Source organism: Colius striatus, chromosome Z (assembly GCF_028858725.1).
Source record: "Colius striatus isolate bColStr4 chromosome Z, bColStr4.1.hap1, whole genome shotgun sequence".
Lineage (NCBI taxonomy): Eukaryota > Metazoa > Chordata > Aves > Coliiformes > Coliidae > Colius > Colius striatus.
In genome coordinates this window covers 11,909,280-11,981,368 of record NC_084790.1, presented here as the reverse complement: position 1 = coordinate 11,981,368, position 72,089 = coordinate 11,909,280, and positions in this window count along the sequence as shown.

Below are 72,089 nucleotides of genomic sequence, written 5' to 3'. Positions count from 1 at the left end.
CTCAGCTCACTGCTCCAAATATCTCTGCCTTCTCCTCCCTCAATGGCTCGAGGGGGCAAGGAATTGGGGATGTGGTCAGTCTCTCACAGATGGGGTCTGCCACTTGCCTCTTAGATGAGGATGACTTCTCACATTCTTCCCCTGCTCCAATATGGGGTCCCGCTCACAGGACACAGTCCTTAACAAACTCCTGTGGTGTGGGTTCTTCCCAGCAGCTGTGCCAATACAGGATCCCTCACACGGGACGCAGTCCTTAATGAATATCTCTGATTCTTCCCCACAGTTGCAGCTTTTGCAGATACAAAGTCCCTTGAACAGGACAGGGAGTCCCCTGGGCATAATTTCAACAAGCTTCTTTGGCATGGGTTGCTCCCCACAGTTACAGCTTTTGTGGATATGGAGTCCCTCATATAGGACATGGCCTCTTCTGACCACAGTCATTGCCCCTGGCACAGGGTCTTTAATAAAGCAAATCACTGCCCCTGATGCAAGGTCTTTCTCAAAATGCAAACAAATCTCAGCTTCACCAGTCCTCTGCGGGGGAATCTCTGCTCCAGCACACCTCCTCCTTTCTGTCCTCACTGACTTGGAGTTGGCATGGTTGCTTCTTTGTTTCTTCCAACTCCTTGCACCACCACAAGCTGCAAAAGGAGAAGGAACAGAAGAAGGAAGGAGCAAGAAGAATCCTCCTCTTCTGGCTTCTTCTTAAAAAGTTATCATGGAGGTTTCTAATTGGCTCAGTCCCAAAAGTGGGTCTGACTCAGAGCTGGGGAGAGTTTCAAGCAACTTCTTATAGGAGCCATCTTTACAGCCCCTTGTCCATCACCAGAAACAGCTTCATGTCAAACTATGACACAGGGCTATAGGGCTACAGGAAGAATTTAAAGATTGTTTCAGTGGTTACTAATACAGAATGAAAAAGGCATGCTACATTGCTTGAAACTTTTATGTTCAGGAAACCAGATTTCACTTAATAGGTGTATAAATCAGATACTAGTTCACTGGTTCACTCTTTGTATACACTTTGAGTCATTATGTTGTGCATGTAGAAAGAAGTAGTATCAGTGTCATCAGAATAATACTTTGCTCTAGAAAAGCTCAAAGGTATGAAACTATATAACATAGATTCTAATCTTAATTATAAAATGTGGTTAGGCTTTCAGTCAACCTACAGTCACTGCAATAGCATATTTGTTGTTATTTGGTATTCATATTAGAGATCTAGCAGTTGAACTGTAAGAACTAGGAATATTTTGAATTAATAATTTTCAATGTGCTGATAGATTTGAGGGTCTTGTGCATTATTTTTATACTAACATACACATTTACACAGTGATAAAATATGTGAGCAAAAGGAATCTAAATCATGTTTCTTTTTAAAGCATCTTTTGGAGATAAGTGATCAATCTGAACAGTGAATGGAAAAGCTGAATGACAAATCAAATAACAACATAGGAGGATAGCTCCGCAGTGGAATATTCCAAATCGAATGTTACTATTTAAGCTTCAACTTTTATCTAGTAGATTAACAGCAGCAATTCAGTTAGAATTCAGTATGTGTCCGTATGCCAGATAAAGATGCAAACAGTAATAGAACTGACATCACTGTTTCATTTCTTATTCTAAACAATCAAATCTGTATCACCTTTTGTTATAGAAAGACTGAGAGAATGCAATAGGCATATTGTTTTTACAAAACTGTTTTGGGGAGTCCATGTCCATTTATGAGTCACACTCAATTTATATCAGAGAAGTCTAGTGGCATGAACATTGAAATTACATCCTGCAAAAGTGTATTTCAGACAAAATCTAATTTATCCTCAATATTATACATGTATTTACTGTTCACTGTATGAATATCTCTAAGGCTTTGGAATCTGAAAACTAAGTGCGAAGTGACAGAAGCATTCAAGATAAAAGCTGAAATATTTAGGACAAACTGGAACTTCAGAGAAGAAGCAGATCACATAGGGTAAAATGAGAAAGAGACCGTCTCTTAAAACTCATTGACAAACAGATGTGCTCAACAGGTTGAAGAGCTGGGCTATTGCAAAGAGATGTTTGGCATCCTGACAGCATTTAAACAGGTGTAATTGCAAATCTATGCAATTTCACTGCCTCTAGGGTGAAGACTGTGCTCCTTAAGGACAACTCTTACCCTAAGCCCACTTCAGGACTACAGAAATATGTCTACTGGTATAGCAATTATCTATTAACATATATGAAAGTAATGCAGAGATTTTATTTAATGTTGAGCTAATCACTTCATTACCAGAAGAAATGGCTGCAAACTTATTGCCTTGAGAAGAATGAGAGATGTCTTGCCAGATACCTCACAGTAAATGACTGCTGAGACCTTAGCAAGAAGCCTGTTAGACAAACTTGAATTGTAAATTATGCACCGGTAAAGTAGGTTATTCTGCAAGGTAAGTTTGTCTTGCAACACGCTCCACATTCTTTTATACTATAAGGTATATAAGCTACAAAACACAGCTGTTCAGTGTTTCTTTTCATATTTCAATTGAGCAAAGCAATATAGAATACCTAATTTAAGACAATAGCTTTACATCATAAGAAACAAAAGGTCTAGTTTTCATCTCATTCAGTCTGAGATAACTCATTAATTCCAGTGAAAGAAATGAGGGTACACTCCTACAATAGTGACAAGGAGAAAATTCAGTGGAAGCTTTTTCTTTAATTCTTCTATCACTTTGTTCTCACTATGCAAGAAATAGTTTCTAGGGAGTATTGTTATATGTAAATTTCCAATGAGCACAAGGCTCATCACTTCATAAACAATGCAGTAGCAAGTAGTCTGGTTACAATAAAAGAATAATGCCAAAATTGCTTTGCATTATTCTTCTACCTCAAATTTACTGTAGAAAAGATTGTTTAATGATCTAAAATGTAAATATTGTAATTCAATATCAGTACAGCTATTCTTAAAATCATTGCTAATAAATTCATTGGAAAACAGTTCATATTTTTCTCCTAAGTAAAATCATGTGTACATGCTAAATGACTAAAGCAAAGTAATACTAATTTTAACTGGAAAGTATAGCTAATAATAACATTTTCTGTCAATATGTCCATAAACTGTTTAATTAAAGTTATAAATTGAAATTATGATTTTGTGCTACCATCAAAAGATCATAAAATAATTTCAGAATTAACAATTCAAGTCCAATAATTCAAGTTCAGTTATAGAAATGCTGGTCCCCTTTCTGGATAACACATGTGTTTCCAGTAGGCTCTATGCACAGAGTTAGTGCATTTATTTAGACTTAATTCTGTTTATGACTGGAAAGTTTTGTTTCAAGCATGGCAAGATGGCTCATGGCCATCTTTTCACTGTGAGGGTGACAGAGCAGTGGAACAGGCTGCCCAAAGGGGTTGTGGAGACTCTGTCCTTGGAGGTCTTCAAGACCCACCTGGACATGTTCCTATGTGACCTGATCTAGGTGAACCTGCTTCTACAAGGGAGTTGGACTAGATGATCTCTAAAAGTCCCTTCCAACCCCTACCATTCTATGATTCTATATATGCTTAGATGATCCCCACTCTAAATAAAAAAAATGAACTTTTTTTCTAAAATAAACTATTAAAAATACATTTTCAAAACGATACTTCTAGTTTTCAAAATGATGCATCCACCCGGATGGACCTGGTCAGCTAGGATACTTCAATGGAATCAGATTGTAAAGGTTGTTTAAGATGTTTAGGCACATCTGCTGCTAAGGTAAGTATGTGTCATAGGTGCCTTTGAGTTCAAGAGCTGCAGCATCAGATGAAAGTGCTGCAGGAAACCATTAGTAGACTCTGTAATGTTAGAGGAACAGAGCTAGAGATTGACAGTTAGAAAACCAGGTACCAGCCTCCACTGCAATTGAACTACCTTGAGCCTTGGTGACAAAGAAAAAAAAAGCAGGTCTCCCCATCATAATCCTTCTTCCAGTGCAACAATCAAAAACAAGTAAGAGGCATTGATGATGGTGGATATAGAAGAGAAAGGTCCAGAAGGGGAAAAATTCACCATCAGCTGGTCCACAAACAAGAGGCAGTGGGCATCACAAAAAAAAAAAAAAAAAAAAGGGACAGGTATTCATTGTGGGTGACTAGATGGTCTCTAAGGTCTCTTCCAATCCCTATCATTCTATGATTCTACAATTCAGTGACTCCCTGTTCAAAGACAAAAGATATATTTGTGAATCAGACTAGGAGTCATGAGAGGTGTGCAGCCTGCTGGGAGCCAAGATTTGTGATGTGGTAGACAGAGTGCCAATGGCTTGTCAGAAACACAGGCTACTATCTCCTACTCCTCTTCCACGTGTATATGAATGATGTAATGAGACGAGATATTTCCAGAACCAAGAAGGATTTTAAAACCCTGGGGGAGCAAGTGAAGGGCAGGGAGGCACAAGTTATTTTCTTCTCCATCTTGTTCACCACAGGAAAATGCCCAGTCACTAATGCAAAAATTGCATACATTAGCTCCTGGCAAGAGGCTGGTTCACAAAGGCACCGGAATCTTTGTGAATACGCTGGTTGACTTGGTTAAGAGGGATTTAAATTTGAGAACTTGGGAGATGGAAGGTCAATTGGTCAAGGAAATAGTCAACCCATCTCACGGGGAAACAGAGCAGGGCAGTAAATACAATGATGAGTATTCTTCAGCCACACATCAAGATGAGATGCAGAAAGTAGACCATCCTAAGGGAGTATCAAATCAGGAAGAATCATAGAATCATAGAATGGTAGGGTTGGAAGGGACCTTTAGAGATCATCTAATCCAAACTCCCTGTAGAAGCAGGTTCACCTAGATCAGGTCGCACAGGAATGCGTCCAGTCAGATTTTGAAAACCTCCAAGGAAAGAGATTCCATAATTCCTCTGGGCAGCCTGTTCCAGTGTTCTGTCATTCTCACAGTAAAATAGTCTTTTCTTCTACTTAAATGGAACTTTTTGTGTTCCAACTTCATCCCATTACCCCATGTCCTGTTGCTAGCTACAATAAACAAAAGGGATGTCCCAACCTCCTGACACCCACCATTTAGATATTTGTAAATATTAATAAAATTCACCTTCAACAAAAGCCATCTTTACAGCCCTTTCACTCTTACCAGAAACAGCTTCATGTTAAACCATGAAAATTATGGATGTCAGAAGGCTGGGCTATCACTTTTTTTTGTTGTAATTAGTGGCAGGACAAGGGGTAATGGAAAAAAATCCAAAACGCAAAAAGTTCCCCTTAAACATAAGGAAAAACTATTTCACCGTGAGGGTGAAAGAGCACTGGCACAGGCTGCCCAGGGGAGTTTAGAGTCTCCTTCTCAGTTTGATGGTTTTCAAAACCTATCTGGATGCATTCCTGTGCAACCTGATCTAGGTGGATCTGTTTTTAGCAAGAAGGTTGGATTAGATATCTTTAAAGGTCCCTTCCGAACCCTAACCTTCTATGACTCTGTGGTACAATGATACTGATTTTTTAAGCAAATGTAGGATTGACCAGTATTCAGAAGAACGGCAAAATGTCAGGCAAAGGAACAAAAAGTAGACAATGGTGCTGAGTTTTACTATTTTAGTATTGTGACATGGATTATAAGAATACTTGGGATAACATGCCTTGCAACTCAGTTGTGATTGTTCATTGATCATTCTGGTGATCAATACCACAAAATCGAGTTGGAGGCCTCTGGCCAGTGGAGTTCCACAGGAATCGGTTCTAGGGCCAGTCTTGTTCAACATCTTCATCAATGACCTGGATGAGGGGACAGAGTGTACTCTCAGCAAGGTGGCTGATGACATCAAACTGGGAGGACTAGTTGATTCACCAGAAGGCTGTGCTGCCATTCAGCAGGATCTCGACAAGCTTGAGAGTTGGGCAAAGAGGAACTTCATGAGGTTCAACAAGGACAAGTGCAGAGTCCTGCACCTGGGCAGGAACAACCCCACACACCATTGCAGGCTGGGGGTTGAACTGCTGAAGAGGAGCTCTGCAGAGAGAGACCTGGGAGTCTTGACATAATAAGCTAAATATGAGCCAGCAATGTGCCCTCATGGCCAAGAAGGCCAATGGCATCCTGGGATGTATCAAGAAGAATGTGGTCAGCAAGTCAAGGGAGGTTCTTCCCCCCCTCTTCTCTGTCTTGGTGATGTCTCATATGGAGTCCTGTGTCCAGTTCTGGGCTCCTCAGCTCAAGAGGGACAGGGAAGTGCTGGAGAGAGTCCAGCGCAGGGCCACCAAGATGATCAAGGGACTGGAACATCTTTCATATGAGGAAAGGCTGTGGGAACTGGGGCTGTTTAGTCTGGAGAAAAGGAGATTGAGAGGGGATCTCATTAACATTTATAAATATCTAAAGGGTGGGTATCAGGAGGCTGGGACATCCCTTTTTCTATAGTAGCTAGCAACAGGACAAGAGGTAATGGGATGAAGCTGGAACACAAAAAGTTCCACTTAAATGTAAGAAAAAACTATTTCACTGCGATGGTGAGGGAGCAGTGGCACAGGCTGCCCAGAGGGGTTGTGGAGTCTCCTTCCTTGGAGGTCTTGAAGACACGCCTGGACATGTTCCTATGCTACCTGATCTAGGTGAACCTGCTTCTGCAGGGAGGTTGGGCTAGATGATCTCTAAAAGTCCCTTCCAACCAGTGTCATTCTATGATCAGAAACAATGAAGTCAGCTTCCTCCCTGCTAAGACTATAGTCAAGGAGGACTGGAATTGTAGGTCTGTTTGCAGATCTGTTTGCATACAAGTTTGTGCTCTTTCTCCCCTACTCCTGTTTTCCATTCATCCCAAAATAATCACTTATCTTTATCTAAAGGTTTTGAGTTTACACTCTGCAAGGGACAGCTAATATTTTGTTCTGTTTTGCAACTCCAGGAGTGGTGGCTACCATCTCTATGCACAGAGGTTGCCCAGTTGTTTCTTGCAGTACGGTATAGTCTCTTTTTGTTCATCCCTTATAACATGTTTATTTCCTCTCTTTTATCTTCTCCAAGAAGATGTTTTTGAAACATCATTGTCTACAACACTGCATCTGTCTGTCATACATCTGGATGGGAAATGGGAACAAAAAGTGTGCTAACACACAGCCCAATGCCACAAATTCTTCTTCCTTAGAAAAATCATCATGATTTTCAACTGTTACCACAAATTTTGTGGAGTTGGTAAGTAAAACCTAGTAGACCTAATGAAATCTGTAGGGACTATACCTGAAAAGTGAAGTGCACTTCATTTAGAATGAAGGTTGAATTTAATACTAAAATAACTACTATAGCCCATAGAATTTTCTTCAGCTTCTGCAATGCAAATTAAACTTCAGACTAGAGTGACAAAGACAAGGCAATTATCTCCACTAACTTTTAACAGAGATAGCTATAAGCATTATTCTTACTCTCTTTCTCTGTTCTTCAGTAATTCCTAATGAAGGTCTACAAAAAAAAAAAAAAAATTAAAGGAATCTTTTTACACATTAAGTACCTTTCATAGTTGAAGTTTCAGAAAGCCTTTTAAAAAGTAGTTAATATAAGCTGCTGGCAGCATGATTTTTCTAAAATCAAGCGAGGTACACAGTTTATCCACACTAGTTGGGCCTTATCAGCTTTGGGATGAGAAACTGTTTTCCAGTGGCAGCAGACTGCAGACTCTTCACCTACCCATCAGTCCTTACAGCTACTGAGAAAGCAACAGCTGTGATCTTGAAAGAGCAACTAAGTCACCTGTTAGAAAGTAATTGAGTATTCATTTTGTAATTTGATTCGTGAAAAGTCATGGTGACAGTTTTATACTTGAATACAAGAATTTCCCTAAACTGTTTCTTGCTGATGTCAAACAAACAAACAAACAAACCCCCAAAAAAACCCAACAAAAAAAAAACCCAAAGGAAAAATAACAATACACAAAACACCTTTATAAGTATAGGGGGGGGGATACACTTTGTAAGGTTTTTACCATTTCTTATAATAGTTCTGACAATATTGCATTTTATAGATTAAGAAGGAAGTAATGTGAAAAGTTATCACTCTGCAGGATATTGAATTAGGATAAGTCATTCTCTTCAGCTGATGGAATTCTGATCATAACAATACAATTCATTCTCTGAATCTTGCATTGAGAAGCCAATGATGATGATGAAAACTCAATCTTGTCTCTAGTCTTGTTCTGAATTCAGACCTAACGTAATTCTCACACCAATATAGATATCCCAGAGTTTAAAGAAAAGGCTCAAGTGCCAGTTTTATGAAGGACAATGTAATTCCTCCTGAAGGCCCTCAAAGTTACTGTAAATTAAAATCAAATTTTAAATATACCTTCTTCTTCACATTCTTTTTCCTTGACTCTTAGTTTGTTTAGTGAGACTTTGAGTTAACATAAAAATAAAAAGATTAATCTCCTGCTTTGCCTTCAATTCTGTGAAGGCAAGTTTAGACTTACAGCTGAATACTAGCCTTTAAAAACAACATTAAAATACTGGTAAATTTTACATGGTGCAATTTGAAATCTAGTGAAGTAATACTTACTTCTGTTTTGAAGAATTTCTCGTAACGATTTGGTCATCAAGTTATAGCAGGAAATTGACCTTGATAATTACACAAAACAAGAGTACATAACCTAACACAGGTAATGAGGTTTTAATTCACCAATCCATCTTGTGAATAAGTACAAGAAGTAGCAGCCAATCTCCACATCTCTTTACACAGTTTTTGTGCTAGTTATATTCTGCGTGTGTGTTAACCCACCTGCAGTGCCATTATTTATGCAATCCCATTAGGAAAACAGATTTTATTCTCATTTCCAAGAACTACTACAAAATTCATTCAGGCAAAGATGAGTTATATCTTTTTAATAGCTTATCTATGTAACGAACACCACTAGCACATATAGTCATTTTGCTACACCCTTCCCTAGGTCAGGGATTAGGGAGTGAGAGGAGGAGTTTTCACAAGAAACTATGATATTCATTACTGGTACATATACTATAAAAAAAGAAGCCAAATCCTAAAACTGTGAATCTGACTATGTAAAAGAAGGTAATGAAATTGCAACTTGTTAACTTTTATCCTCTACAATGTCTCTTTTGTATATTAGTGACATAAAACCACAGACTAGAAAAAGAGTAAGTTCGTAGCTACAAGTCATATGGCAATATTTAAGGCATAACAGGATCCAGACCATCTAATCTAGGCATCTAACGTCCATTTACTTTTATGTATGGAATGGAGCAGCCTGTGTGAAATAAGTGTTCATATTTCTGTGCAGTTAATGGAGAGAGGAGGAGCCTTCAAAGATCTTTGGAGAGAGGAAAACTATCCAACCTAGATAGTATTGTAGTTCAGAAGCTTTCACTGCCATGAACATTTTCATGACTAACTGAAATCCTCAGGCACTTCCCTTGCCAAATCTAATTAGTTAGAAATATTCAGAAAGTTATTCAGAAAACTTATGAACAGAATATTTTGTATGTTAAGCAGAACACATCCAATCTTGCAGTGGTTTATTCTGGGACATTTTTGGGGAGTGAGGAGGTGGAGAAATATACAGACATATCCTCTTTAAACAAAGATCTGCCAGAAACTTCCCCTGTAGCTGACAGGGCTAATGCCAGTCAATTCCAAGATGGACTCACCTTTGACCCAGATCTGGCCAATTAATGAATGTGGTAATGTCTCTATGAATAACGTATTTGAGACAGGGAAGAAGCTGCTGCACAGTTACTAAATAGCAGCAGCAACAGGGAATGAGAATGTGAAAACATCTCTGTGGACACCAAGGTCAGTGGAGAAGAAAGGAGAGGAGGATGCTTAGGCCCTGAAAGAATCCTTGAACTCAGAGTTATTATTTTCTTATCTCTGCTGGTTCTTCATTCCTCAAAAAAAATTTCTCTCCCTAAATTTTCCATAGTGAACTGTTTATTTCAGCTTTTTCTTTAAACTCATGCCTGTTAAGAAGATTAAATCAGATCTCCCAAATACTGATTTAACTTATTTAGAGAGAATGAATTCAAGAGTGGAATCACCCTAGGACACCATTAATATATTTCTAAGTGTTTGTTCTTGGGCTGATTGCCAATAAACAAAATATCTCTAGCCTTGCAGGGTTTTATATTGAGAGATTTTGTGAACCCTCTTTTGTTCACTTTATAATGTCAGAAAAAAATGAAAATGAAACTGGTAAAAAATAATTTAGAAATTAAGACCTAACACTGTTTACATGTTCTCAAATTTGTTTGAGGTGCTTTTAGTGCTGAGGGTTTTGGATTTGAAGCTTTTGGAACCATTCAGAAGGAACTGGGTTCTCTCTTGTATTTGTTAATCTTCACCTCTGAAAAAAGGTGATTGCCACTTAGATTTGCAGAATACCTTCTGAAAATCTTCTCTGGAAATTAATAAGAATTCAATATTGTGATGTGTCATGATTTACATGCGCCCTGACACATTAAATCATATTTATACTGTCAAAACTTTGAAAATCATGTCTTTCAATTCAAAAGACAAGTTCAGACAGTGTAGATTGGATGAGTAGACAGTGAGGTGGATCTAGAACTGGCTGAATGACAGAGCCCAGAATGTGATGATCAATGGCCTAGAATTGATTTGGAGGCCTGTGGCCAGTGGAGTTCCACAGGAATTGGTTCTAGGGCCAGTCTTGTTCAACATCTTCATCAACAACCTGGATGAGAGGACAGAGTGTACCCTCAGCAAATTGGCTGATGACATCAAACTGGGAGGACTGGTTGACTCCGCAGAAGGCTGTGCTGCCGTTCAGCAGGATCTCGACCAGCTTGAGAGTTGGGCAGAGAGGAACCTCATGAGGTTCAACAAGGACAAGTGCAGAGTCCTGCACCTGGGCAGGAACAACCCCATGCACCATTACAAGCTGGAAGTAAACCTGCTGGGGAGTAGCTCTGTGGAAAGATACCTGAGAGTCCTGGGTGATAATAAAGTGAACACGAGCCAGCAATGTGCCCTCATGGCCAAGAAGGCCAATGGCATCCTGGGATGCATCAAGAAGAATGTGGCCAGCAAGTCAAGGGAGGTTCTTCCCCCCCTCTACTCTGCCTTGATGACATCTCATCTGGAGTCCTGTGTCCAGTTCTGGGCTCCTCAGTTCAAAAGGGACAGAGATCTTCTGGAGAGAGTCAAGTGCAGGGCCACCAAGATGATCAAGGGACTGGAACATCTTTCATGTGAGGAAAGGCTCTGGGAACTGGAGCTGTTTTCTGCAGTCACACTTCTTTCATAAAGTCTTTCATAAACTCTTCCTAAGAGGCCTACAGAGTCAGCTTTTAAAAAATAGTAGCCTGTCACTCTGCTTATATGCCAGGTGTATGAAGTCTTAAACAAGATCATACACAACCCAAGACACTATAGATGTTTGGTGATTTAGCCCTGGCTGGGTACCAGGTACCTTTCAAGTCATTCTATCACTGTCCTTCCTAGAACGGGCAGAAGAGAGAAATATAATAAGAGATTTGTGAGTTGAGATAAGGACGGGGAGATTGTTCAGCAATTAGTGACACCAGCAAAAGAGACTCAATTTGGGGAGAAAAGGGTTTGTCAACACTATTTAGAAGTGGAGATAGGTAGGAAGTACACACATTAGATGAAGTAAAATACCACAGCCTGGGAGAAAAAGAAGTTGCTTTAGTGGTATATGATTTCAAATTCTCATATTTTTATGGAGACTAGTGAAAGACATACATAAAACTCTAAGAAAGAATAATGGAAAGAGACTGGATATTTAGAAGGTTAGCTAACACTACTGAATATTCTTCATCTGTTGATAGTAGCTAGTAACAGGACAAGGGGTAATGGGATGAAGCTGGAACATAAAAAGTTCCACTTAAACATAAGAAAAAACTATTTCACTGTGATGGTGAGGGAGTAGTGGCACAGGCTGCCCAGAGGGGTTGTGGAGTCTCCTTCCTTGGAGGTTCTTCAAGACTCGTCTGGACATGTTCCTATGTGACCTGATCTAGGTGACCCTGCTTCTGCAGGGGGGTTGAACTAGATGATCTCTAAAGGTCCCTTCCAACCCCTACCATTCTATGATTCCATGATTCTAGGATTCCATGATTCTAGGACTCTATGATTCTAGGATTCTATGATTCTATGGCCATAAAAAGTGATATTCTGGGTAGAGTAAAAATAATTCTATTTAAACACTACTGTTTTCTTCTAATATGCAGTCTACATTTTCTTACAGTTTTTATCTCTGTTAAAATATTTTCATTTTTTCATACAATTGGTTCCCTTCTCTTGATTAATTGCTTTTTACAAAAAAACATATTTCCTTCCTTATATTCTTAGTTACTTCTTGCTAAGGGTGCATATTTTGAATTGTTTGAATCTAGTTTAATTGTCATCTTTCCTTCCTGAAGCAGTGAAACAGGGTCAGGAACTTAGGCAGAAATAAATAGAGGTGGAAGAATAAGTTAAAAAAAAAAAATCTAAATCACTTTGTAATAGTTATATAAAATATATACAATATTGATGTTCTTCGTTCCCCCAAAAAAGGCTTTTAAGGTTTGTAGAAGCCTGAAAAGAGAGTCCTCAGTCTTTACTGGCTCTTGATTACTGATCTTTTTCTTAATTTTCCTAAAATTCAGTATGAACTTCATTGTCAAGAGAAAGAGAAAAAATGAATTTTTGTTACCATTTTAAAGCTTGATGCCATTGCCAATGTGAATCACATATACATTGTAATATCTTTTTCTCTAACATGACTGATATCACACACCAAATGTCCACAGGTTCTTCTAAAGGGTCAGTCACTTCTTGAGCAGTAAAGAGAGACTACAGTGTTTCTCTTGTATGATACTCATGTGTGAAATGAAAAGTGAAGTTTTGATTCCTTTCTATTATCTTTTTTTTTTTTCCCCAACCTCAACACAATGTCACAAAAAATAAGTAAGATTTCAGAGTGGTGTTGGAATAAATAGGAAAAAAGTTACACGTTGAAAGTGGGAGTTTCTTTTCCTTGAAGCCTGTCTCTGGACTGTTTCCTCAAGCCTAAAATCTTTCCTTGTTGAGTTTGTCTGAGGAAATTATATAAAAGCTTGACATTCAGTCTTTCTTCTCAGAAGCACCTAAGGATAATAGCAATTAATGTTTTTTTGGTATGTTCAAACACCCAGGGCAGTAGTCACAGTAAGTATGGCTCAGGGTTCAGAAGTAGTAACAAAACAGCTGAATTATCACTTATAAACAAGAAATGTAGTCTGTTTCTGCAGAGCAGTTGATAAACATGTTCACGGAGGAACCTTTTTACATCTTAATTTTCTGTCAGATTATAAACCACTCCCCTCAATTTGCTGTAGTTGTGCAATCATAAAAAAATAATGTAAAACCGTATTGATTTAATTAAGCTCTACTCAAAGATAGAAGAGTAGGAAACATGCTGAAAACACAAGGAAAGCTTAGGTAAGCTTTCATTTGGTTATTTATATAGAATTACTTCTATCTGCATCTCAAAATAGAGTAAACTTTTACAAAGACTTCCTGCAAAAGGGTGAATCATTTAAACTGGAGTTGCATTCTCACAAAAGACTCTGTTACTGATCTTCCTAGTTGTCCAATATTGGATTTACTTTGGGGTAATTTTGAAATAATTTTTATTTTCTTTTCCTGGAATAAATATGTTCCAAAACAATTAAATATTTAAATATATCTCTAAATAAGTAAATATATACATATAGAAATGCACACATAAATAAATCATTCTGTTCTCTATCTCACATTCTGTTTTGTAGCTAAGGGATAGATATTAGAGGTCTACTGGGAATGCTGATGGAACTTAATGGTCTTTCAATTAAAAGTTCATAACAGATATGTACAAACACAGAAAGCAGTCCGGCTGTTAACAGAAATCAATAAAAGCATTCAAATCTCAGTGCTTCTTGTACGTGAGTAGAGAAAATCTTGCAGTATTTCAACTTGGCAGATAATGAACCTTTATTACAGTCAGCAGAGAAGGTTGATTAAGAGCTCTCTGAAATACTTGGAAATTTAGATGCACATGTGTGTGTGTCCTTTCTGATGAGGAAGATTTGAGACTTCAGACTGAGAGGTGGGCATTAGTGAGGCTGACTCAGGATAATGCTCTGCATACCTAGTCTGTCAGTGAGACTGTCAAACTTAATTCAGTATAAATAAATGACTGGACATATACTTGTGAGAAGTGATAATTTATGGAGGCAATGAAAGTTTCTCCATCTTACTGAGAACGTCCATGAGTAATCAAAAAAGCATAACTAGACAATATGACTCTCACAATATATATTACTGTCTTATCTCCTTTTCACATAATTTTAAGGGTGTTGCCCACAAGTGGCTGTCTGGATTTTTTTGCAAAGTTACTAATGAAGTTAGAATTCAGTTGCATCTTAGGAACTTTCCAGTACAGATTCTTACACTCTAACAAAATGTTGCTCATCAAAATTCAGTTTGTTCTTATCCTTTCTAAACTGAGATTTGATCTAGAGAGTGTTGCTTACACCCTACTTGATTTATTACCCCTTTCACTTCTACTTATTATCACAAGGTAACCTAATTTAACACCAAGTTCAGCTATCTTTTTTATGCTGATTAAAAAGTATCTCTCTGCTTGATCCAAACCTGCTGATCCAGATCTGTTTCCTTCTATGATCCTGTTTGTCACTTCTCTTTATTTTTATGAACAACTACCTCTTCACACAGAGTTCTAATATTTTCCCTTACCGTTGACATTTTTTAATGTCCACTGGGGACCATATGTCAAACTTGACCAGTGCATATCAGTTCCAAATACTGTTGTAGAATTCATTATTTGTGACAAAGAACAGGATAAAGGGATGAATTCTGCAGTACCTTTTACTGATACTGGTTACCTTTTCCTATTTTCTATCAGTACGTCTTATAAATTATCTGATACAAGTCACTACAACTACACTCAGAAATTAGATTAAATTACTAATGACAGTCAAATAACCTTATGATTTTTCCTGAATGGCACTTGAAATGACTCCCAGGAGACACTGGATAGAGGGGGAAAAGTGGTCTTTACCATAGTTCTCAATGAAATGTAAAATTCTAACGCTGAAATTACCATCTATCATCAAAGCAACCAGTGTATTCTATTTTAGTACTAAGGATTTACACTACAATTCAAATTATAAGCAACTACAATGATATTTAGGTGAATTTATAACCAGTCTAACTCTGTTCTTCCCCTAATTTCTTAACTGAAATTCCTTCTGTATATATGTTTGAGAATAGCAGATTTTACTTTCTTTTCAGTATTCCTGAACTGTGAACTCATATTTATTTTGCTATGTATCACCATCTGGTATTTTACACATTTTCAACACAATTATTTAGTCAGGAGGACATTGTATTATGCAGTTCTCTCCATTGTGATCAATCATTTTCTATATGTCACTGTCTTTAAAAAGTGAAAGCAGGCACCTTATTACACTCTTAGGTTCCCTAGTGCCAAGTAACACATGTATCAATGTCTATGCATATGAAATTATCTATGATACTTTTTTTGTTGCTTGTGTAGCTATTGTGTACCTTTCTACAGCTCAAGGTCATGATCATACTAGCCTATCCTCTACAAGTGGAAAAAAATGAGTGAATACTTGTTATTCCAAGGGCTTAGGGAAAGCTTGTGATCAAGATTATTGTCCTTTTGACAATTTTTTTCTTAATAAGCAGAAACTGGAAAAGAAAGTAGGTTGTTATAGTAATATAAGAAGATATGCATAAGTGAGTTGATCACTTGTTGCTTCGTGGTAACAAATACATTAATTATCATCTCACAATATATTTCTGTTCTGGTTTAGCAAGGAGCAGCTTTTGGCTTAGTAACAGGGGGAGCGGGTTGCAGTGAAGACCCGGTAAAGAGTTTGTGGACTCTCCCCCGGCTCCTGGGTTCAGACCCACCTCCGGCCCGGCTGGGCCAATCTGGCGCCTCTGCCAGCACTATTTAGGGGACAGGAATTTGAAATGCGAGGCAGGAGGTGTATGGGTGATACAAGATGGAGGCGACCATGCGGACCCGTCATCCAGAGAAGGAGGAAGGAAGGAGAAGCAGTAGACGGGAGACCCTTCTGCAAGCCGTGGCGAGAATGCAAGCTGTGCCCCTGAAACCTGTGGAGATCCGTGGCAGGACTGAGAGCCACCAGCAGCTCCATGTGATTGAGCCCAGACGGGCAAGGGACTGTGTGGGGAGACGGCCATGGCCCAGGCCGTGTTGGAGAGCCTGCACGTCGCAGAGCAGCCCCACACGAGAGGCAGAGAGGAGCTGCAGCCTTTGGAATAAGTGCGCGTCGGAGCAGCCCGTGCAGGGCTGCCGTGTGTGTGAGTTACCCCACGGACTTGCAGGGAGGACTGGTGTGGAGTTCACCCGTCCTTTGGAGGGACAAATGGCAGAAGCTATTGGGAGCAGACTGACTGAGACCTCCACTGCCTGCCCCCCGGAACCGTTCAGGGGGGGCAAGGTAAAAACCTCGGGATCAGGGCTCTGAGCCCGGGAAGTGGGGAGGTGTGGCAAGAAGGTATTCTTAAAAAGGTTGGTTGGACCTTTCATTGATGTATTACTCTGTGTTGTTTCGTTTTGGTTATGTTTTGGGTTTTTTGGGGGTATGTTTTAGTTGATGTTGCATTAAATTATTTTCTGTTTTCTTCCCCAAACTGAGTAGCCTGGTCTGTTTTGTCCTGAACCTTAAGCGGCAATTAAGCCCTCCCTGCCCTTGAGCAATTCTCAGCCTCTTCGGTACTCGAGGCTAATCGTGGTCTTTGTTCCCTGATGGGCCTAAACCATGACATTTTTAAATATCAACACCTTTTAAAAATTCAATCTGAAGCAACAAGTTTCTTAGAAGTTAAATCTATATATCTAGCTACTTCTGATACATACTAAGGAATGTATGTAGAAAGCAAATTAGGTCTTCTACCAGTTGTTATCTAATAATAAATTGTGTAGCATTTATTCAGATTCTGATTTTCTGTTATGAATTCATTAAAAAATGGGTCCAAAATTCTTCTAGTCTGTAACAGCCACACTGATAAAACAAATTGTTATGAAAAACATTCAGTTCAAATAATCCATCAAAATGTCCACCTCAGCTGTAAACTCTTATTTGACAAAGAAAGCAGTAGCACATCTGTATACCTGTGCTTAGGAGCTTCTCTGCAATGGGATCATTAAGTACAATCAACTGCAAAGATCCACAGTTTAATTATTTCCAGAAAAATCTATTTCTGATAATCTATTTCTTTTAGTAAATTTTGTACTGTATAAATAAAAACTCTGGAGAAGATCATTGCTTCTACCCAGTTGGAGTTGGGTAGAAAGAATGCTTCAGCACAGCAGGCTGCTGTGAGTGTTTAGACATATATCCTACAAAGGTAAGTATCTGTGATAGGTGCCTACAAGTCCAAGAGCCGCAGCATCAGGTGAAAGAGCTGCAAGAAATCATTAGTAGACTCTGAAATATTTGAGGAGCAGACTGATAGCTTTGTTCACAGTCATGAACCAACTTCCATTGAAAACAAAACACCTTGGACCCTGGTGACCTGAAAAAGGGCATCATTTCATAACTCTCCCTACAGTGTCTCTATCAAAAATAGGTATGAAGCCTTAACAACAATGGACATACACAAACAAATACCAGAAGTGGAAGTCTCATCAACCACTCCAACATTACTCACTCCATCACCAACCACTCCAACAACAAGCAGAGGACACTGCAAAAAGATGTGATGGGTGCTCACTGTAGGCGAGTCACTGTTTAAAAGCACTGAGACTTATTTGTTGATCAGACAAGAAGTCATGAGACTTGTACTGCCTGCCAGAAGCAAAGATCCAAGACTTGACTGAGAGTACCACATCTTGTCAAGAATATGATGTACTATCCTCTGCTCCTCTTCCATGTAGATATGCATGACAATGAGTCATAATATGAAAAAATTTAAAGTGTTATAAAACCTTGAGGGAACAAGCAAAGAGTAGTGAGGTCCAAGTTATATTTTCCTTCATCTTGTCCATCAGAGAAAAAGAGGCAAAAAATATAGAAAAAATGAGTTAACTCCTGGCTAAAAGGCTGCTTCTGATGAGAAGGTTTTGATTTTTATGACAACAAAATCTTCTCTGATGATTGTAATTTGATAGAGCAGGATGGAATACACTTGTCTCACAGGGGCACTGGTTCTTGAGGACTAGGCTGGCCAACTTGCTGAAGAGGGATTTAAACTGAAAGACCTGGGGAGTGGAGTGTGCAATAGAAAAGCATGTGCCATCCCATCCAACATCAAAAAATGTCAGTGAAGGAAAAACAACAGCTGCACACCAAGACAAGATGCAGAAATCTGGACACCCTGAGGGAGTATCTAACTGTGAAGTATCATTTGCATTAATCCAGGGAAACTCATCTACTCCAAGGAAATCATGCTTGGGAAATAAGCAGGCAGAACTGGAGATGTGGGTGTGGATGCAAGACTGCAACCCCATTGCAGTTACTGAGACATGGTGAGACAGCTCCCAGGACTGGAGCATAGCCATGAATTGCTATGTGTTATTTAGGAAAGATAGATCAGTGAAGCAAGGAGGTGGAGTTGTTCCCTATGTGAAAGAGCAATTAGAGTACATTGAGCTCTGCCTGGATGGGGATGAGGGACAGGTTGAGTGTTTATGAATGAACGTTAAGGGGCAGGGTATTGTGGGTGATACTATTGTGGAAGTTTACTACAGGCCACCTAAAAAGGAAGAAGAAGTGGATCAGGTCTTCTACAAACAACTGAGAGCTGCCTCAAAATTTCAACCCCTGGTTCTCATAGAGGTCTTTAATTACCTTGATATTTGCTAGCAAAACTCAGCATACACAGTCCATGAGGTTCCTACAGAATGTTGATGACAACTCCCTGTCATGAGTGGTCAAGGAAACAATGAGAAGGGATGTGCTTACAAGTGTACACTTACAAGTATTTAAAAGGCGTATGTCAAAAGAAAGGAGAAAAGGTAATTGAAAGAAGCTGGAACACAAAAAGATCCACTTAAACTTAAGGGAAAACTTCTTTAATATAAGGATGACAGACCCCTGGCACAGGCTGCCCAGGGAGGTTGTGGTGTCTCCTCTGCAGGCTTTCAAAACCTGCCTGGATGTGTTTCTGTGTGACCTGTTTTAGCAGGAGAATTTGACTACATGATCCATAGAGGTCCCTTCCAACCCCTACCATTCTGTGCTTCTGTGATTCTAAACACAGCATAAGCAAACATGTGAGGAATTACTGACATGAATACAAAAAGAATTTAAGATTTCATAGGCATTTTGAAAATTTTGCTGAAAGCTGAAACCAATTGTTGCTATTTACTGGATATATAAAATTTGCATAATATTTAGTGAATACTGAAATAAAATTAATAAGCAATGAAAAATACTTGATTATCAGATAGTCTACAATACCTATATTTTTTTCAGAGATATTTCATATTACAGGATGTTACAAAATCTTCCTAAGACTTGATTTTCAGTTGGAAGTTATTGATGTGATTTTATTATGCTGTGTCACCACACACTAGGTAAGAAGGGTAAGGGTAAGGGTAAGGGTAAGGGTAAGGGTAAAGGTAAGGGTAAGGGTAAGGGTAAGGGTAAGGGTAAGGGTAAGGGTAAGGGTAAGGGTAAGGGTAAAGTTTCTTTTGTCCTTCCTTTGTCTGACTCAGATGTAGATACTGTACCGTTTTATCTCAAGCAAGGTCTTGCGCATGTATGACTTTGGAAAAGCTGACTGACTTTGAAATATGTCTAAATCTTAAGAAAATAAATAGCTATTTAAAAAATATTTTGTCTTTACAGGAAGCTATCTTTTACATGATGTTTTAGAGTCCCTACTTCAATAACAACATTGTTTATAGTAGAGACAACTGTGGTTGATTATTTCATCAGGTGGCAAGAAACTGAAAAAGGGTCTTGAAATGTTGTTTCTGATTCACAGTTCAGAGTGCTGGGTATAACCAGCTGCACCAGTGAAGTCACAATGGTTCAAAACACTGAAACAAGAAAAGGGAATATTTATTTTTTAGATCAACTAGTAACTAAAAAGAGACAGAGAAATTCTTGGTAATGTAAGCTTTTTCTTAAATATGAAACACTAGAAGCAAACTGTTCTCAGCATATACTTGCTTGAACTTTGAGGCTGAGACCGCTCAATGTCCATTTCCCTCCTTCTAATTAATGCAAATGAAATAGCAGAGCCTTTCAATAAGGGAAGATGACATTATTTTACAGCTGACATGAAATATAAAACATCAGCACAATAAGCCCAGCATGGAAGCCTTCATGTTTTGTTGCAGGACTAATCCAGCATCGGGCTTTAAAAAGATTCAGCCCATGCTGAGAATGACCCGAATGCCCCTGCCAATAGCTTCAGAACTGATCAACAGATTTGAGATTGTACAGAAGTGTAATGGGCACATCTTTTTTAAATTAAATCCCTCGTAGTGAATGGTAGAGGCCACTCTGCCTCAGTAGTTAAACAGAAAGCAAATAGGAAAGTGGATTTTTAAAATTTCTTATGAACCACCGTCTGAGTGCACTGTCAAACAACACACTCAGAGTATTATTTCTAAAAAATGAAACTGATACAGATCAGGAAATGTAATAATTAAGTAACACTGAATATGTAAGATAATGCATAAAGTACAAAGTTTTGCAAAAGAAGTATTGAAGGTTTATACAAAAAACATAGAAAAAAATTAATTTTAATGAAAGATTTTTAGTAAACTGGGAAGCAGTGCTTTGTACTGTTAAACCTCTGTCAATATGACTTATTTTAAATTACTATAGACATTTAATCATATTACTTCAATGTATAATTAGTCTTTCAAAATATATTTTTAATTCTCTAAATAGACACAAATTTCTCTTACTTCTTACAGTAAAAGAAGAAAGAAAGAAAAGGAAAGCCTTTATTGAATTCCAGATTACGACTCATTTGATCTCTCAAACTGGCTAAATCCTAGCGATAAAACACATAAAACCTTTTTTTATTTTGAAGTACTCATACGTAATTGTTGAGTTTTCAAAGTAATTGAAGGAAAAAAGGTAGAATTACATGAATACAGAATAAAAGGCCTGTATATGTTCCTTACTTCAGTGAAATGTAACATTTAGAAGCAAATCTCTTCTGTTTTCATAAAACATATGGTAAAGAAAACATGTATTAGGAGTTTAAGAAGGAGACAGAGAAATAGTTTTCATTCATGAACAATCTACAGTTATAAAACCACTTCCCAAGGAATAAAAAAAGATGGGAAATGTCATAAATAATTACGTGCATAAAGAGAATCCATCATGTAATGGAGATTTGTCTTATACCTTATGCCTTTTTTCAGTAACAAAACTGAGATTATATCTGATTACATCTTTACAGCTCTTAACTCCTTACCAAGATGCTGCCATTGTTTGCTTTTCTCACACAGTAGTACATACCATGTATTGCCATACAAGTTTTTCTAGATACAGAAAGAACAGGTATAACTTGACCACCAAGAAGAAGCTTTATTTTATACAAATACTCCTGCAAAAGGATTTTACAGGTTTGGAAAGGAGAGCAGCACACATACTCAAGTTAAAGCCAGTTAAGTTTCTATGAGGGTAGCTCCATCCACATAAAAATGGAATTTGCATTCTTTTTTGACATCCTCTTTTTTAAAAATTAAACTTCCACTTTTGACTTCTGATGGACTGGGTCTCTCTTCTTCATTTCAAAATAATTTTCATTATTTGTATCTTTCTATTTCTGATGGATCAGTAGAATCAGTTGTTTTATAAGAATTCTTTAAAAAATAAAGTCTTTGTTTTCTCAAGCACTAATTATTTTTTGCACTCCTATCCTATTATGATATGTGGCAAGTAGTAATTTAATGATGTAACAAGGGAGAAATTTTGGACTCTGTGACAAGTTTAAATAGCTTTAAATAATTAAACAACAGAGGTTGCCATGAGGAAGCATATTAAAATTCAGAAACCAGTTTCACAATCTCTGCAGATCCTTCATTGAAGAATAACAAAAAGTTATATATAATTGTAGAATTTAGTCTGAGTCTAGTGATCACAAAGGGCTGAAGCTTTTTATTTGATCGGTTTTGCATCTTCTGCATGTCACTGTGGAATCTTGATACTCCTGGACAGTCAAGATCCCTGTATTAAGTCCATTTGAATACAACAGAAATGCATAATAGAATTAGTTGGATTGCTTATTTTTTTTAATTTTTTTTCCTGGAGGAGGAAAAAATTGATCTCTGCCCAATACACAAGTGTCAAAAATTACATCACTTAGTTCATCTTTATAAGGAAGTTCCTTTAAGCTAAGTGTTGTCTGCTTTTTCCTATTGTATTTTGTCAGAAATCTCCTATGAAAAGGAGATATATAGAGTTTTCACAAGCTAGTCACTTCCCACTGAACAGTAGCATTAACTTTCAGCTGTCTGATTGCTTTACATACAGTTTCAGAATGATTTGCCTGCAGAAAAGAAAAAGCTTGCAAATCCTATACAGAGCTGACACTATTGGATTCTATACAGGGAAAAAAAAAAAAAAAAAAAATTTGGATCTTAAGGAACTTGATAAATAATACAACCTTGGCTCAGAATATTTTTTTTTTTTATTATCTGTCTGAAAAGTAAGTATTTTAAAGCTTGAGATTAGCAGACATATAAATCTGTAGTCAAATTTATCTCCAGAGTAAAAAACTGTACAATTATGAACACATCAGAAAAACAAGGCAAGATCCAAACCCTACTATCTTTTTATAATTTTGAAAACTTGCACACAGAAGAAGACAGTTTTAGCAATCATTAGAGCCATCAGTTTGAAATTAAAACAAGTATTTCCAAGTCAGAAGCTCTTCCTATTAACATTCTGCCCACAAGTCTGTAATTTTAAATCAACAGTGTAGAAATGTAAAGCAATCTTTTGATGATTATGTTGTCATATATGTTCCCTGCTGTCCCAGACAAACACAGAAGATGCCACTGTTTATTCTAATTCTCTCAAAGTCATCACATTCCAGTAAGTCAAGCATTATTTTGCAGTACAGATGTTTATTATCTTGGAAATACTATATCTTTTCAGTAGAAAATCTGAAGAGTGTGTATTATATGTTTTTAGACTGTCTGAATAGATCTACAGTAAAAATAGTCGGAAAGTTTGCCCTCCTTAGCTTAGAAGAAAAACTTAATTACTTACTAAAAACAATCTGCATTGTTTAGAAAAGAAAATGTTTTGTATTTCAACTTTAAATTTTTAAAATTGATTGTAAAATTACAGTAACAAAATGTTTGAACATAAACATGAAACTTGTATAGACTAATGTGCTTCTGTTATACCTTTTGTCAAAAAAACAAAAACCTAGTATAAAAGCAAAATGTCTTAGTATGACACAGTATCCATAGTTAGAGATGGTTACAATTTTTCAGTGCAAAACATGGCTTTCAACTGCTTAAAAAGTATTTCATGGAGCTCTTTCTTTTTTTTTTTTTCCCCCCTTCTTTTTGCCAACAGAATATTTCCAAATAATTGTAAAGTTCAATTCAATGAAAATTCAGACCTTACTTTTAAAAGAAGTTATCATAAGCTGAGTAACCAGGATCACAATCAGCTTGACCTGGTGGCCCTTCCCTTACATGACCAACATATGGGAAATCCCATCCATCTCCTCCAGCACTGGCTGATCACACACTCTCATCTTCCCCTCAGAGGTGTGGGCAGATGAAATGACCCAAGGTGGCTGGGAACCTGCTATAAGATGACCTGACTGTGATCAGAGTTCAGCTGCATATTCATACTCTGGTGCCCTGTGGGAGTCTCCTGGAGAGGTCATTTCCTTTAGTTTGTGAGGAGACGCTATGGGTAGATGAGCTGAGTTCACTGTGCTTACCACACATTTTACTCTTTGTTGCTATTTTCTTAAAAAAATATCTTCTCATACACAGAGGTTTTCATTTTAAAAGCTTTAAGTATTTTTAGCAAATCATTGCAATCTCAAGGTTAATTCCTTTACATACTTGTGCATATTTTAGAATAATTATGAAAATGAAATACGAATGTCAATGATAATTATCTCATTAATCGTTTTTATCCTAGAGGGGGAAAAAAACGACAATTCTTTCCATTTCCAAAAAAAAAAAAAAAAAATCTTGCGTTTTGACCCTTTACTTCTTTTTTGCAAAGGATTAAAAAATCATTATGGTAGTTCATAAGTTGTAAGAGTAGAATAGTCTTTTGAATAAGCCATCATCATTGACCTAAGGACTCTGGAATACAGAAGAAATAGCAGTTTAAATTGCATTTCCCTCTGAAGAGGAAATAAGAATTTGTAAGTGAAGCCTAGAGACAGTGGAAGAAAATTGAGATTAATGGTAACAATATATGAGCAGTTCTTCAGTGCAAAATGGTTTAGTAGACATTGTTAGTGTGTATGTCCAGTTCCTCTTTCAACAGTCAGGGCAGTCTTAGAGACTAGAGTCTAAGGTATAGGGTTTGTTTCTAGTTATCAAGGTACTGCATGTCTTCTGAAAATTCTAAACATAAAGCTCCCATAAAGTCTCTGAATTACCCAGTGAATATACCTGGGTATTGATTTTGTTAGTCAAATCTACCATGCCTGCCAATAAACTACAACAAAATGAACTGTACAGATTATCAGGAGAGATAAGGAAAAAGGGAATTGAGAACTTTCTAATAGAACTTGATAAGCACCCACCCAGCATTTCAGACTGGTGAACAATAATAGCTACTTTCAGCACCTCATTGGAAACTACATTCAAATACAAAAAGATTAACTGTATCTCAGCTAAATTTTCATTTAATCTTTGGAGTCCAGGAATAATTACACTGATCAATTTAAATTTCAATCTCTAGACCATCTGACTGGAACTAATTCATCAGAGAAATGAGTTTCATATTAGAGGAATGACTCAAAACTGTCTCAAAATTGCAAAAACTACATAGCTAACAGGCAGCAATTTTTATACTCTCACAGAAAGAGAAAGAATGAGGCAGTCATTTTCCACAGATTCAAAGTAGTTACTCTTAAAAGATTTTTTTCTGTGCATTTTACTTTTTATATACTACTAATGTAACCAATCGTGAACATACCAAATAAAAGAAATAATAATTACAATTATGTTCGAAACATTTTTTTTTTTTTATCACTTACCCTAGGACATGATTGCAATATTCTTATCATTGCCTTTTTGTTATAGTAGGGGCTTGCTGTCTCTAAGAAGAAATGAAGCATGGCAAAATCGTGACATATGTTCAGTAAAAGGAGATAAAATGAAATTTAATCTTAAAAAATGTGTTGCCTGTGGAGAACACTGAGTCATTGTTAATAGACACAGACATACTATGTAAATATTCTAAATAAATTCATGTTTACAGAGATGCATCTTCTCCCAGGGACCGAAACAGACATAATGCCTTATACATGAAGTCACACAACAACACACTGCAATTGATCATAAACTTCCAAATGGCACACCCTTCAGACACCCATAGGTTGGACGTACCTCATGCAACTATAACTAGAAATAGGATTAGTTCCCTAGGAATCTAGACACTTCCCTCTGTTAGTAATTCTTAAATTTTAAGACAGATTGTGAATTTTCTGTGCAAATTTTCTCAGAGTTCAAAACAACTTAGATAGTAAATGACTGAAAGCTAGCCTTGCTCAGTTAATGCAAAAAAAGAAGTTTATCACATTTTTCAAAGGCAGAAGAAAAGACTATACAAGAGTTAAAGGTGAGGATGTACATGTATCATTTGCTAACTTGAGAAATTAAAAAGCTACTTAAATTAAAAAGGAAACAAGTCAAAAGTTGTGTTCCTGAATGAGACGGAAAATTTTGATAAACTATTGAAAGGGGGTTTTTTTACCTTTTAGACTCTATTCTGAATATTTTTCTTCTTTTAGGACAAAAAATTAAAGTAGATTTCTATTTAGCTTCCTTAAAGCTCTGCTGTGTTTTAGAAGTTGTCCATTCTGAAATTCTCAATCATGAAACTCTCTAGAGGTTGTGATTTTGCTTTGGATCCGTGTGATGTTTCTATAAGAATAAAGTAATATTAAAAAGGAAAGGGGAAGGGGAAGGGGAAGGGGAAGGGAAGGGAAGGGAAGGGAAGGGAAGGGAAGGGAAGGGAAGGGAAGGGAAGGGAAGGGAAGGGAAGGGAAGGGAAGGGAAGGGAAGGGAAGGGAAAGGAAAAGGCAAGGCAAAGGCAAAGGCAAGGCAAAGGCAAAGGCAAAGGCAAAGGCAAAGGCAAAGGCAAAGGCAAGGCAAAGGCAAAGGCAAAGGCAAGGCAAGGCAAGGCAAAGGCAAAGGCAAAGGCAAAGGCAAAGGCAAAGGCAAGGCAAGGCAAAGGCAAAGGCAAGGCAAAGGCAAAGGCAAAGGCAAGGCAAAGGCAAAGGCAAGGCAAGGCAAAGGCAAAGGCAAGGCAAAGGCAAAGGCAAGGCAAAGGCAAGGCAAAGGCAAAGGCAAAGGCAAGGCAAAGGCAAAGGCAAAGGCAAAGGCAAAGGCAAGGCAAAGGCAAAGGCAAAGGCAAAGGCAAGGCAAGGCAAGGCAAGGCAAGGCAAGGCAAGGCAAGGCAAGGAAAGGCAAGGAAAGGAAAGGAAAGGAAAGGAAAGGAAGGGAAGGGAAGGGAAAGGAAAGGAAAGGAAAGGAAAGGAAAGGAAAGGAAAGGAAAGGAAAGGAAAGGAAAGGAAAGGAAAGGAAAGGAAAGGAAAGGAAAGGAAAGGAAAGGAAAGGAAAGGAAAGGAAAGGAAAGGAAAGGAAAGGAAAGGAAAGGAAAGGAAAGGAAAGGAAAGGAAAGGAAAGGAAAGGAAAGGAAAGGAAAGGCAAGGAAAGGCAAGGAAAGGCAAGGCAAGGAAAGGCAAGGCAAGGAAAGGCAAGGAAAGGAAAGGAAAGGAAAGGAAAGGAAAGGAAAGGAAAGGAAAGGAAAGGAAAGGAAAGGCAAGGAAAGGCAAGGAAAGGCAAGGAAAGGCAAGGAAAGGCAAGGAAAGGAAAGGCAAGGAAAGGCAAGGAAAGGAAAGGAAAGGCAAGGCAAGGCAAGGCAAGGCAAGGCAAGGCAAGGCAAGGCAAGGCAAGGCAAGGCAAGGCAAGGCAAGGAAAGGAAAGGAAAGGAAAGGAAAGGCAAGGCAAGGCAAGGCAAGGCAAGGCAAGGCAAGGCAAGGCAAGGCAAGGCAAGGCAAGGCAAGGCAAGGAAAGGAAAGGAAAGGAAAGGAAAGGAAAGGAAAGGAAAGGAAAGGAAAGGAAAGGAAAGGAAAGGAAAGGAAAGGAAAGGAAAGGAAAGGAAAGGAAAGGAAAGGAAAGGAAAGGAAAGGAAAGGAAAGGAAAGGAAAGGAAAGGAAAGGAAAGGAAAGGAAAACACTCAATTTAAATTGTTTCTCATATGTTTAATTTGAAAATTCACTATGGGGACTTTATATTGTATCTTTCTTGGCTTAGACCCTTAGGCTCTATGTAGACTGTATAACACACTGACCACCTATTTCCCTGATGATATACTCAGAGGCTCATAGCTCAGTCATGTAAAACTGAAGTGTTTCTGCCAGTCCCAAGAACTGATCAGTCCTGGAAGAACATGTAACATAAAGAAGAACCAGTAAGAAAGGTTTATGCTACAGATAAGACAAAAATGCAGATGCATTGGTCAGATACTCTATGGGATTTATCAACAGTGATTGTCACTCCTATCTCTACTATTGGATTTTATGCATATATTTACAAGAGGGTCAAGTAGACCAGGGTGACAGTATTTTCCTATTTAATAAATATGTAAAAAAACCCAACGTCCTCCACTTCTGCATTAACTATTTACATGAAAGGTAAAATTTCCAAGAAAAAACAGTTTTCTCCTGGTAATAATTAGTGTACTAGAAAAATAGGTTTGTTGAGAAAGTAAGAAATTATTTGATCCTTCCAGTGATTCAACCTCAAGAAGTGCTTGCAAAAGAGAAAGAAATAGTTCCTTGGAGTGTAATTGCATGGTATTTGTAGCCTGTCTTGAGAACCGTGTTAGTTGTAATTGGACAAGTTATTGATTTTGTAGACACATTGCTGCATTATATTTGAAGACTTAAAATTATCTGACCATTAAAACAGCTAATGCTACCCCAAATTGTCTTGCAGACTAAAATTTGCATTGATTCAAATAACATTTTGTTACTCAGCAGGCTATGTACTTAAAGAAAGATATTTGTATAATCTGTTTTTGAAGAAAGAATTGCACTATATGCTGACGATTTTTCAGTCTTACATACAGGTAAGTGGCAGCTTCAGCCTTCCACTACAGCATTTCTCTGTTAAATACTCAATATTTAAGCTACACACATCCAAAGTTATTTGGATTGAACATACAGATTTGTTTTATCATGTATATTACAGAGCCTCCTTTTTCTCCCTGTGGCAGCATACTTTTTTTCCTCTAGAGGAAATTAAAAAAACTGTGTGTATATAGTGCGTTTAGGCAACCAAAGATCTTACTGAGACAAATTATCCTTTCTCAAAACCACATATGAAACACTGATTATGTGAGTATCTGTTTTTGTGTTTCATACTGCCATATTCAGTAGAGGAAGCCATTACTGAGCCCTAATGTGGAAAGTCAGTTTTTCATTTACAGAGATTTTTTTTCCTAAAAAAAAAAAATTCAAGCAAATTGAGCAATACATATGAAAATGTAGTTCCTATTTCACACAATAACTAGTCAATACTGTCATTAGGAGATACTGGTAAACAACAGCTTCTCTATTATGCAAATGTGGGTTTAATCACAGTATTACTTCTTCAGTATAATTTGTTGTATCTTTATTAAAAGATTGCAAGCTAAAATTTTTCTTTCTATTCAACTTATAGCTGGACAGCTTCTCAGTCTAAAGAAAGATCAATTAACATTAATGAAAGAGCAAATATAAAATAATAAATTAAAAACAAGTCCTAAAAATTTATGAAAATATTGCTATTTTTTTTTTCTCCAGACTTCCAAGTATAGATATTTTTCAAAAAAATAATGAATTGAATAAGAGTATTTTGACATGCAATTTTACCAACATATTCTACATTAGGAAGATGTAGAATAAGAAAAAAAATAAGATATAAATTGCATTCTATATACCATCCAGCACTGTAGGTGAGGTGATGAGAAACAATATTAGCAAGAGAAACAAGGTTAGATCATGTGATTGCACTCCTAAACAGAAAAATACATAAATAAATAAGCCTGAATTTGTAGAGAATACCGTGTCAAGTATGAAATATTTTGTCAGTGCAGAAAACCAACACACTGCTTTTCAGAGATAAATGAATCCCAAAACATGAGCTGCAAGGGACATAGGTCAAAATTATGTCTCTGTGCTTTGGATGTAGGAGGGGAATTCGTGTTCACCTTTGCCAGGCAGCATGGTAAGTCCCATTTACTCATGCAGCCTCAGTTGCTGTCAGCACCCCACAACATTTATTTCTTTAACATAAACTTAACCTTCCCCTATCCTACCCCTGTTGCAGACAGCAGCAGTAATTGACTCACAGTACTAACTTAAGAAAGAGATTAATAAAACACTGACAGTTTTTGATATCAAATTAAAAATTCACCTCTGAAATGATTTCTGCAGTTACTGCAGGTGCCTAAAAGTAGTCTGTAGAAGAATCTACCTGTGGAATATGGTTATAAAGTGGAAAGTTATACTTATTTATTCTCCAAATAATCAATAAAGAACATGAGAGGAAACAGAATTCCTGTAGTAGACTGCTCTTTGATCTGGCCTAAAGTGTCTGTGCAAACAGTCTACAGTGCACTAAAGTGAAGTCACAGCAATGGACATAGTACCTCCATGCAACTTAGGACTTAAAATCCAAATTTTACTCTTTTACTTCTGAGTTTTGGGTTTTTTAAAAAATAATTTCTCTAGTTGACACCAGCTTTGATATTGTATTATTTGTTTAAGGTTTTTGTCAATAGATATGCATGTTGTTATTGCTCTCCATTTTTACTTGAAAGAGTCTTTTGGATCAATATATTGGGATTTTCCGTTTGGAACAGGAAAAATGCTAAAGAATTCATTTTATCTGCAAAACTACCCTTAAAATTTTAGTTACTTTGGATTTGACCATTATTATGGTATGCTACAATATTGCAACACTTAGCTTTATAAGCAATACTGAAAAATTCTTCTCACAGTTACTTAAAATTGAAAAATATAAATGACCCTCTTCCTACTCTTATCTATTGTTTATTCCTTCTCCTATGCCAGCTGCACAATATTTTAAATTCAACATTTTAACAGAGATGGAAAATGAAGAAAATCATATTTTCCACTGATACTGAGTGACAATGGTTGGAAAAGAAAAGTAAAACTGTAAACCAAACTAAGGTTTGTTACAGTTAAAAAACAGAGAAGCATGATAACATTTCTTTGGTGACAGTGTCTAAGTACAGGTACAAAAGAAATTCTGTCTTCCAGGGTTGTGCTGTGAAGCAAAGGAAGAAACAGAACAATCTATGAAATTAAGACATTAAACAGAGTCAGACAAGACAAGAAGACATAAGCTGCACCATACGCAGGAAGAAAAACTGTGAGTTGATTTTATAATGTTAGTGCCCAGTCACAGAATATTTAATAGCTGGAAAAGATGGGAACCAAATCAGATATGAGGGATCCTCAAGCAGTGTGGCTTGGATGAGTGGACAGTGAGGTGGATTGAGAGCTGACTGAATGACAGAGCCCAGAGGGTGGTGATCAATGACACAGAATCAATTTAGAGGTCTGTGGTCAGTGGGGTTCCACAGGGATCGGTTCTGGGGCCAGTCTTGTTGAACATATTCATCAATGACTTGGATGAGGAGACAGAGTGTACCCTCAGCAAGTTGGCTGATGACACCAAACTGGGAGGACTGGTTGATTCCCCAGAAGGCTGTGCTGCCATTCAGCAGGATCTCAACCAGTTTGAGAGTTGGGCAGAGAGGAACCTCATGAGGTTCAACAAGGACAAGTGCAGAGTCCTGCACCTGGGAAGGAACAACCCCATGCACCACTACAGGCTGAGAGTCGACCTGGTGGAGAGCAGCTCTGCAGAGAGAGACCTGGGAGTCCTGATTGATAATAAACTAGCCATGAGCCAGCAATGTGCCCTCATGGCCAAGAAGACCAATGACATCCTGGGATGCATCAAGAAGAGTGTGACCAGCAGGTCAAGGGAGGTTCTTCTACCCCTCTACTCTGCTCTACTGAGGCCTCATCTGGAGTGCTGTGTCCAGTTCTGGGCTCCTCAGCTCAAGAGGGACAGAGAACTTCTGGAGAGAGTCCAGTGAAGAGCCACAAAGATAATCAGGGGACTGGATCATCTTTCATATAAGAAAAGGCTATGCGAACTGGGGTTGTTTAGTCTGGAGAAAAGGATACTGAGGGAAGATCTTATTAACATTTACAAATATCTAAAAGATGAGTGTCAGCAGGTTGGGACATCCCTTTTTTTCTATAGTAGCTAGCAACAGGACAAGGGGTAATGGGATGAAGCTGGAACACAAAAAGTTCCATTTAAACATAAGAAAAAACTATTTCACTGTGAGGATGAGGGAGCCCTGGCACAGGCTGCCCAGAGGGGTTGTGGAGTCTCCTTCCTTGGAGGTCTTCAAGACCCGCCTGGAAATGTTTCTTTGTGACCTGATCTAGGAGAATCTGCTTCTGCAAGGAGGTTGGACTCTAAGGAGGATCAAGTACATTAATCTCAAAAGATCCCTTTTAACCCCTACCATTCTATGATGCTATGATTTGCAAAGAAAATGCCTAATTGTTGGTCTGGTTTCCTTTCTTGCGTTTAGATTTTTGTAATATTTTGCAAAATGTATGGAAGTTATTATAAGGATGGGTTCTGCAAGTCTGTGTCTTTGAGAAGAAACATATTCTTTCAGTAGTTCAGCTGAATTTAATACAAGTATTAGAGCAATCAAATACTACTCAGCATCAGTCAACGTAAGAGATTCTGGCTTAAGAGGAAAACGAACTACAAATCGTGGCAAATGATCTCATAAACAAATCCAACCCTAACTTCAGTATAATAGTATGATTACAAAAGGAGATGGGAAAAAAAGGAGAGGATCATAAGAGATGCCAAAAAGGAATGTTTCAAAACCAAGCAAACAGAAACAGGTGACTTGCAAATCAGAATGCCGATTTGTAGTAGATTTTTCTAAGAATTTAATTATTAGGAATTTCAAAAGACAACCTGTATTTTGCTCAATATATACTCCTAAGAAGCTGGCACTGTGCCTCAAAGTTTCCATTTATTTGGAAAAAAATATATGCTGACCATATTTACTTGATCATCAAAACAGGCATGGTCACTGAAGCTGTGGTTGCAGGTCAGGATTAGTCACCAGAAAATTACATATTTTCCAAAGAGCCTGGCTTACTCTATATCAGGATGTATGCTATCAAAAGCTAGAGTACTGTGACATATAATCATCTAGAAGGAGGAAAATCATTATAAAAAATAGTAGTGTATAAAGGACAACAGCTGTCAACAAAGGTGCATTTGCTGATAAATCAGCCAGTCTATTTTCAGAGGTATACCAAAGCATTAGAAAGTAATTTAGGCATTCAGTGAACTACATTAAGTGCTGGTGCAAATTATTTAGCATTTCAAGCCTCCATAAAAACTTTGGATTTGATTCTTAGCAAAGAAAAAAAAAATCAAAAAACCAAAATAATTCAATGGTCTGAGCCAAACCTTTCTAAATTGAATAGGAGGCTTTCAACTCATTTCAGGGAACATGATTTGAAATAGCTTGTTTTGGTGATATTTTTTTTTTTTTTTCCTTTCACACTGCCACCACCTCAAGAATTAAAGATATCCATCTAAAGAAAAAAGCTTTCTGCATTAATCAGGTAAACCTGGATTGCCTTAAAAAATTGCTAAAAATGGGACAGATTATTCTGTTATGTGAGAACAGTGAATACTTACACATTAAACTTCATTTACAAGTATCTATGCCAGAAGAATCAGTCACAGAAGCAGTAAATATGTTTCATCTACCTTGCAATAACTTGTTAATTTCAGAGTAGTTTGAAAACATCTCAAAAAATTCTTTAGAAGAAAACCACTTCAGATGGCATTGTGGAGAATTTTCCTTACACACTAAAAAAGTACAAATTTTTTTGCTGTAATAAACAAAGATAAGTTGGATTCTCAAGTCATTTTCTGTGTATGGCAGAGACCACTTCATTTTTTATAAAGTAACAGGAAACTTGACTTTTAAGATCCCCTCTCACACAATCCTCTATAAACAGTGATCATGATTAAGTGAATAAGCAAGAAATATTGAATTATTTGGAAGATACAGACTTCCTGGCACTGAAAAGTGCATTGCAGATATACCATCCCTAAGAAAGTCACCCTTGCTGATTTATATGTAGAATTATTTAGCAGACATCTCATGGGAATTTGCCTTCTCTGTTTGCCTTTCACAGTGACTTTAGGTGTACACATTTTTCCCAGAACCAAGGCTGTCATAGCTTATGAGACAGGTCCTGATCTTATCCAAAGTCGCATAATAATGGAAGCCTAGGTTTGCAGCACACATCACACCCTGGCTTAACAAGGCCAAGGGTAATTTATCCTTGTTTTTCTACTTATTTTAAAATGCCTTGCAGATAAGAAGCATTTGATCTGTGCTTTATGATATTGTTCAGCTCTTGAATACCAATGGGAATTTTGTTGTTTTTATTTCTTTCTTTTTTTTTTTTTTTTTTTGATGAGGCAGCATCAAAATAATATTGAAACACAAACAGGAATTTTAGATCAGATGCACATTTTAACAGATAGCCTTGCAAAAGTGCACTAAGGATAACAGCTTTTGCTGTTTGCCTCAGTGCGGCTTAGAGGCACATCATAAATTCTTGACTTCTGCCAAGCACAAAGAATTTTCCAGCAGCAGCTCACAAGAAATATACCAAGGCCAGGGGCATTGCAGTACAAGGAAAATGAACATTTTAATAAAGAATAGGTTAGCCAATACTTCCACTGGTAACTATAGTAAAATATGAGAAGTCATTTTGCTGGTAGGACTGTTGAATGAAAGTTCAATTTACTTTGTCTACTCTGTAAAAGCACTAAGGCAATGACATTGAACTATATTTTTTTTTAAATAGCTTTCTTATCCCTCATAAACTCTGAATGTATCCTGAAAAGAATGTACAGATTCCTGTTCTGAAAAGTAGCCTATTCAGATCACAGCAGAAGTTATTAACACTTCCTTTTTTTTTTTTTTTTTTGTGAAAGAGACATGGCAAATAAATGGAAGAATTATATATATCAACTTATGTAATTTGAAGACATTCTCTGTGCCCAGCCTATTTGCAGAGTTGAAATAAAGTAAAGGGTCAATATTGGAGTTCTTCTAAAAATATGGAGAGATACAACTTTTTCTGATTCTTGAATTGCCAAACTAGACTGAAAGCAAAGAGACTTTTTCCCTTTTTTTTTTTTTTCCCATCCTTGGGTGTACCCATGATAACAGTCATCTTTAAACAGCCTTCATACCTGGAAAAAAATTAGCTAAACTTGTTTTACTTTCTCAGTGTCAGTTTCTGGAACCCTTATTTCCTCTGTACACTGTTTACTTTGGAAAGCATTCCTTTTAAACACAACATGAAACTACAAAGTGGACTGCTGTAAATTAACTAGCCATCGTGGCAAATGTGTAACAATGCTTTATAGGATAAAGAAAGAGCTGTTAATTGTGTGCAATAAATACAGCCTCATCAATTATTTATAGTAAGCAGCTAACTTGAAAGACTTTGTCTTTTATGCTCATGAGGTGTATCATGTCGAGGTTCATGGTGAGTTTTTCTCACATTGGATTTCAGTGCATTGTTATTAGTAGTGGAAAAGGGTTAGCATAAACACATGGTGTTTCACACTGAAAGTTCCACATGTGGGGTTTTTAATTCCTTTTCTTATGTCTCAGCTGGTCATCTAAACAATCTGGCTTCTTGATATGGTAAGCATCACTCATGAAACACCCAGAAAAAAAAAATCCAAAAACAACTCAGTGTAGCTTTTCATCTCCATGTGATAGATATCTATTTAGGAAATTAAAGTTAGCCCACTGGGTAACACATTAGAAATCTTATCTTCTCAGTCTACTTATCTCTGAGTCTGTGGAAATGCTTCAAGAATATTTTCACAGGAATAGTATTAGGCAATTGGATAGAGGTTGTTGAGACAATCAGTGCATGTTGAGCTTTCCCAGGGCTGTTGCACGAGAAGCCATATCAAAAACTGTGATGAAGAACAATAACTTGTTTTAATCTTCACACAGAATAAGTTACTGATGAATAAGTCTCATTTCTTGGTATCCAGGCTGCCTTAGATATTACTCCCATGACTAGGAACTAGATATTACCTAGATAGTAGGAACACCTCTGTGAACATTATTTTAATTGCTCCAAATTGGACATTTCTTTTTAGGGGAATGTTGATTGGAATACATATATACTTTTGTAAATGCAATTCATTTGGGATTTAATACACAATTAGAAATTAACAATACTGTAAATGGGCTTTTGATCTCCAAGTACAAGCTTTTGTGGTGTTTAATTTAGGATGCTGACACTACATGAAGGGACATGCTATGCTATAAGTTGTAAATCAGATGTTTCCTTGCTGGTAACAGGGAAGTCAGATGTCTCTACTATGATATACCCTGCAACGTGGTTTGGTGTCAATGTCAACACAAATACTACATTTCTCTAAAATGGCTAAATGCAGCAAACTTTGGTTTACAAAGCAGTGTTTCCAGATGCCGTGGAAATCTTTATCACTGGTCTAACAGAAAATTGATAGGAAAAATACCTATTTTAAACAATATTTTCTCTTCCTATGCAGGTGATACATCCAAAAAGAATGCATAAAGCCAAAAAATCCAATATTTTAATGCCTTTACCAATGTCATGTTCTGTTACTAAAGATGTCAAGTAAAAATAATTATACTCTAACTCAGAAGGAAGATGTTCTTTGAATTAGAAAAAGTGTTAATGCCTTTCAAGTTTGATTTCATGCTTTATTATGTGTCTGAAAACTCAGTTCTTTAGTCTTCTGCACTTTTTGGTGTAGATTTAAAGAAATGATAAAAATACCCTATGACAAGTGAATATAAGATTTTATTTACTAAACAAAATGAAAACAAATGTGCCTCAGCAGCTGTACAAAGAAACATTGGCTTATTTTAATAAAACGGTATTCAGAAAAGCTCACCTCAGATGAAATGATAAACATTTGGATACTGTAAAGCATCGTTCTTCTTCACCTTCACTAACTCTCTATTCTCTTTTCAACACAACTTTTTGAATATAACTCAAAATTAGGAAATACTTAGGAAAAAACACCATCATTTCAGACTGAATGTGAAACATATTCTATATCCTTTTGGAGAACTGTTTCCTCTGTTTCTCAAACTGTTAAATGGGGAAAAGGGATAAAATAAAAACTCACTAAAACTAAATCATTTTGATTTAAAATATTTTTGTCCTCAGAATCAGACAAGAGTGAGGGAAACTTATTTCAGCAAAGATACACATTTTCAATCAGTTCCAAGAAAGGTATATAGCTCGGTATGTAACGATAATGGCCTTTACTTATTGCACTACTTTATACCAAAAGCTGATATTATTTACGCACGTTTGATAGCATAATCATTAAAAACTTCAAATTACTTTCTTATTTTAAGTGTTAACAGTAGCAGACCCTGGATAAATTACCATACATACCACAATCATTTAGAATGAGGCATAAGCAATATTCAAGGCATCTATACAATCCACAGCTAGAGTAAAACATAGATTTGTAATCAAGAACATTCAATCTGTTAAAGACAGAAATTAGATCTGTTATGACAAAAATCAACATAATTCCCTGAGCTAAATGAAAGCAGGCCAGTTTGCCCCAGCTGAGAGTGTGGCTTAGCAGCCCACGAAATTTTAAAATCAAACAAACAAAAACAGAAACAAAAAAAATAAACACAGACAGTCCTCAAAATTCAGGCAGCTTAAATAGAAATGTACTCTGGTAAGTGCCCCAGAGGATAGTTCTGTCTCACAAACAGCTTTTATAAATCTTGTAGCTGGGAGGCAGTGGGTTTATTGACAAGGGACAGGAATTCTGAATACTGAAAAAGGCATTTGCAAGAATGCAAGTGTAAGGAAGAGGATATTTTTTTGCTTAGGTATATAAACAGAATTTCAGAAACAACAAGGAAACGATGAAAATGAGCAATATGTGAGGGAAGGTGGAATGAGCAGCCAGTAGGTCAAGGGAGATTCTCCTCCCCCTCTACTCTGCCCTGATGAGGCTTCATCTGGAGTGCTGTGTCCATTTCTGGGCTCCCTAGCTCAAGAGGGACAAGGAACTTCTGGAGGGAGTCCAGTGCAGGGCCACCAAGATGATCAAGGGACTGGAGCATCTTCCTGATGAGGAAAGGCTGCAGGAACTGGGGCTGTTTAGTCTAGAGAAGAGGAGACTGTGGGGCGATCTTATTGATATTTACAAGTATTTAAATGGTGGATGTCAGGAAGTTGTGACATCACTTTTTTCTGTTGTATCCAGTGACAGGACAAGAAGTAATGGAAAGAAGCTAGAACATAAAAGGTTCCATTTAAATATAAGGAAAAACTATTTCACTGTGAAGGTCACAGTCTGCCCAGGGAAGTTGTAGAGTCTCCTTCTCTGGAGGTCTTCCAAACTCATCTGGACACATTTCTGTGTGATGTGATCTATGTGGACTTACTTTAGCAGAGAGGTTGGACTAGATGATCTCTAGAAGTCCCTTCCAACCACTACCATTCTGTAATATGGTGATTCTGTGGAAAAATGAATTGGCAAAAATTAACCAGAAATAGGAATTTCCTCTGGAAAAGGAACATCAAAACATCATCATATCTGGAGATATCTAGGGGTGAACACAGAGTGAGATGTACTAAGAATTGTGACTGTGGAAGACTTTAGCCACTGTGTTTTGCACAGACTGAAAAAAATATACAAAAAACCAAACAAAACCAGAAAAATCTAAGTGTATCGATGATAGCCTTTCTGAATAGATTTTTACGATACCAGAAGTGAATAAACATTACTGTGAAGGTAGCATTATTTTAAGCAAAATTTCATTTAGTCTGTTGAGCAATATTTGTAAGTAGTCAGCGGTCTACTATCCCACATGTTTATACAACAGATGAAATGTCCCATGATTCTGGGATATAAAGCACAGGTAATATAAGGAGACAGGGAAAATATTCCAGAAACTTTTGCAGTGATATCTTATGAACATAGCATAAAAAAGTTTTATTTTTCTTCTGTGAATTAAAGAATAAAGCCTGCAAAAGCCTGGGGATACTTAATTAACTAAGTCACTTAGCTTATTTGCTATTAACAGAACATGAGTTTTTTATAACCTCTTAAAGGGTAGCTCATCTATATAGCACAAAGTATATCTTAGAGAGAAATATAATCCAAAATCAATTGGTGTATTTCTCTGTCTTCATCCTCTTTCAGTAAAACCCCAGCTAAACAAAACTGTAATTCAGTCAAAATTAAAATTTTAGCACTCCACCCCAAATACTGACTTGCACACATATGTTCTATATAGTACAATCGTCTCACATTCTGTAGCCCTGCAATATCCACATAATGCAGTGATTTGCAGAATAAAAGGTGAATAGAAGGCTTACTTCACTATCTAGCTATCTTCACTATATGTCTGTGTCATTTCCTTGTCTCTAACTGATGAAGGCCCTCCCCTGCAGTTATGGCTCTTTTGATCTGACATACTAAACTACCTGGCATAAATAGCCGTCCACAGTTTTAAGATGTCATCTACCTTTGAATTTTCCATATATTCTGACACTTACTGTTGGGTATAAGGGTGAACTGTTCAGATAGGTGAAAAATCAGTCTATGGATGTGCTTATAAATTCTTTATACTAAAAAAAATATAAAAAATAAGGAAAGATAAGTGCATAACTACAGTTAACAGTGGATGGTAAAAGATCATGAATATGAAGATGTTAGTAGAAAATTAATTCTTTCAGCATGAATACACTCTGCAGTACACAATATTTACATACAAAATATATAACTGTAAAATTTAAAAAAAGAAAACAAAACAAGCATTGAAGATGTGTCTACTGGGATATTGTGCAGAACAATGTCAAGACAAACAACCTTGCTCATCTGAAAAAAAACCCAAAAAGATCTTTAAAAAAGTCTGCCAAAGACATTAAAATAAGAGGAGTCTGAAATATCAGTCATGATGGATCAGCTCATGCCATAGATCTAGAAGAATAAGACATTGTATAAGAACAGCATAAAGACTACCAAACTGGTAAACAATATTGTATAACTCAATACATTACAGGTTTAAAAACAAAAGAAAACAAGCTTAAGCCCTTTGATCAATGAGAAAACTGATCTAAAGATAAAGGGTAACATGCTTGTAAAAAAGACCTTGATTTGCTGATGCTCTAATATATTCTTTTTGCTTCATTTTCTAAAAGAAAAGGTCTGTGTGTTTTTCAGTGAGTAGGAAGTTCAACTGGCTAACTACATCAAATACTGAAGAAGTTATGTATTTATTTACCATCATTCCAATAACTACCATAACTGTGCTACAGGTAAATGACTTCAGGAAGTTCACTTCACTTCACTAAGGAAACTCTCTAAGGATGGAACACTTGTTCCAGAAATGTATAGTAGATGAATGTGCAAGATCCTCTTTTAATACACAAGAAGAAGGAACCTGAGAAAAAATATTGCATGTTAAGAGGAAAACTAGTGTTATCCCAGCTAAAAAGTCACAACTTCCAAGTTTTATTAATAATTTTAACTATAGTTTCCTACAATGAATATTAAGTTCAGTTTTGTTATTCTCATTTATTCATATCATTTGGAAAACAAGTTTGAGGTGATATATAAATGCTACTTCTCATGGCAGTTTAGAAAGATATTTTGCCAGTTAGAGGCTACGGACATTATTACAAGAGCTATGGATGATCTCTGCTCAGAGCAGCTTTTAAACTGATGCAATTTAGTGGAATAAAAGCATAATAAAATAACGTTTCTGTTTTCCAAGTTTGTGTAATCTTCTTGTTCATAAGGTATTGCTATAGTCTAATTAATAATAGGATTCTTTTTTTGGTCACAATTCATCTCATTCTAAAACATCACAAGCTGATATTCTACAGCCTTGCAACTGCAATTACTCCTTGCTATTTTCTTAACACATAATGTGGAATAAACACCAAAACTAAAGAAGCTATTTTTAAAATAACTTCCCAAAGAAAGTGGAAGGAGGCAACACAGCTGCAACAAACAAGGGATGAAGAAAAAGAATGCTAAATAATTTATCTGTTTTCAGGAACCTGAATGGCTCCACCAGATAAGATAATTTGAGCCCAGAGAACAGAGCTATCATGGTAGTGTTCATACAAGGCTGTCAGCTATTTCTGTTTGTTCTGTGATGAGTTTGTGAATAATTGAAGGTAGTAACTGCATGGTTCAGCTCTTAGCCTTTATGTTGCCTGAATTGACATAATGAAATATCCCTCTGGAGAGACTTGAGGGAGTTAGAAGAGCGTACTGCTCCCCACGCCTGCTTGCAATTTTTCTGTCTCAAGGGCTTTGCACAGGTGATTTACAGTACATTATGTATATATTGTGTCAGGACTGTGAAACTCCAAATGATATTATGCTTTATAAGCCGCATAGCAACAAGCAATCAAAGATGTTAAGTCATCCATTTTGGAGCAGATTTACAGAGAATTATTCAAGTTTTGGAATTAAGCTTCTTAAACTACAGTTTGAGAATAACACAAGCAAATACAGAAAATGCACATGAATCATGTAGATAGGGGCAATCATAGTTACAGACATTTCAGACACTGGTATCTGATTGTCTGCTAGAGAAATAGTGAATAAAGTGTTACAGATAGAGCTATACTTCAGTGGTGGTCCAGTGGACACAGAAAGATTTGCTCATCATGACTCAGCAGCAGCAATTCTAGTTTTTCTGTACCCCTTGATAAAGTAACTTGGACAATTTTCCTAACCTGATCAGCGAGAACAGAGGCCAATGTTACAGAAATCTTACCCATTTTATTTCATTAACAAGCCCTCTGTGTGGGGACTAACTTCTGCCACTCCATGTACAGAGTGGTTTGTCACATACACAGGCTGCAAAATGGAGAACTTGGAAACTCTTCCTGCCTGTTACTTGCATGGGCTTAGCTTCAGTGTAGCCCTAGAACACTGAAAATGAAATTATATGCAGTGATCAAATATCGAGGAAAAAAAAATGTTAGTGTTACCAGTGAAAATTACTACATTTTAAACGTTTATTTATTAAGACTGCTTCTGATGGGGAAAATGAAGACATGACTCAGGAATCAGAGTATATACAGTGAAAAAAAAATATCTAAATACTGAGCATGTCACAGATAAGCAATGCTTACCCTTACTGCAAGTCATTACCCAGATTTGAAAACTCAAATCTGAGGCTTGTTTAGACAGACTTTAATATGCATACACCATGCAAGCAATTCAACTGCCTAATGCAGAAGTTCAGTGTCATTGTGAAGTTCCAGCTACAACACATTTTTGCAAAGGAATCAGGTAGTTTCAGTAACCTCAGAGGTACACTAATCTACCTGAAATAGCGCTTCATACCTATGTTTAAATATCTGAATCCTTTTCCTTTTTCGTTACTGAAAAATCTTTCTCACTGAGTTATTTCAGTCTTTCTTATGTAAATACATATGTGTGTATATATACACACATAAATATACACTTTTTTAACTTTATAATGAACTTGGATGTGAGAAGAGGCTGAAATACATGGTTAAGAATTATAGTCAGGTGACTTGGCACACTGCATTTAAATACTACTAAAATGGCATAAAAAAGAAAGCATTTGGAACATCTAGTTTTATTGTGGAGATAACTGAAGGTTAAAGAAGACAATTTGAGTCTTTGTTTAAAGCATTGGGTTTGAATAATGTATATTTGCTGCAATTATGAAACTCAACTCACATGTTATTTTCAGTTAACATGATTTTTTTCTATAATTCTGATGTTTCCATTTTTTTAAAGTGACATAAATTTTGATTTCTTTTGTTCAACAAATCCAAGTTTGTGATGATAGTCTTTATGTATATCACTATGGTAGTGATTGAAAAACCATGATTTTGAATTTCAAAAAGGACATAGAATCCCAGATGCTAAAACCATTACTGGAAGATATGTAACTGGAAACTCTTGAGAAGCAAAGCCTTAATGTCTGACATCTAACATTGTAAACCAGTATGAAATAAAACAATAAGGTAATATGTGCTGCACATGTTTTTTAGTCAAATACATATTTATTTTTTGATGGAATACTCTACTCTTGATTTGTTCAAATGTCACATATTTTATTTATTTTTGGTCTGGTAAATTCTCATTACCTTGTCTCTATCTTTCACTACCAGCCTCATCTCCATCTCTGGAAAGGTGATGGAACAATTCATCCTGAATGTTGTCACTAAACATATGAAGTAAAAAGATGGTTATCGGAGGACTCAACATGAATCCACCAAGTGGACATCCTGTCTGACCAACCTGATAGACTTCTATGAAGACATAACTGGCTGGCTAGATGAGGGAAGAGTAGTAAATGTCATCTACCCTGACTTCAGCAAGGCTTTTGACACTGTCTCCCATAACATCCTCATCAGAAAGTTCAGACAATGTGGACTGGATGAGTGGAAAGCGAGGTGGATCGAGAACTGGCTGAATGACAGAGCCCAGAGAGTAGTGATCAATGGCACAGAATCAAGTTGTAGGCCTGTGGCCAGTGGAGTTCCATAGGGATCAGTTCTCAGGCCAGTCTTACTCAACATGTTCATTAATGATCTAGATGAGGAGACAGAGTGTACCCTCAGCAATATCCTTGCTGACACCAAACTGGGAGGACTGGCTGATTCCCCAGAAGGCTGTGCTGCCATTCAGAGGTATCTCGACCAGCTTGAGAGTTAGGCAGAGAGGAACCTCATGAGGTTCAACAAGGACAAGTGCAGAGTCCTGCACCTGGGAAGGAACAACCCCATGCACCACTACAGGCTGAGAGTCGACCTGGTGGAGAGCAGCTCTGCAGAGAGAGACCTGGGAGTCCTGATTGATAATAAACTAGCCATGAGCCAGCAATGTGCCCTCATGGCCAAGAAGGCCAATGGCATCCTGGGATGCATCAAGAAGAGTGTAGCCAGCAGGTCAAGGGAGGTTCTTCTCCCCCTCTGCTCTGTTGAGGCCTCATCTGGAGTGCTGTGTCCAGTTCTGGGCTCCTCAGCTCAAGAGGGACAGGGAAATGCTGGAGTGAGTCCAGTGAAGAGCCAGAAAGATGATCAGGGGACTGGAACATCTTTCATATGAGAAAAGGCTGTGGGAATTGGGACTGTTTAGTCTGGAGAAGAAGAGATTGAGGGGAGATCTTATTAACATTTACAAATATCTAAAAGATGAGTGTCAGGAGGTTGGGACATCCCTTTTTTCTATAGTAGCTAGCAGCAGGACAAGGGGTAATGGGACAAAGCTGGAACACAAAAAGTTCCACTTAAATATGAGAAAAAACTATTTCACTGTGAGGGTGACGGAGCAGTGGCACAGGCTGCCCAGAGGGGTTGTGGAGTCTCCTTCCTTGGAGGTCTTCAAGACCCACCTGGACATGTTCCTGTGTGACCTGATCTAGGTGAACCTGCTTCTGCAAGGAGGTTGGACTCTAAGGAGGATCAAGTACGTTAATCTCAAAAGGTCCCTTCTAACCCCTACCATTCTATGATTCTATGATTCTATGATAATTTGATGTTGAATAAAACTGAATGAACTAGTCTCAAAAAAAAAAATCAATTTTCCATCATTGGAATAATTCTTTAATGTACATATCTTTTCTTTAATATACTTCATTTTCACTTGTAGAAATACTTTCACGGTTTGTAATAATATCCTTTATACAGAAGATCACCTTTCAAGTTTCAGATTTACAATAAACATCAAGGCAAGGGTTTTCCTTTGCTAGTTAACTCAGTATCTGGAAAAAGTAATCCTCTTTCTTCCAGTGGATTTAGCATCCTATTCATCTGATAGTCCAAGAAGTGGGCAATCTCATGATAATTCTTCTACAAATCACAACAATACTCTGGAAAAGAAATTGCTTAGGAGGTGAAACACTTTTTCTGTTACTTAGAAGAAAGGAGATACAATCAGAATCTGTTGGCCAATTTGATTTCAGAGCTTGACAAGCTGAAGTCACAAATTTATTAATTTCTAAACTATGCACTCATCAATTTACAAATATCCATGAACTGCCAGATGCAGTGCTCCGGTTGATTCCAAAATAAACACTGTTAATGTACTGTGAAATGTTTCTCCTGAAGCAGTATAAACATTTAGTTTTTTCATTAAAATAGTAAACTGTAAATTACAATACTTAAAATTGAATACAAGACTATACTAAAAAATTAGGTGAACCCTAGGTTATAATATTGAATAAGAGGTTGACTTTGAAAGTTCTTGCTTTCATCGAGCAACTAATAAATATTAGACAAATAAGACAGAATTATCTTAGAAGACCAGCTTCCATTCTAGGAGTTTTATTTTTAAAACTTTAGTATGGGTAATAGTGTAAATTATTCTTTGTACAGACTTCAAAGTGAAGAGTGGCAGAAAATTACAATTTCATTTGCATCCCATCAACAATTTCTTCAAATATCTTCTTTTCACAATCTCTATTTTATTTGAAGCAATAGAAATACATCTCATGTTGCTAAAAATCCAGTGGTTTAATATATATGATTTCCATTACATCATTTAGTTAAACCTTAAAAAACTTACAGTTTTGATGACCTTGAGAAGCAATGAAAGAAAATACGTCTGGAGATGAAGTTTTTTTCTGAACTTTATTTCTGTTGTCAGGGCAACAACCTACTCAATATCTCTATAGATTATGCTCAAGGTAGCTGTTTCATTTAAAATGTGATGGACCTAGGTAATAACAGACTCAAACACAGAGAGGAACATATAAGATCTGGATCTAAATTACCACTTTATTTATTTTCTAAAAGGCCAATAAACATATTTTTCTGAAATATGATGAAAAGAAATGAAAAAGACTGTTGGCAAGACAGAGCAGAATTGGAGTCACAATTTTAGCTATGTGATATCCATGGCATCCCCATTTCTTAGGAAAAAAGAATGGCCTGGAAAGTCACTAGATACTACCTCTTCTGAATTCATCATACATAACTGAACAAGGTAATAAGGCTACTGATGCTGGATCACCGCTGTGGAACAAATGTTTTGAGGAAAGGTATCATTTAAAATTAGTAGCATATGTGTCTGATTCTGTAGGTAAGACAAATCTATTCTATTTTTTCTGTCATATTACACTGCACAATGTCATCAAGGTGATAAAATGGATATGATAAAGCATTGTAGAAAATTATAAACAAAAGGAACAACTTGAAGGTGCAAAAGCCTTCAAAATTAGTAACCTCATTTTCTTTCTTTAAAGAAAGAAGAAAAAAACCTTGGACAGAAATTTCCAAGTTATAGAAGTGACATATTTGACACACAACATTTCAATAGTACAAGGAAATGAACTAAGTTAAATAACTCTATGGGAACATACTTGCTAGTTTTACTTAAAAAAAAAACCCAAACCATTAAAGCCTCTGTCTTTTACTAGTCTCTTGGGCTGTTATATAAAATGCAGTTGTGATACTTTGGGAGTAGAGTATATAGTAAGGAAACTATTTGTTGAAATTAAGCTAGCCTGTCACCTAGAAGAAAAAGCTGTTACTGATTAAAATAAAGTGTTATTAATCATTCAGACTAACTTTCAGATGCCCACACTGGCTTCTCTTGGTCTCACAGGACAGAAGTTTCAGAGAATTATGACTCCTTTCAGTGAGAATTAGACCTTTGTTGTCACAAAAGCCTTGAAAAACAAAAGCTATTCTCAGATTTTGAGTGACGAAATGAGGGATGGTTTGGACTATTTAAAATGTGGTCTCACAGGAGTTAGAGGGTATCATATAAATTATGGATTATATGAAAGAGCATAGGTAAGGCAAATGATTGGATTTATGATTACATAGGACAAGTATAAATTATGGCATTGTGTCTTGGAGATAAGACACTACAAAAAAGAACCAATGTGAGAAAAGACATTAGATTTTTCATTCAGATATGTGAAAAGGAATTTTTCATTAAGCTGTCATGAGATCCTTTTGAACAGTGTCTGTATTAAAGAGGAAAGAATACTATGATTAATGAAGAAACTTGTTGGCACTATTACTAGTTAGCAGTAGAACAAAGTCTAGATAGCAGAAAGTCCTCTTGCTTGCAACTTTTTGACTTGTCTATCTGCAGAACATGAATTCATTCATTAAGTATTGATAAGTATTTATAAATATGCTTAGAGACCTAAGTTAGGTGTGAAATATTTCCAAATGTTACCATTTAATGTAGTTTTAAAAGCAGATTTTCTTTATATTTAGAATATGTTTCGCAACTTACTGGTTCCAGCAATAGTAAGAGAAAGCTTTGCTTCAGATTTTTTTTTCTGTGATGTTTTATTGGCTCCTTAGCTATATTGTACTTATTATACAGTATACTTATTCAAAAGTTATTCTAACAAGCAAAGTAGGATCCATATTTATGTCATATTGCATTTTTGTACATTTTTGTTTCGTATATAAGATTCTTTTACTGAACTATTTATTGTTTGCTTGCTTGATTTTTTAAAATTGTATCTATTTCTTGTTCACTTGCTTTTAAAAAAAAATATATCATAAACTGCTCACTATTTAAGCCATTTTAAAATTATTGCATTGCATAGAGCCAAAATTTATAGACAAGATAGTATAAGAAAATAGGTAACTAGGATATCAACTTGTGTAGATGAATTCCCTACCAAAGTAGTAGCCACCAGTCCCTAATCAGAGAGGTTTATATTTTAACTTTTAATTTTCACAGAATCATTGAATCTTAAGGGTTGGAAGGGACCTCAAAAAATCATCTAGTCCAACTGCCCTGCCAGAGCAAGAACACCTAGAGTAGGTCACACAGGAACTTGTTCAGGTAGGTTTTGAATGTCCCCAGAGAAGGAGACTCAACAACCCATTTCAGCAGTCTGTTCCAGTGCTCCATCAACTTCACAGTGCAGAAGTTCTTCCTTATATTTATTTGGAACCTCTTATGTTCCAGTTTGTACCAGTTTCACCTTGTCCTATCAATGAATACTACTGAGAAGAGTCTGACTCAATCCTCCTGACACCCTCCCTTAATGTATTTGTAAACATTAATGAGATCATCCCTCCAAACTAAAGAGCTCCAATTCCCTCAGTCTTTCATCATAAGGAAGGTGCTTCACTCCATCATCTTGGTGACCCTGCTCTGAACTCTCTCAAGAAACTTGTCGACTTTTTATCTTTACATTTAGATCATTTTCCTGTTTTAGATCATGTTTCATTTTCAGAAGGACTGAAAATCATGCTGGTGAGGTCCACACTAATCCTCTCTCTTCTATCAAGGCTTCTATGACTAATAAGCATACCTGACTCTCTAACTTTTCTTGAAGAATCTCACTCTAGTTTTCATGATGGTGATAACACAAAACACAGGTTCACTTTGAAGCAGAAAGTCCACGTTAAAAAATCATCATTTATCACAATTGTGAGCATGGTTAAGTTTGAGACAGGAAAACATTTATACCTTCTATCACATGGAGGAATTGCAGAGTAGAACTAGGGAAGAGTAGGGGAATACTTCCCTGAAACCCTGAATAACAGTATGAGACCTCTAAGTTTCAGGTGTACTGAAAAAAACAGTAAATAGTGGACTTAGATAAATGTCTTTCTACTCAGACTGACAGAATGTAATAAGTAATCACAGGTTATGAGAAAAATCACAAAGGTATTCAGCCACTAAAGTATTTTTGCCTTTGAAAATTTCAGTTTATATGTCTTAGGTCCAGCAACATCACAACAGATTGACTGAACCACAGATAGTTTTTTTAATTCATCACTGGTGGATGAAAAATTAAATCTTCAAGTCCTGAGCTTATGATAAAAGAATTTTAAAGACCAATAATTTTAAAGCAAATATATCCAATTAGAAACTAATCTAGGAAGCTTTTAACTGTCTTTTAGCATAAAATAGACATTTCTGCATTATGTACTTTTTCTTTCAGCACCTGAAGTCAGAATTCTGAAAGTCAATTATAGGAGGCCACCCTAAGTTGTACAGATTCAAGTACTCAGCCCTAGCAGCAACATATTTGAGTTTTGGACATATTCATTAGCGGCTAATGATATGTATAACATTCATCAATAGTTTCTCACACACTCTAGACTGATAAATTTCATCACTTAACTGTTTTGTGAATGGAGCTTAAACTAATTCACATTTCTTGGAGCATAAACAGACTGATTATTCTTCCAGTTCATTCTGCTCTAATACAAGTTGACAGAAAGATACAAAATATGTGAGTAAAAAAACCAAAAACAAATACCACTTGCACATAGGTAATCAGTTACATCTACAGAGAGAGAGTGTAAAATGCTGTCAGTCCACTTAGGAATTTGAATTAATTACGGATTTTTTTGTGTAAGTAAAAAATTATTACTCATTCTGCATAGGAGTAAACACAAACCAGGGAAAAGTCACGATTCAAAAAAGAATTTAAATTTAGAAACTTAAAAGTTAAAATTTGCAAAGGTCATGATAACCCTGTCTGAGCAAAAGCCTTGAAAATGGAGAATGAAAAATTTTCAGAATTCCAAAAATACAATGTTAGCACATATACCAACCCACATAATGGCACAGAAGACCTCACTTGGTGGACATCAAATGACGTACGCAGTGTGATGGTGTGTTTCCTCTGAGTCCTACCCTCTGACTCTACCCTCACTTAAGCCACCAGTGGTTGTTGTGATGACTGTATCTGGTTTACCCCCTACTTTTAGGAGCATGCAAGTAAGAACTATCTGGAATGGTGACTCAAACATCTTGCCAATATGCAAATATCTGTCAAGTCAATCATCTTACTCCATAATATTGGACAGTCTAGGGTCTGTTCATCTCTTCACACACAGTAGCTGGCAGCACAACACAATCTCAACTTGAGCAGGGATGCCTCTGAAGGTTATTCCTTGAGTTTGAGAGAATCCTTTCCATAACTGATTCTTTAAAAGCATGTTAAACTTTGAAAACCTAGCTATGTAATGTAAAGAATTAAGTGTGCAAACATAATCCTTTAGATGTAAACTGTTGACCAAGTCTGGAACTAAGTCTGGATTCAGCCAGTCTTCGGCTCCACTCTGGGAAGGCTGGAAAGCAAAGGAGTCCTTTTGGAGCTTCATGACTAAACCAGGGAGTCTCTCTGACAGTTTTTGTCTGACCCTGACCTCTATGCAGTAGGTAAGTGCACCTGGCCATCAAATCTTTTTAAACCACTGTCATTGTCCCTTGATCTTTCTTAACTCACTACTATATATAAATAAAATATATTGTTGCCTCTCTAAGTGAAGTACGTTCTATTTGACTAGATTTAACTGTACATAAGACTTTAGATCTTTTCCTATTTCAATTGCTTGCACATACAGCTGAAAGGAAATTTTAGAGGCATACAGAGTTGTGTTATGCCAATGAATCTCAAGTGAAGTTGCACAAGCTACTACACGGAAAAGGAGAAGGAAAATAAATTGAAAACTAACAACAGAAAAAATATAATACTTTTAAATTTTGAGGTAAAACACACCATCAATCTCCCAACAAGCTAGCTCATATTTGTATTCTTATAGTCAGTTGTTTGTGAGATATTGTTGCATGTGGTCATCGTTAACAGGAGTTATCATTCCAGTTCGTACATAGTCATCATTAGTAGAATAAGCATATTGCATATACTGTTGGATATGTTCATTATCATCAGGATTTACCAGTGTTAATGAATTGTCCAATATCACCAGGCTTTACTAGTTAAAACCACAAAATCTTAACCATCAATGTCTGTGAACTTAATTTGACATTAAAAATTAATCTACTCAGTCGTAGTAACATAGCATAGAAAGCATAGGAAAAAATCTCTATGGCTAGAGGATTACTGATGAAAGAATAATGAAATGTTCTTAAAGAGGGGTATAACCAGGCTTATATAACTAAAATCTTGAAGTCTGGTATCTGAAAGGACATAGAACATGAAAAGAGGCTTTGTCAAAGCTGAACAGAAGAATTACTTCACTAATCTTGCAGGCTACACTGCGCCTTATATGACAGTTGCCTTTTTTTTGCAACTGCATGCCTTTGCTAGATCATACCCATTGACAATCTCAGATATTTTTTTTTCTTTGCACTAATATATCTATCGAATTTTGTAAGGTTTTAATCCATTTTGAACTCTAATCCACTCTCCAGAGTACTTTTAAGCCATTTCAACTTGATTAAACAACCAATTTAAAAGTTAATATTTTTCCTTTCATTTCCACTGTGATTATGAAAATGTTGCTTATCTTTGCAAAATCTTACTTGATATTTATTTTCTTGTTGAAAATAAAGCATTTATGTTTATTATAAGTGTGGTTTTCTCATCACTTTTACATCCTTTCTTATTACACCACACTTCTACAATTATATGACTATATTTTTTTCATGAAAATAGGTTTTAAACACTCAAAATCCTTTTTATAATCAAAACATATAAAAATTATTTCCTATTTTGTTGTGTGAGATTTGAATGGTTTGACAAGAGTCTACATTTCTAATGCCTTATTTACCACATGCTTCCATTGGAAAATTAGCTCTTTTAAGTATCTATTTGCCAGGATTTCTGAGCTGCAGATTGGTAACCTGTTACTTCTCTACTTGTACTAATTGCGTTAATCAGAGATTTGTTGCACCATGCATTAGTAGCAGACCACAACCAGTACAATTCATATTTACTTGCCTTGAAACTAGATATAAAGTCAGTATAATTGTGGCAGCAGATAAATATTTTGTAAATCCATAGCACTTTTAAAGTGCATGCTACCAGCAGCGTTTTTTAAAACAGACAAACATAAATATCTAATTAATATTTAAGTGTAAACAGACAAATGGAAAAGCGACATTGTCATTTAAAGGAAGTGCTGAAAAGAATTTTTTTTAGTGCTAAATTCCTCAAGAAGAAATTTTGTTTAGCAAGTGGGGAAGATGTATGGTGAAATCAGAAAAAAAATTATGTTCCTCAATTTAAGACTGACTATGTTGGGAGTAGATGTTGCAATATTCTTTCATTTTCTGAAGGGGGGTGAGAAGCAGAAAATAAGAAGGTCATCCACTTCTATCCCCAGCTGCATCTCCTGTATCTTGGCCTCTAAGAGCATCAGGGACTTCCACCACTACATGCATCAGCTCCATGTAATTGTAAACACAAAACTAGTTTATCATAATCTTCTTAAGGGCTATTTCTTTGCATAAGTAATGAGAATGCCTGATAATGATTAAAAGCTAGCCAATGGCAGTGTAATATTAATATAGTACAGTGTTGCATAACAGAGACATTCGCAGTCTTCTAAATCTTTCCATCACCATAATTATTTTCTTAAGATATACATATATCTATAAAAATGGTATATGTATTATGTATTATGTATATAAATATCCATATATAACATAAATGTGTATTTATACCCTGTAGTATATTCTGAGAATGAGATCCCGTTTCTTCTTCTTATGTCTTCTTGTAGCTGTATCTCATTCTGTGATAATATGCTTCTCATTTTATCCTTCCATTTGTGGTTAGTACATCTGCTAAAGCTTCATTTAATGTTGGATTAACTAGTCATGAAGTCAGATATTACTACATATCCAGACTTACAGAAAAAAAAAAAATAAGTAGATAAGTAACTGAAATATTTAAAAAATCGATACCTACAAATATAGTCTCTATTTGACATATTAATATAAGTGGTATGTTAGATTTCATTTTTCTCTTATCAGTCAATTGACCTCAAGCTACTCAAACCTTATTATAAATTAAAAAAATTATATTTAAAATATATTAAGTGAGTTTTTTGGTGTTTTTTTTTTTTAACTGCCTTGTTTCTAGACTAGCTGAATTGTTTCTTTTCAGTTTATGTATTTGATCTTTTAAATTCTGTTTGCCCTTTAATTCATGTAGGTGAGAGAAATAAGGTAATAATTAAATAAACGTAATCTATATTTCTTTTAAGAATTTACAAGTTAGGTTAAGCACCTTTCTGATAAGTTGCTTATAATTAGTTATTCATTTTCTTGAATTATTTTCAGTATTTAAATACTATATTATTAAGTTTTTAGATAAAAAACATCAATTAGGATTTTTTTAATCTTTTTTTGATCTGCATGTTTTATTACTCTGCATAGCTTTACCATATGATTTTAAAAGTAGTTTCTGTCAATTAGGACGGACTGCTTCACAGAACAAAAAATTGATGTTTTTTTAAAGGAAGTTAAAATTAACATGGAATAAAATAAGTTTATCAAGGAACATGGTGATATATACATAGGAGTAATATTCCTGTCTGATGTAAGCTAGATTACATTGATACGATAGATCAATATTTCAAAGCAGATATACCACTTGGCACCTCCTAGGTATTTTGTTTACATTCACTGATATGTCCTGGTCAATAGTATAATCTAGTTTTGCAGTGTTATAATCATAAATGTATATTTCAGTTTTTCAGTATATTTCAGTGAACTTCTTTAATTGTTATTCTCTGAGTACCTAAGGTGACTCTAAATGTATTATTCTAGTGTCTGTATATCCCATCTGGTATTCTCCAAGTTTTGCAAAACAGTGTTTTGTGAATATGTCATATTCCTGCAACTAAAATGTCTGACAGAACAGAGGTTTCCAAGTGGGAATCTTTACTTAGCAAGTTGCCTATATTCAGATAATTTTCCAAATTTAGTCACATGTGAGCTTCAAGCTGCTTCTTTCTTGTTTTAGCAAGAAAGGAAAGCAAAAGCTGTTGTTAAACATACATATAAATAAATAACTTGACTGAGTGCACTCTCTGCAAGTCTGCAGAATAACACTGAGCTGAATGGCACAGTTGATACCATCCAGAGGGACTTTGGCAAGCTGGAGGATCTGGGCCTATGAGAATTTCTTGAGGTTCTACAGGGCCAAGTACAAGATCCTGCACCTGAGTTGCATCAATCCTGATATCAAAATGGACAGCAGAATAAATGGATTGACAGTAGCCCTGAAGAAAAGGACTTAGGGATACCGGTAGACAAAAAATTGAACATGAACTATCATGTGTACTTGCAGCCCAGGAAGCCACTCATACCCTGAGCTGCATCAAAAGAAATATGGCACCACACAGAGGGAAGTGATTCTCCCTACACTGCTCTCATGAGAACCACCCTGGAGTACTATATCCAACTCTGGATATATATATCTGTTCCACAGTACAAGATAGACATGCTGGACCGGGTCAAGAGGAGGAGCAAGAGGATGATCAGAGAGTGGAACACCTTTCCTACAAAGAAAGATCGGGAGAATTGTTGTTGTTCAGAAAAATTGTTGTTCAGCTTGGAAAGAAAAGGCTCTGGGGAGACCTTGCTGTGACCTTTCAATATATAAAAGGGGTTTGTATGAAAGATTTAAAGACACTTTTAGTAAGACCGGTAGTAGCAGGACAAGATACAAACTCAAAGTGGATAGATTTATGTTGGAAATATGGAAATTTCTTATAATGAATATAGTGAAACACTGACACAGATTCCCAGAGAGGTAGTATATGCCTCATCACTGAAGCCTTCAAGGTGAGGATGAGGCCCTGAGCAACTCAATCTAGTGGAAGATGTGCCCACCCATGGCAGGAGAGTTGGACTAGATGATCCTTAAAGGTCTCTTCTGATCCAAACAATTCTATGATTCTGTGATTCTGGTTCCTTAGTACTGGATAGCTGAAATGCAAACACAAGTCATGTAGTATTTACCTTTGCAAAAGGCAGCTCTGTCTCTGACAGCCAGTGATGATTGTGGATGTCATTGGAATTACAGCTGACCAGCTGTGGATATCTACAAGAACATTTCGTCTTTGTAAGCATTTTTAATGCAAAACTGAGGGAGTGGTATGTGACTATGCTTTAATTCTGAAATTGTTATTTCCATAGTAAAGTTTTCACAACAATAAAATCATTTTACAAGTCAGTTCTGTTAGTGAAACTCCTGTACATCTTCTGTTTTATTTTATTTTAAACATGAATTCTCTTCTTGATCTTGAATTCATAGAGTAGAATCCATTTAATCTAATTTAAAAAGAAAGCTCTTTGACAGCTCTCGGGAAGAGAAGACTTTAATCTTCATAACATAATTGTTGAAATATTGGATTTCTTATGGTAATAAATGATCACTTTAAAGTCTATCTGTGTTGTGAACAATTTGATAGAATGCAGGAGAGACCTCAACTATGGTATTGTTTGTACTACTGTCCTAATGCTTATGAGTCTCTCTTTATGTCTGAATGACTGTTTAACACCATTGTCATTCAGCTTTGAGGATAAACATCATATTGTGTAGGCTGTCCAGAACAGGAGGATCTACTCCCACAGCTTTCCAAAAAACCCACAGGTTTTTTGTCAGCAGGTCAGCAATCTATGGAGTCTAGTTAATTTGGTCTGCAAAAACATAATCTAATTTTCAGGTTCTAGTTCCCCAATAAAAATTTGTCATGTAAACACCATTTCATATTTACATGGAATGAAGTGTGAGATCTACGTGCTTTTCTTCTTAAGGGATAGAAATGGAAGATTCTCAAAAATTTCAGGAATCTAGATGAGATAAGACTGTCTCAAAATATCTAATTTTCCAAACTATGCTTTAACAGTAGCAGATGAAATTGTTCTCATACAAAAGTTCCAGTTTTCCTTGAAATAAGCACTTTATGAAGACATAAAAAATGGCTGCCACAATTGTAGAGCTGTATTTCCAGTTTTGATCAGATAGTGAAGAGATGTTTAATTTTTTTTAAGGGAGGTTATTTAGCCTTTTGCAATGTTTGGCTTCAACTCACAAAGAATTTTGGAAGAAGTTAATGTCTTGGTTTGACTTGAGATGGTTTGTATCTTTGTATGTGAAAGCATAAAAATGACTACATTGAACTAGAAGGACAGTAAGTGTATTGCAATAGCTGAAACAAATTCATTCTGAATTCAGACTTAATTTTATCAAACAAATCTTGAAGAAAAATATATTCCACACAGACATCTGAAAAACACTCTTGTTAAAACTATTTATATTCACAGTAATGTTAAGCTGTATATGAGAATACATTAACAAAAGACAAAGTGGCAGATACTAATTAGTCTGCTTTTAAAAGGTGAATATAAATATTACATTGAGGGTTTTTATGAACATATGGGAAATTACAGTGATAAGCTGATAGTAGTTTGCCAGCACATTGTAGCAGTCCATCCTGCAGCACCAGCAAACTTCTGCACACTGATAAGGAGGACTACACAGCAATTTCATTACCTTCTCATTGAACCAGAGTGCCCTGTTTGTCCTTGGAGAATCGTTACTGATGTTTGTAATTTAGAAGAACATTCCTAAACCCATTAATCTGGGATCCGCTTCCAAGGCATGATTTGATCAATGGCATTAAATGGTTGTTTTCCTTGTTTCAACCTCCAATTTGAGAAAAAAAAAAAAAAAAAAAAAGCAAGCCAAACAAAAGAAACAAACAGGCAAACAACAACAACAGAAAAGCTCATTACATTTCAATGACAGCTTATTTTTTATGTCTCACACAAGGAAATATTATAGCTTTTTACATTTTGACAAATACAAGTCTTTTAATTTTTTTTATCTACTCTTTATTAACAAGCTATATCTTAAATTATAGTGTAACTCTTTTACAGGAAAAATGTTGGTCATCATTTGAAAGCCCTAAAAAATAATTTCTAAAGAGTGACTCTAAGTAAGACAGGTAAATATTTATGTTATTTTAAAATATTGTTTAAAGTGTTAACTAAGCTGAACTCACTCTTCTGCACCACAGACTACTATCTTACAGTAGTTACTTCTGCTGAGGTAGAGAGTACTCCTTGCAGTAGAATGCATACTTAGCATTTAGCATAACTATTATCAAATTCCTCCTAAGGACTGTAATTTTGGTTTCTGAGACATCATAAAAATAGAATTAATATTAATATACATATGGATTTTCAAGTTCAGCATCTCACATGCATCAATATGATGTTATAGATAATAGCTGAAGTCACAATAGAATATTAGAACATATACTTAGAAAGCATAGAACATATGCTTTCTGAAAAGTGTATAAAACTGTGTGTTGAAAGATTATTATGTGGCACAGTATTATTTCATTTTTTCATTCAGGTTTATTTTTGTTTATCTTGCAAAATAAGGATGAAGAGGAACGAAAGCAGCCATTATACTCTTCTGTATGCTGTAATATGGCTGCTTTTTTCTTCGAGGAAATTTGTAAGCAGAAACAGTGTTATTCAGAGAAGAATATTTGAATAAAATTGCTGGATTTTGATAACAATTTTAAAGCCTTACTTTACTACACCATGAAATTTACAATTTAAGGTTGAACTTATTGCTCCCATAAGCTAAGCACATCCTCTCCCTGTTTCATAAGTATAGTACTACAATACAGAATAGAGCATAGAGAGGAACGTGGTCTAGCAAAATTTAAAGATATACACTAGTCTAAGAAAATTAGTTTTCACACATATGAGGAAGCTTTTTTATAAAAGTTTCTACTAGGTAAGTAAAAATCTGTTATATACTCTTCCAATGGAAAATCTGCAGTATTTTTTCACATAAGTGGCTTCTCCATGGTTGCTACATATCTCTCCAACATAGCACTGGGGTCACTTCTTGGAGCAAAATCTCATTCTGTTCTGTACCTGCAAGATGGAAGCCTCTCATTGCAGATTTAAACTTTCGATTACATAGCAGTAGCAGTCTGCCTCTTAATGGTTATAAATTTATGAGCTCCCATTAATTTTTAAACAGGGAAACAGCAAGAGTAACAGCACATAGTGCTTCAAACTCGTGTTTTAACAGCAAATGTTTCATAAAAGTAGATCAGAAAGGTTACAAAACCAATACTTGCATAGTCAGCATTCATTAAATGAATGGCCTTGGCTTCTCCAAAGCTTGTACATCCTGGCATGTATATGTCACAAGGCTTTGCTGAACATTGAGAAGAAAGAAAAAGAAATCAGGGAAATTTTGTCCAACTTGTGCTGAAATAAAAATTGCCTTCTCAGCACCCTGTGAATGAGTGGATTTCCCTGAAGTATCTTCTCTTGACATAGACATTGGACTGTGCAGCCTTATTGAACTCAGGTGAGGAAAGTTGCTATCTAGTTACTCCAACATGCCGCCAAGAATTAATAGCATTTCCTGCTTCCCTGCATATTTGAGAGAGAAGAGGATAAGCTATTATCTTGAGAGGGGCTCAATTTCTGTATTTCCTGTTATACTTTCACCTCATTGGGAATTTCGTCTTGCCAAACTTATATTGACAACAGTGTGTCCTTGTTAACAGCTTCACCTTTTAAATGAAGTTCCAGGAATATGTTCTGTTTCAGCTATGTGAGGGTTTCCAAGTTTAGTGCTTAAAAGAGAAATTCAATTGCAGCTTGAGATCTGAATGCCGAATTCTGAACCTAAATCTAATCTTATTTTTCTACAAGAATGAGAGGTCCTGAGCAATTTATTTTCTGTACCTTGAAAAAATTAACATCTATCCTAACAATGAAAAAAAAAAAATCTATTGGTTCTTGTGCAGTTACACAGCATTTCACTTAGGCTGAGATTTTTTAATTCTGTATAGTTATTGACATGAATAAGTTAGGATTCACATTTTTTACTAATTTATACATCTATGGAGCCTGAATGCACTATCAAAACTGTTTGTCCGTTGGCTGAGTTCCTTACAGACAGACAAAATACAGAGTTGTGTTTCAAAGTGAACTTGTTCCTTGTTCAGTAATTGGTTTATTACTTTCTTATCAAACTATCTAAAATACTTTTTTCCCATTGAAGGGAACTGTGAAACATTCATTTACCTGAACTGCAAAAGATATTGAATGACCCTAGCCTTTTTGACACACCTCTAATATTCCAACTAAAGGCAGTATTTTTCAAGATTTTAACAGTTCTGCAGAACTTTCTAGAGCAGTTTGAAAGTAAAACATATTTTTATGTTCTTGCAGACTTCTGAGCACCTCAGCTAAGCAGAGACAGAGTCCTTGAATGAATGGCATTGAGGCTCTGCTCCCAAAAGGAACTCATGGATACATCGACGAGTATCTTCCATCTAAAAAATAAACATATTATAGATGTATTGTCACTATGCATACATTTGACTATAAACTGAAACTTCAGTGTAAAGTTTTCAATGTAGGACAGTAAGTTTAAGTGGCTAAATTTTGACTTGTTTTATGTAGTGCAATGATACATAGATAAAATATCTGTCTCATGACATCTCATAGATACTTTAGATAGTTATATGTATCGATAGGTAGGTAGATAGATAGATAGACAGACAGATAGACGTATATGAAAGTTGTATATCAGCACAAACCTATAAATCTAGATGCTCAAGTTCTAGTAGACAGGATTTAAAAGGGTAATTGAACTCTTGCATTAAATGGTTTCACCTTGCACAGCTTTAGATTGTGTCCTTCATCATATTTCCACAATTTATGATTAATTGATCTCTCAAACTATTAAACTATTCTGCCTTGTATTGTTAGTATGATTGTAAATCAGCTCAATATTTTGCCTAATATTTTCAAGTTATCTTAAAGATAATGTGGTTTGAAGGACGGTGCTCTCCTTTTGGAATTAAAATGCATCCTTAAAGAATGCTTCCACTAGTTGTGTATTTACAAAATTAATAGGCTGAATATTGTAACGTGACATAAAATTTCATAAATGAACTCTTTGGTTAGGCTAAAGAAATTACCCCAAGTTCAGCCACATGTCTCACGCCAAGTTAACTTGCCTTACTTGCCTCCAAAGAGGTTGAAAATCTGACTGCCCAACTGGAGCATGAACAGACATTTAAAACAGAAAGCAAGTTGAAGTGTACACAAAGCGGTTTATCAAATGCAGTGCTTTTTAAAGCTTAACTTCAGCTTAATTTCTGTAGAGACAGACTCTTTTGTATATCTAGCACTTACACTGCTTTTTTTGTGTTGTATCTGGCCATTTAATAGAAGTTCAGATATCTAGCAGACAAATTACCAGGAGCTTGTGGGCACTTGAGACACATACAAATCTCTGTTTAGATTCAATATGGAACAAATTGGCAGAAAGGCAACAGCACTGCAATGTTCATGCCTTTTTACTGGATGTTAACTTGATTTTTCACATCATCATTGCTTCTGGTCCTCACCATGTGTATTTTGCTGATAAGCTTGCTCCCGCCTTTCAGAAGCCTATACTGCTGACCTTGCATTCATGTGGAATAGAAAGACTGGAACTGGCTGCAGCAGATTATTATGAGCTCTGATCATGTTGGTTTTGATTAAGGTGCTGAGGTCACAGAAATGGAATTTGTACTCCACAAGGTACCATAGTATGAATAGTGAAAGCAATTAATCCTTTGCCTGATAATAGCAACGATAAAATACCTGTTGCTACTTCTAATAAGATCATTCATATTCCAGAAAGAAATGTTTACCTGTCCTATGGAAGAAAAAAAGATTTTACTCTTTAAAGTTGATGATTTCTCTTAGAAAGTGAGTCAATTGTTTTAAATAATATTTTTGAGATCCTTATTTGCCATAAAAAAAGAAAAATTACGATTTCTTTTGAAAATTAAGTAAGTATGGGAGATATTTTTTAAAATTGAAAAGGAGAAAAAACACAAAGTTGCTAAAGGGGAAAAAAAACCTTATAAACCATTTCATATGTGATTAAACAAACTATTTTAAAATCTAGTGATTAAAACTTGAATCCTAGTAAAATCTAAGCATGTGGTTTCTCTCACAGATATCAAACATCTTCTCCAATGAGACACTGCTTTTAGTACTATTTAATTTTGTTATTTATACATTTATTGTTATTATTTACATCTCTCTATATATATTTTATACACATATTGTCATCTTTATCTTGAGCGTACCATAACAATATTGGAAAAAAACAGGCAATTACTACATATTTTTTCCAATGTCCCAAGAGAAATAATCTATTAGACTTCTCTCACTATACTGAGAGTGTATATTGAGTATATGTTTACATATAAAATTACTCTCTATTTCCTCCTACTTCCTTTTATAAATAAAATTGTTACCAAAATTTCTATTTCTTTACTACACAAAAACACTTCATCACTAGATGTGTCTATACCGTGCCTTCACTTTCTCAAGAACAAGGTAGCTTCCTGTCAACTTATCAGGAGACACATTGAAAGCACATTTTCAAAACTGATATATAACACATAAAATCCTGTGCAGCCTGCTCAACTTTCCCTTTTTGTGGAAGTCAATAAATAACATGTGGATTTGGGTCTCCAGGAAGAACATTGCTGCTACCTGTCACCTCCTTGATGTTACCTACCTCTCAGATCTGTATCAACCTGACTGCATCCTGAATTTATGCTGCCTTGCAAAGGAAATACAGACATTCAGAACTGTGTTATGCAAAATATCAGAAATGCAGGGAACTTCTAGTGCATTTTGAAGCTATAATATAGGTAAGACACTTTAAACTCTTTTTCTGCATTAATGAATATTTGTGGAGGTAATTTAGTCAATTAGGTTTACAGCATTGGCTTCTAAAAAAATGGCAACAGTTGGCATTGAAGCAAGCAAAAATGGAATATGAGTGAATAATGTATAGAATTTAAAACTATTTTCTATGCCATAGACCAGTATTTTTATTTCATCCAAGTGTAATTGGTAAAGAAAAATAATACAACATTATAAATAATATTAACATTTTGAACTATTTTATGATGAGACTAACAACTTTAAAACTTTACTTTGATTTTTGTATGTATTATAGCACAAATGATATTAACTTTGCCAGAAGTCTGCTTGAATGATCAGGCTCTGAGGATGAAGGTTAATGTGATACAGTCTGCTTGGAAAATGATGAGTAGAATATCCGAGACATCTTCATCAATGACTTGGAGAGCAAGTAAGGAGTCATCTGTTCCATCGTGTATACAGGTGACATCAAACCTGGGTGCCAGTGGATGTCTGGAGAGCAGGACTTCCACTCAGAGAGGTCAAGATAGGCTGGAGGAAAGAATCGGCAGGAGCCATAGGCAACAGGGACAAATGAAAAGTCCTGCTCTGGACACAGAGAGCTACTGCAAGGGGTGTTCAGTTTTGGCTCCTCAAGTTTAGGAAAGATCAGGTTGAGGTCAGGGGAGACAATAATGTTGATCTGGGCTTTAGCCTCTATCCTGTTAGAAGAGGCTGTGGGAATAGGACTGGTTCCTCTAAGGGAGGGGACGTCTAAGGACACAACAGCAGCTCCCAGTGGCTCCAGGAAGGGTGAGTGAGTCAAGTTGTTCATGGTAGTACATAGCATTTCAATAAAAGCTAACAAGAGGTTTGGAGTGGATAGAAGGAGAAACTTTTTCCCCATGAAGACTCCAGGCAGACGTATAGGTAGCCCAGTAGAACTGTGCATGCTCCAGCCTCAGAGCTTTTCAAAGTTGAGCTGGAAAAAGTCCTGTGCATCCCTATCTCATCTCCAAGCAAACTCTGCTTTGAGGAGGTGAATGAACAAAAGATCTCTACTGAGGTCCCTTCCAAAATGAATTCTGTAATTTTCTACTTCTGTTCTGTGTTTCAATAATATTGAACATTCTTCCACATAGAACATAAATACTGTTACTATGTCTTGTGCAATTTCTGAAGGTTTCTTTGTTCATAAGGAGATAAAGACATGATATAAAGATGCATTATGTCCCATTGATGTCTGCTAGGTAGTCTTTATTCCATTGAAGAAGGAGTGGGAAGATGATAGGTTCTTGTACAAGTGACCTTATTTTCTGACTGGTTTATTTTTGCCTACTATATATTTTCTAAGATAAAAAATTATGTCTTTACCACTTGTAGGTTACAAAGTCATCAGTAACCTTTGTAAATAGATAATACATCTCCAGCTAAACAACCTTGTTATCCACCTGCTACACTGTCTATAACTTTAAATAACTTACTATTGCAGCTAAATATACTTACATTATGGCCTTGAATTAATAGGCTAGATTCAGATAGTCCCCATTGTATGAGGAGGCATTGACGTATGGTTGACATCAGTGCCAAAAGTGATAAATTCAGCACTGAAATTGCAGAGTTAGAACCTTTGACTGGCTGATGCTGCAAATTCTTTTGTCCCAAAAGCATCATATCCCAGTTCAGTATTACAAAGTCATTACACAGACTGATTAATCAAAACCATTTTGAATCCCTTTCTTGTTTTATAATTGAGTTGATCTAAGACAGATTTCTGTCAAAAATTCAAGAAAAAAGTAAACATTACAAACTCATACATGAAGGTACACACAAGTCTGATTATTAACCTTAACAGAAATAAAATTATATAATATAAAACCTATGCCAACTTTGTTACTACTTATTCCTGCTTTTTCCTTTTCTCTCCCCCTCTTTCCTTTAACACTTTTAAGTTCTTGGAAGAGAATTTCTCTTAAGATGAGTAGGACATATTTTTTGCTTTAACCCTTCATTGCCATTTCTTCAGTAATAGATTGCCATGTTATTAATTATAATGTAAATATATTATGGTGATTTAAGTTAGCCAATTTTACTTTCCTTTTATATCTTATGAAGGGTAAACACAGAATCAGATTTCACACTGGAAAATATTATGTGGAAATAACGAAATCTGGACTAGACTTCCTTCAATGCACAGATTATAGCATTAGATTTTGCTGCTTAGATTGTCTTAAAAATCTGTGTTAATCAGATGTTAAGTAGAAGGGGAATAGAAAAGTACACATGGAACTGATTTTTGCATGGTAGCACATTTGACATAAGCTGAAAAAGCTTCAGAAGTTAAAAATATAGTGATCCTTTTGCAGATAGATAGAACTGAAACTCAATAAACACATATGACTGTAATTAATAAGTACAGTCCAGTAAGAATACTTTCTGTTCAATGGCAAATTTTGTCCAATACATTAACTTTGACTGATTAACTTAGAAACAAGAACTATAAATCTACACATCAGTCTTTTTATCTCCTTGAAGAAACGGCCTGTAAAGCTGAATGTGACAGCCTGTGCAAGAGTACCGAAAGTGAACCAAGCTATTCCAGAGATTAGCCATCTTAAAAACATCCATTCCAGAGTATACTTCTCAAAAAATCATGCAGTGGATTTTGTGAAGGACTTTTACAGACAGTCATCTATCCACTCTACTGCTCATTTCATTGTCACTATCACCTTAACAACACTTTATCATTTACGGTACTCTGGTTTTATAATTTATGTACTTTAACTGTTCATGTTGTAAATGTTTGAAAAATCAGTTTTGTTCAGTGCAAAACTCTAGGCACTGTCAAACTGAAAAAGCCTTCGAAAAGTTTCAGAAATCTGAACATAGATTTTTGGAAAAAAATATTTACTTCTAGATTGGAATCAGTAAAATATACTGTATAACAATAGGGAAAGAAAAAATATATATATATATATGTACCTTTATTCTACTCTGTGGATGACAGAACAGTACACATGTTGTAGTGTTTTGTTTATATGGAGAACAATTTGAATTCTAGTACTTAATCTTTACCAAAATTTGCTGTAAATTTTGTAGCCTTCATTTTCTGTTGCTAATGGCTTATTAAGGAAAAGATTTCACAAATGCAGTAATAAATAATTCAAAAATCTGAAAATGTTTTGAGTGCAATAATCACTAACTCCACTTCCAGATCCAGACTCTAGTAACAGTTATTGCTTCTCTGGTTGTTATCATACAGAATTTGTTAGAGCTTCTTTAAAAACCTTAATTCCTATAGACCAAGAACAAAATTAAAATGTGCAAAAAGAAGGCTACAAGTAAGTGATGCTATGATGATCTTATGGACCTTTCATAAATTACTTTGTACACAATTCAGGAAATTACTTATGTCAACTTTGTACCAGTTTTATGTACTCACTATATTCTAACACCATTATTTTTCATTTTTATTAAATGAGTGCAGGTTTGTCACTGATTTTGAGTTGCCAGATAGAAGAACAATACAAGAGCCATTGTGATACTACATCATCCAACAGAGACTTCAAGGTAATTTTGGCAGTCAGTCACAGAAGTGAAGCGTATTCTTTGTATGAGACTTGCACATAGCTCTTCCAAAGATTTGTTAAATCCCATCATGAAGAGTAAATGCTGGGGAATGCTAATTAATGATATTTTTGTTTTGTCAGACCTAGTGATTGTTCTATTGTATATTAAAAAAGTGTAAAAGGCTCAAAGTTTAAAGGTAAATAGACAAATGACACATTTAATGTCAGGAGTAAAAGAGACTGAAGTGCAGGACAGTAGTCCATTGGTTGTTTTAACAGTAGTTCAGATGTGATGATAATCAGTTCTTTGTCTTCTTTAAAAAAAAAAAAAAAGAAAAAAAAAGGAAAAAAGAGGAAATAAAAAGCTTTATGTACAATTACAGGGTACAGTACCCTGTTCAACAAATATAAAGAATATTAGCTAGGGAACTTTATAATCATGTTCCTCAATGTTTTTAAATATCTAATGAGTTTTCCATGGGAACTCTAAATTTTGGATCTCCCTCATTTTCACAGCTAACTTTCTTACTTTTCAAGCCTCTGTTATCCCAAACCCTATCTTTTTAGACTCTGAAGACCTCCAGTAGTGAAAAACACATCTTCTTGAATAATTTTCAGTTTGCTTCTTTTCCTCAAGTAGGTCAATCCTTTACACAATCTTCTCAAGGGTAACAAAACTGCAGGGTAAAGAAAAAGTTAAGAACAGCATTAAACTTACACAGCAAGCTTGAGATGCCCTTTGCCAAGAATGCCTCTGCATCTCTCAGGACACAGAGTAAGTGAGTCAATGTTGTTAAAAACCTGATGCATGACCAGATGGTTCTAGGAAATGAGCAAGGAGCAATATTCAGGGATTGGATTACTACAGTAAGACTGGTTCATTTACTTAGTAATTGTGGTTGACTCTAGTCAATGTGACAGAGGCCAAGAGAAAGATGTCATATAAGGTGACTCCCAACTTTGGGTGTCATTAAGTTTTAACAGAGAAAAAAAAAAAAAGAAGTACATTTGTTATATTTAGGTATTGGTGCAGTATCACTTGATTAATGACGTAGATGATAAAATTTAGTGAAAGGAATTTTTGACACTGAAATATGACAAGAAATCATCAAAAAAGGAAACAATATTGCTTATTGGTGAAAGAAAGCATTTGTTTACTAACTGGTACAGTATAAAAGATTACAGCTATGTTAGTAGAGGTACTTTTGTATATCCAAAAAGCAAAATAATAGTCACTCAGATCATGAAGAATGACCAGTGTATAAGTAGTATAGTAACTGCTGTTGTCTATGATTTCTTTTCCAGTTCCACGAACATGAATCTCTCATGTGTATAGGTAGGATCAAAGTTCCAGTAACTTGGGCATCTGTAGGATTAGTGATCTGAAAAACCATGAGTGTGTTCTCAAAAGTATTCTTTACTGAACATAAGAGAAATTCCCACTGTAAATGCATTTTCTGGCAGATTCTTTTATGTAGAATCTTTCTCTGATGCACCAATCCTACCATTTTATGATTCTATGAATCTATGATCTTTGTCAAGGAAAGAGTGAACCAACTGGTTAAAACTGTCAATTGAGTCAACTAAAGAGTCCTTTCTGATTTAGTCTTCATAGAAATAGATAAGATGTTGGAGGTAGTTTATTTGTTTGTTCATCTAAAACCATCTGTGACTATGTATGTTTTGGATGCTATTATTTGGATATTACTGTTACTGCATTTTCTCTCAAACAAGACCCAGTATGACTGAAGATAATTGCAAAGTAGCAGCAAAACTGTAAACTATACTGCCTATCAAGTGCAGTAACTTACTAGCACAACCTCTCCTTAACTGCACAGATCAAGTGTGGGGGTAAATTAAGGAATATCAGAAGAGGCAGAAAGATCCAGTCATCAACAGTTGTGATCATGAAGACACTTTTGCCATGTAGAAAAAATACTGGCAGGCACAGCTAATCCCACAGGGTTGCAAGGAGAATGGTCTGCCTTAGAGCAAATCTACGACTGAAAGTCCTTGCCAGAGAGAGTGTTGAAATGTGCTTGAGGAAAAATATCTAAGCTTGAAGGTAATTGATGCCTGCTACCATGTAATCTTGGCAATGTAATCACGAGATAGGCTCTCAAACCCACACTGCTGTTTAACTGTAGTGTTGTAACACAAGCATTGAATCCAGGCAGTTTTATATGAAAAACTAAATTCAAGAAAGGTTTCCTCCAATATCCTGTACCGTTTTTCAGGGCAGTATGTTTACTAGAAAGACATTAGTTTGAACTCTGATGTCCTGACACAAGTAGTATAATTTTCACACAACATCATAAACAAGTCTCCAAGTTTACAGACATGATGTACATGAAGTAGTGGAGAGTCATGTTTACCAAGTGATCCAGACACACCAGATAGCAGGTTCTTTTTTTTTTTGACCTCTGCTAAAATTCTTTCTCTTCTCCATTTGACAGAAATCAAGAGGAATAATTCACTGAGTAAAATTTTCTTGAGCTTTGCTACAAACCTTTGTGTATGTAAAAGGTGCTTAAAGGTGTTGATAGATATGTAACAAAGATATTCAAACTTAGATTCTTATACAACTTCGTCATAGATCCATAAAGTCACCTGACAGTTGCTTTCAACCTGCTGAGTACTGAGATAACCGAAGCTGAGCTGCAGACTAGAATCTATCACAGCTCTCCACTTAATAATATAGAGAACACAAGTGCTGCCCTATCTTGCAGTGAAGTAGTACAGGATAGATACAATAAAGAGAAAAAAGAATAACAGAAGTCATTCAAGGCTGAGATATGACAGAGCGTAGTACGGCCTCATTTTCGATTTGCATCTCTCTCAGGAAGACAGTGAGGAGAGAAACAAATCCAAATCAGATCAGCAGTGCAAAATAGTTTCTCCACATACCAGGGGAATGCTCTACCAGGCATATGCTGCCAGTTTATTGGGTTTTTTTATAGCAGATGAATGATATGAAAGACAAAAGAAATAAATTCACCTGATAATCTGACCCTAGAGTATTTAAGGATTATATCCTATGATGGTGATTTTCATAACTCTATTGACTTCACAAAGCCAATAGAAGATATATGGAGAAAAAGGGAATAAGTACAATCCCCAAGTACCCACTGTGTCTCTTAAGTCTAGTGTGATATTCTTCATTTTCTCTTTTTGTTGTTTTTTCATCTGCCCATAACACTTTTAAGTGCATGTTAGGGTCTCCGTTTTGCAGCCTAAGTGCAAGTAAAGTCTCCAGTCTATACATGTCTGGGAGGAAGTATTATAGATTTTTGGCTCAACAATTCCATTTTTACTCTAGATGTCTCAGTGAGAAAGATCACTCACTGTTACAGAGGCAAAATGCCATATGAAGCAAGTCAGGAGGGATCTTTTTTTGTATAATGACCTGTATTTCATTACACTTTGGCAAGCAAAACGTGTTTTATGGCTTTTATTTTCTCTTCCTCCCTGTTATATTGATAGAGGGGAGAAAAAACTTTTCAGACAAGAATCAACACATGAAAAATAAAAATTTTGCATTGGAATGCAAAGACCAGAAGAGCACAAGAACAAAGATTTCTGCCTCAGATCTCTAGCCCAGCTATCAACTCATTAGTAATTTTAATGTGCCATAGTCATTGAGTAGTTAATGTATTTAACTCGTGTATCACTTTCATGCACATTCATAATGACTTCAATATTTGAAAGAAAGAAAGAAGGGAAATTTTTAGACACAGTACAAGCTAAGCTGTAGCACAAGTTAAAGTTAAGATGTAATACAGGTTAAGTTTCATTAGGACATCTTTAAAGGTATGATGTGCAGGAAGAGAACAGTATGTTTTCTGGCAAAGCTGGCAAAAGAAAATTTGGAGGGAAATCTACACTTCAGTTGTGTGAGTAATAAAATGACTTCATGATCATGCCAGTAACACAACCTCTGCTAATTCTTTCCAGAAGCAGTTACATATATCCATAGCTCAAAAGTTAAATGCCTTCCCTTCTTTTGTGTTCTAATCCTGTGATAACACAGTGATTTGTATGTGGTAGGGCATTTGACATTTCAGTCAAATCTTATTATTTAAGGAATTGTAGATTTTCTGAAGATTTTTCCTGTTACTTGGAATTAATGCAAGACAACTGTATATTAGTATCTTGGAATTGCTTGTCATTAAGAAATGCCGTATGATAAGAACAAGACAACAGTTAATGAAAGTAACATTGAAAGTAAAAGAAGATAGGAAAAGACAGTCGTGCTTCATAAAAAAATAAAGTCTGTCAGAATGAATTAAGAAATCTAGGTTCAAGTAATTAAATAAAGATTTTCAGAAAACAAACTGAATTACATACAGTGGGCTTCTGCGAAGCTTTTAGTTCAGCTTAAACAACATACCTGTTTTGCCTGACAAAAACATAGTCAAAATTATCTATGTCCCGTAGAATTGACAACATACATCAGTAACTTCAATGTTTTTACTTTCTTCCAGGGACATCACCTTCTTTTCATATAGAGCCTACCTATGTTTACTTTCCCCTATTAATACCAGGAAAACCTTTAAAATCCTCAGAAACCAGTGGTTTAAGCTTTTCTATTCCTCATCATTTCTCTAACATCACTCCATTTCAAAACAGCCCTTGTCACTGACAAACCTTTACAGTAGAGTGCTTCCAGCCACTGCAACTTGACAAGCAGATGAACGTAACTGATTATATTTTCCTGTGAATAGGTCTTTTTTTAAATAGTGCTATGTACCTATCTGTCAATAGTCTCTCAGGGTTTGTTTGCAGTATGGCTAGATAGTTTGTACCAAAAGTGTAATCAAAATTTATGTACTCATCACATGGTATGAAAGCCAGAATCCATCTGTTTGGATCAGAGGTAACAACCTCCTGGGAGTTTCTGATTGTTGCCTGATGCAGGAGCTCCTTCTGTTGGCAGACAAAATTGAGAAGGCTTGCAAGTCAGTCTTTGAAAGAGTTACCTGAGAAAAGAGAAGTAAAGACAGTATTTGATGCAAACAATAAGCATTTGATAAACTCATTAAACACAACTACAAGCAACCTACTGTTAGAGAAGCAGAGTAAATAAGGCACTAAAGTGAAATGAATTTTTATAATAAAAGCAAGTAGTAAAGCTTGAATCTCATTGTTAAAATGTGTTTTAAATAAGTGATTTTCAATTCTCTGCCACTTTCTCAGCAAATTTTACTCTTAGATGTTAGAACTGCAAACCTATGGTTGTATTTGGTATGAAAATAAAAGTAGTTATTATAGTGGATAATATCTTTTTACCAGTAATATTTATCTCAATATATTTTTCAATTAACTACCTTTGCTTGTTTTCTAAGTCATCATTACTCACCAGAATTATTTTACAAGGCCAGTAAACTTCCCAGGATAATCCAAAAGGAAATGCTACTACTGATTTTAAGGTGTAACAGTTTACAAATTCTAAGGTAGTTTAAAAACATATTTAAGGGTAAATATCTTGCTAACTGATCCAGTGACAGCAGTGTTAGTTACAAAGGAGCATGGAGGAATGGATCTAAAACATGAGATGTCTTGAAGCCTGAAATTGAAAACCTTTTTTTGAAACTTACTATTAAAGTTAAAATCCTGACCTTTTAACAGATTTCCACTGTGAATAAAATCTGTTTTTCTATTACAAGAAGTCTGGAAAGGTAAAAAAATCTCCAAATTTTAACTTCAAAATGGCAAAGAGTAATCATTATTCTTTTAAAGACAAATTTTGAGAAGAACAGACAATACTGCACTGTAATTGAAAGCAAAACCTGCAGTTACATTGTGCTGCAAGCTGTAGACATGAGTCTCTGTATTCTGAAGGAGAAATGGTTTAATTTCCAAGAAAAGTCAGAAAAAGAAGAACGTGGAATAATCTAGAAATGCTTGGGTATTGAAATGTATTAAGTCAACAAAAGAATACCTTCATAAAGCTTCTCATGGAAAAAAAAAAGGAAAGATAAATCTGAGAGACAAATGTTCAATTTATACCTAATGTTATGCTTTGAACAGAAAAGCAGAATCAGACCTATAAGAATATAAACCAACCTTTGCTTCCACTCATTACTAGTGTTTTAAAAAAACTTTGAACATAGAATCATAGAAACATTCTGGTTGGAAAAGATTTTCAAGATCATCAAGTCCAATCAGTAACTTCACATCGTGGCCAAGCCCACCACTAAACTATTCCCACAGGGTCTCATCTACAAACCTTTTAAATATATCCAGGAGTGGTGACTCCACTGTCTTCCTGGGCAGCCTGTTGACAGTATCTAACAACCCTTTCAGTGAAAAAGTGCCTCTTAATTCCCAATTTAAAGTTCCCCTGGCACAACTTGAGGTCATTTCCTCTTGTTCTATCATCTTTTACTTTGAAGAAGAGTTAGACTCCTATCTTTCTGAAATGTCTTGTCAGATAACTGTAGAGTGTGATAAGGTCTCTCAACCAACCTCTTTTTCTCCAGACTAAAAATCCCTTGGCTGCTCCTCATAAGACTTGTCCTTTAGACCCTTCACCAGCTCCATTGCCTATCTCTGGACACTTTTGACAAATTTTTGCAATTTTTTTTGACAAAATTTTGGACTTTTTTAGCATAGGGCACTTTACAGGGTGTTGCGGCTACTTCAAAGGGGTGGGATACATCTAATACAAAGAGAGAAAAGAAAACTAGGACAAGAGACAGCAGGACTCATTGTAAGGGCTGTAAACTAGATTCAGAGTAAAGGGATAAAACAAAGTTTGACGAAGATAAACTGGGACAGCATGCAGGCATCTGAGGGATAGTCCACTGCCAACATCCTTGGGTGTCTCAGTAGAGGCTGGAGATGGAGATTGTTTTGGCAGCAGGGAAATAAGGGTTAACATGTCAGAAGCCATAGAAGCATCTGCAGATGATCACATAGAAGTCAGGACCTCTTCCTCCTGAAAGATGGCAGGATCAGTAACCCATCTGAAGTACATCTACACCAAGGTATGCAGTATGGGCAACAAAAAGAAAGAGGTGGAAGCCATTGTGCAGCAAGGGAAGTGTGACATAGTCGCTATTATGGAAACATGGTGGAAAGAGTCACACGACTGGAGTGCTGCACTGGATGGCTACAGACTCTTCAGGAGGGATAGACATTGTGCAGGAGGGGCAGAGGGGGAGCCTCTATGTTAGAGAGTGTCTCCACTCTTTAGAGGTCAATGATAGTGATGATAGGCTGTGGTAGTTTGAGCCTGGCTGGATGCCAGGTGCCCACCACACCGCTTTATCCCCCACCTCCTCAGCAAGCCAGGGAAGGGGAGAAAATAAGATGGGAGTCTTGTGGGCTGAGATAAAAGCAGTTTAATAAATAAGCAGCAAAGCCGCGCGCGCGGGAAGCAAAGCAAAAGCAGATAAGCTGTTACTCTCTACTTCCCATCAGCAGCGATGTCCGGCCACCTCCCGAGAAGCAGGGCTGCAGTACGCGTAGCGGTTGCTTTGGGAAGGCCAGAAATGAATCTCGCCTCCCCTTCCTGCTCCTCTCCCCCAGTTTATATTACTGAGCTGACGTCATATGGTATGGAATATCTCCTTGGTCAGCCTGGGTCAGCTGTCCTGGCCATGGCCCCTCCCAAGATCATGCCCACTCACAGCTATTGGTGAAGGTGGGGGAAGGAATGCTGGAGGGACAGCCCCGATGT